The sequence below is a fragment of the Staurois parvus genome, unplaced genomic scaffold (genome assembly GCF_062004578.1).
Source record: "Staurois parvus isolate SC_StPar_1 unplaced genomic scaffold, SC_StPar_1.0 ptg000004l, whole genome shotgun sequence".
NCBI lineage: Eukaryota > Metazoa > Chordata > Amphibia > Anura > Ranidae > Staurois > Staurois parvus.
The window spans coordinates 7,133,266-7,205,354 of record NW_028317800.1 but is presented as its reverse complement, the minus strand read 5'-3'; positions in this window follow the sequence as shown (position 1 = coordinate 7,205,354).

Below are 72,089 nucleotides of genomic sequence, written 5' to 3'. Positions count from 1 at the left end.
CCTTAATCTTGGCACTAGTTATTCTTTGAAACAGCTGTCTCAAATAATGAAAACCTTCACCTTCTTTGTTTATCGCTTTCATGGGAGGCAAAAATATCTTTTTATTGGGTCAACAATTGGCTGTGTGACTCACTTGCACAGCTGTCCCATTCACATACAGTACTTGGTATACTGTATATGAGCTGCATAATAAGCAGCAGAACCACTTCTCTACAAAAATTCCAGTTGTACATAGTGTACTGGATATGCTACATCAACATATCCATGTTTTGTATGTTTGCTTCATGTGTGCAGCCTAGCCAACAGATATTGCAAATAGCAAAAACAGAAGATTTCTAAAAAAAAAAGATATGTGATACACCAAAAAGTGTTCAAGAAATATTTGTTGTCCAGTGATATATATATATATATATATATATATATATATATATATATATATATATATATTTCTTACTTCTGATACGCTTGTACTTAACAACCTAATATCACTTTCCACAGTGTCTCACTCACACAGTGATAAACATTATGTTTCACCCATTATTGCTATTCTTCCCTGCATGTTCTGATTGAATAACTGACTTGTCTAGAGATTTGTAAAAATATTGCCCTTGGTACACAATCAGTTATAAACTGAATTCAGAAATTGTTTTTCTGGACAGTGTGGCTCTTGCTATTCTAGTGGATTTTATAAACCACATTTGATTCATTCCTCAAAGAGTTGTATCAGATAACATTGCAAGTAATAATTTAAGGGCTTGAGGGATTGTTTCACTTTCTTTCAGTTTTGCTTAAGGTGTAAGGTGGGTAAATCCAGTCCATTCATTCAGTATTGTAGACACTCTTTAGAATTCTTTTGCAACTTTGCACCACAAATGTCAGAGCTTGTGATAGATTGATGTTCTTCTAAGGGACAGGTCCATAAATTTACTGTAAAAGACTTCCCAGCGATGTGTGGTTATAAAAATGATCACATATATGTATACACAAGTGAAAAAATTCTAATCAGTATGAAAAAAAAAATTACAGTTAAAAGTTCAAATTACAAATCAGAGTTCAAAGTGTCCACTTTACAGTAGTGATGTAATGTAATGGTACTAAAAGTGCATAAGTCCTATGTTTCATGTACAGGAATGAAGACAACACAAGCTGATGGTGTGAGGAATCATGTTGAACAACGGAACTGCATCCAGGTCAGGCATAGAACAGGAAACAGGAAGTATAAGGCAATGCAATATTACCATATGCAAGTAGAGTCACAGTATTTGCATAATAACTCTATAACATCCTCCTAATAAAGTCCACAGTGCTTCTAAACTTCCCAAAAAAACTCTTTACCACCAAAACACCATTTGTGCTCATGCAGTCCCTTATGGAAAGACACTCCCGAAAACGTTATGCCTCCCATTCCCATGGTTGGTATAGCACACTTTTTTCACAATATTCCTCCATCCGACTCATAACATGTCATCAATATATGAAAGACAAAAAGAGATGCCTCCAATGGTACATTAACCAATAAAATTTCTTTATTAAAATAAATAAATTAAAGGTTAACATGAAAGAGCATCAGGTATGACACAAGTAGTGATCCAACAATTGTCTCACCACCTCCGCAGTGCTTGGACAGCATTACCACGTCAGTTCTGGTTCCAGTCCTGACATCACTTTCAATCGCCGTGTAACCACTCCCCAGGTTGGATAAGGACCCCACGAAAAGACCATGCAGATGGATTGCATAGAGAAAAGATGCGGTGACCCTCCACACACAACAGCCTGCAGTGCCCACAAACTGCTAGCTGGATCTATGACACACTCAGAGATCTCAGGATGGAAAAACTGTCTCCACATTCCAACGTTAAGCCTCACCCCAATGCATTTCATCCAGTGAGGGACATTCTCAAGAGAGAATGAGTTAGAATATGAGCCCCTTATACCATCAGTATGATGCTGGCACTTAGTGTCATCTCCCAGCACACATATGTGCATCCCTGCATGGGGCACAGCATCTTTTTTTTATTTTACTAACATTTCAGTTTCCACCCATGGGAAAGTGAGAAATTCTATTGGAAGAATATATATAGCACGAGGAGAGGTACAAGGCTGTTTACCTGACTGTGAGTGTTCTGATTCTACCTCTGTGCCACCATCCGGTACAGGAGCTCCATAGAGAATCTGATTACTAAGAATTTTTCAGGGCCAGTTAAACTCTTTACATTTTTTTCATTACTATTAAGGTATTACTACAATGTACAAAGGTATTACTACAATGTATTACTACATTTAGAGTATCTTTGATTTATTTTTATAAAAGTTCTCATTAATCATAGGATGGTAGCATTAGAGCTACAAATATAATCTTAAGTCTCTGTTCACACTGGCACTAGAAACAAGCATTTGGGGTGCATCTTTCTGCTCTCCGAACACCTAGCAAAGCAGCCTACAATGGATAATATGGACAGTGGAAAGAGCTGTTCACATTTGAAAAACCTGTAGCATTTGTGTCTCTTCACGTCACTGCAGCAAAAATAAAGCTACATGTTTAGTATGGGAAGAGTTGAAGCTTGTCAGCTCCTTCTATTCCAGTCTATGGCAACATACCGTAGCATTTACAGCTCGGTTACAGCATGCTTGACAATTGTTTATCAAATATAATTGAGGTGGTAAAAAACACTTTCCCCTTAATAAAATAAATTATTTGGAGGGCACCTGGAGTGCACTTTTTAACACACCCTAAACACACCCTTGAGGGTTTGCAGTAGTGTCAGCATTGGAGTTTTTTGTGCGACTTAGTTCAATTTTTAAACTTAGCCTAAGGGTACAGTATCCCACATTCTTTTTTTCTTATGACATTTATCTGATTTATTACAAATTGAAAACAAGAAAAGTTTTGGCTGCAACACCTGTTTGTTTTTTATCCAGCAATAACAGGCCTGAATTGAATGGTGGAAGTAGATGTCACAGAGGATCTAAAAGCTATAGGAAAGTTTATGTTTGCAAATATCAAGGATAAAGCCATAAAACTTGTGTCAGTGGAACAACAGATTAATAACATTGTTTGTGAGTTTTTTTTCTCAGTACCACACTGCATTGTCTTGACATTTTAATAAAATGTCAAAACAGAGTGAACAATAGCACTTTAAAACCACAACACCACATTTTCTGAACCCTCTCCCATTACCGTATCCCCAGTTATTCATAAAATATTCCAAATACAGACTTCAGGTATGTGTTTGGAAGAAACTGGATAGTATCAGAACAGTACGTGAGCACTAGAATAGGCATCAAATAGAAAGAGATAAGGCAGTGTAGGCCTTATTTAACATACACAATATTGCCAAAAGTATTGGGATGCCTGCCTTTACACGCACATGATCTTTAATGGTACCCCAGTCTTAGTTTGTAGGGTTCAATATTGAGTTGGCCAGCCTTTGCAGCTATAACAGCTTCAACTCTTCTGGGAAGGCTGTCCACAAGGTTTAGGAGTGTGTCTATGGGAATGTTTGACCATTATTCCAGAAGCGCATTTGTGAAGTAAGGCACTGATGTCAGACGAGAAGGCCTGGCTCGCAGTCTCCTCTCTAATTCATTCCAAAGGTGTTCTATCGGGTTGAGTGCAGGACTCTGTGCAAGTCAGTCAAATTCCTCCACCCAAAACTTGCTCATCCAAGTCTTTATGGACCTTTCTTTGTCCACTGGTGTGCAATCATATTGGAACAGCAAGGGACCATCTCCAAACTGTTCCCACAAAGTTGGGAGCATGAAATTGTCCAAAATGTCTCTGCATGCTGACGCTTTAAGAGTTCCCTTCACTGGAACTAAGGGGCCAAGCCCAACCCATGAACAACAACCCCATACCATAATCCCCCCTCCACCAAACTTTACACTTGGCACAAAGCAGTCAGGCAAGTACTGTTCTCCTGGCAACCGCCAAACCCAGACACATCCTTCAGATTGCCAGACAGAGAAGAGTGATTTGTCACTCCAGAGAACACGTCTCCACTGCTATAGAGTCCAGTGCTGCATGTTTTACACCACTTCATCTGACGCTTTCATTGCACTTGGTGATGTAAGGCTTGGATGCAGCTGCTCAGACATGGAAACCCATTCCATAAAGCTCTCTATGCACTGTTGTTGTGCTAATCTGAAGTCCACACCAAGTTTGGAGGTCTTTAGCTATTGACTCTGCAGACAGTTGGCGACTTCTGCATACTGTGCGCTTCAGCATGTGCTGACCCCATTCTGTCATTTTACGTGGCCTACCACTTCGTGGTTGAGTTGCTGTTGTTCATAGTTTCTTCCACTTTGTTATAATACCACTAAAAGTTGACTATGGAATATTTAGTAGCAAAGAAATTTTACGGATGGATTTATTGCACAGGTGGCAACCTATCACGGTACCACACTTGAATTCAGAGTTCCTGAGAGTGACCCATTCTTTCGCAAATGTTTGTGGAAGCAGTATATATACCTAGGTGCTTGATTTTATACACCTGTGGCCATGGAAGTGATTGGAACACCTGAATTCAGCAATATAGTGTATCTGCTGCCAACATCCCTTTTTGATCTGAAACCTCTGCCTGCACCCTTTTCCTCCTCCTCCTCCTCATCAAGGGTGCATAACAGCAATTTTTTTTAATTTGGCCAAGTTCCTGATCTTGCAACCCCTCACATACAGCCTGCTTCTAAGGCACCCTTTTGCTCAATATCAAGAGTACAGGCCAGCAATTTTTTTACTGTGCTGCTCAGGGACATTTTTCTTACTCCTCCTCAAGGATGCAAAGCAGCTACTTGCCTTTTTAGTGTTGCACATATATCCTTTTCCTCTTCCTCCACCTCAAACTGGCTATGTGGAGTTAGTGGAATTGGTTTACTGCTGTCCCCAGGGCTGATCCACAGACCTCTGCAGTGCTACTGTAGAATCAGAGGGAAAAAAAATCACAAGTCATCCCCATTCCCAAGGTCTTCATGTCAGCTTTGTTAAATGCCCAGTTTATGCCTGTTTTGTGGCCCATAATATATCACATTGTCAGGTACTCAGCTGCTATTTTTCTCCATCAATAACCAATACAAGCGGAAAATTTTGGTATCTAATGCCCAATTTCAGAAGGAGACCAAATTGCTGAGGTATATGAAGCTGCCCTTGGTTTGTAGCACCAAACTTGTATGGCACAGTTTGTGTGCACCAAAAACCCACATATTTATCTGCTATACAATATATCCGCAATATTGCCATAACTGTCATTTAACTTCATAAATCCCCTTTATAAAAAATAAGGTCAAGCATGCCTAAAATGAGAGGCAGAGGTTCTGCATACCAAGGTGGTAGGTTTTTATGTTTTGGGTTTTTTTTTCTTTGTCTTGGTTTTTTGGTAAAACAGTATTTTGTATTTACAGATATTATTTATTTATTTGTTTGTTTATTTGTTCAGTCATTGTAAGATTGTCTCTGCCCTGTTGAAGAAAACACAAGCAGGGATAGGCAGTGCAGCCTGAGTACTATCTTTAAAAATAAAAAGTCCTGGGTGAAACACCACCTTGCCTCTATTCAAAAAATGAAATGATTTTCCTTGCAAGATAAGGCCACCAGCTCAGACATAAGTAATCAATTGGTAATCTATCATGAGTTATTTTTTTTCATTAGCATTATCAGTATTACTTGTCCTCATTACAGTCTTTTTGATTGCTGTAATGTTAACATTACAATTAAAATACATTACAATTAACATTATTAATATAGTTTTATATTTTACATTTATTATCTGTACATGCTTAAATAGTGGTTTATAATTTTTTATTAGCTGTACTGATATATTACTCTTTATGAGTATTGCACTACTATGCATTATTCTATAAGCATTTTATGCTAATTGTACTTGTCGTTCTATTGTTCAAGTGAGGGCAATGGAGTCTTTAAGATTTCCTAGTTGCCAGCTCATGCCCCTCAGGCCCTCCCACACTTCTGTCAATCAGTATAAAAATTATTTTTTGCCACTTGTCATGTGACCTGATAAAGTGCTTGCACATAAAACGTGTTGTCACAATAACTCTACAGCTTGCATTCCACCCCTATCCATATGCAGTCTTCTTCTGGTGTCCTTTGGGGTTCCCTGATGACGTGACTTCTGGTGCGTTGTATTGGCACAAACGGCCCTGATCCTGATTTCCAGCTTACCAACAGGGCCTGTACATAGCTATTGTCTGTTTGTAAGCTGACTGTGAGAGAGAGAGAGCAATACATCTTCCATCACAGCCGCCATGATTGGTAAAGGAGCATTTTCTTGCACACTTCACAATTTTAATGATCTACTTACATGTATTTGACTCATCATGGATTTCAAATTAAACAATATTCTGAGAACTAGCTGGGAGTTTGTGGTATTATCCTATAGTACATCCCATACTTTGCAGAGGAATATTGGACAGCCAATTTAATACAGAGAGGTCCCGAGTGCTGGTGTTATTGGGAAAAATGGAGAACTAGGAATGCAGGAAATATTCGACTATGATTAGAAAATGAACCTAATGCTTAGGCAACAGGTGTTGGTCTGAGCACAATAGTGAGCTTGATTGACAGGATAAGTGGGGACTATAACACAGTACCACACTGCTATATTAACCAGCAAGCGAGTTTCAGAAATGTATAATATGCTAATAGAACCACAAGTAGCAGATCTGCTTTACTGCTGATTCATGACAGAGTCTTAAAAGGAGTAAGAGGCCCACAGTATTCTAAACAAGATAGGAATAGCAGAGATCTGAGCTGTTTTCACACTACTATTTATAATGTTTTAATTTTTTTACACTATATACAGATTAGCATTTTTTTAAGTGTTTCATTTATTATTTAATAATAAATGGCCATCTCTGTCATGTTTGAGCAAACATGGCTGGAAGGGACAGCAAGACTGTAAGGTAAAGGTTTACAAATGTTTACAAGTGCTTACAAGTAATCATATCTCCTGATGTAAATGTCAAAACAGCCTTTTTCTGCTGACACAGATGTGTATACTGATGGATTTATCTTGCTATGGCTCTGTAATGGTAACCAAGATATTCAACTCTAACTAGATGGACCTTCAGATCTAAGGAGGATTGATGTGGATGCCAAAGCATCCAGCTTACTTTGTTGTGGCATTCACATGATGACCTCAAAGCTCATGAATATTTTCTGATTGTCAAAGCAGACATTACTCCCTTGCCTGACAAAGAAAAAGAGTTTGACGGGAAGGTACCAGCTGACTTTCCTCAAGAAATCCAATGCTTGAGGCAGAATCACATTTTGCTATGAAAAAAAAATCAGAACAAAACAAAAATACTTTATTTGTTTATGCAGCTCATTTTATAAAGCCTTAGTGTATTTAGTCAACTACTGAATAACTTACTGTTTTGTGAAAGAAACCAGCGGTGTAAAACTGGCCAGCAGCAGGACAGATTTTAATCAGGGATAATGGTTTTAACCAGTGCATGCCTAACTTTTATTTGAACCATGAAAATGGGGTGTGGTATATGTACAGTAAGTGTTGTAATGTGAGGTGCTTTGGGTGCACACTGTAAAAAAAAAAATATATATATATATATTGTGGGGGTTAGCTCAGGTGGGGGATCTCCTTCCCTGGGACAAAGGTAGACCGCACAGCAGGCTTTCATCAAAATCTGACTGGATGTCAGTTTTATTAAAAAGGTTTGCAAGGAATATCAAAATAAACAAAACATCAAAAATAAACCCTTGCCATCCAGGCACTAACTAAACAGCAGATGATTCCTCTCTCAGAGGTGAAGGGCTTCTCCCTGTCACCAAAACAAAATAACAGCAAACCTTTTCTTGCAGGTATAGTCCATACACACAGCTCTCTCAGAATACCTCTCTGAGTCCCAGGCCACGAGCGACTCCTTGCTCCAGCCCTGCCCTTTTTATAGCACCTGTTGGTGGACATCAGTGGAGCCCAAACTCTGGTCCGGAACCACCTCTGCCATTGTGGCCCCAAAAACCCGGAGTGGACTCCACCTTACACCTCACAATATGACCTCATGCGAGGTGACACATATCGTCCATCCATCACTTTGCCGTTCATACTGTCACATATCCCCCCCCTCTGCTCAAGCCCCTGCGGCTGAGCAACTGTCCCAACCAGGCAATGGACCCGGGAAAGGGCATCTACATTATTTTGCAGTTTCCCCGCTCTGTGTTCCACTGTGAATTTGAACACTTGTAGCGCGAGAAACCACCTTGTCACTCGACTGTTTTTTTCCTTATTATCACACATCCATTTGAGCGGGGCATGATCAGTAACCAACTTGAACGGTCTTCCTAACAGGTAATATTTCAGGGCCTCCAAGGCCCATTTGATGGCCAAACATTCCTTCTCCACAATGGCATAGTTTCTCTCATGTTTGTTGAGCTTTCTACTTAGGAAGACCACAGGGTGCTCCTCCCCATCTCTGATTTGGGACAGGACAGCACCTAGTCCCACGTCAGAGGCATCAGTCTGTACCACAAACTCTGTTGTGAAATCTGGGGTCACAAGCACAGGTTGAGCACAGAGAGCTTGTTTCAGCCTTTGAAATGCGGTCTCCGCCTCGGGATTCCACTTGATCAGGACCGACCCCCTACCTTTTGTCAGATCTGTCAGTGGGGCTGCAATGGTGGCAAAATTGGGAATAAACCGCCTGTAGTACCCCGTGATTCCAAGAAATGCCCGGACTTGCTTTTTATTTACAGGTTGGGGCCACTTTTGAATCGCCTCAATTTTATTGATCTGAGGCCTAATGAGACCTCGACCAATGATGTAGCCAAGATATTTGGCCTCCTCCAAGCCTATGGCACACTTCTTGGGGTTGGCGGTAAGACCTGCTTCCCGCAGCGAATCTACGACCGCTTGCAAGCGGGACAAATGAGATTCCCAGTCTGGACTGTGGATGACGACATCGTCCAAATAGGCAGCTGCATATTGGCGATGTGGTCTCAACGTCTTGTCCATCATCCTTTGGAATGATGCAGGAGCCCCATGCAAACCAAACGGCATCCGCTTATACTGAAAGGACCCCTCGGGGGTGGAGAATGCCGTCTTTTCTTTTGCAGCCTACGTTAAAGGAATCTGCCAGTAGCCTTTGGTCAGATCTAAGGTGGTTATGTACCGAGCCGTTCCCAACCGGTCAATGAGCTCATCCACCCGAGGCATCGGGTATGCATCAAACTTAGACACACTGTTCAGTTTCCTGAAATCATTACAGAAACGAATGGTTCCATCTGGTTTTGGGACCAACACTATGGGACTTGACCACTCACTGTGAGATTCCTCAATCACTCCCAACTCTAACATGTCCTTTATTTCCTTTGCCACCGCTTCCCGCCTGGCCTCGGGTATTCTATAGGGCTTGACATTTACACGGACCCCGGGCTGGGTAACTATGTCATGCTGTATGACCGTCGTCAGTCCAGGTAGGGGGGAGAAGAAATCTCCATTTTTCCTCACAAACGCCTTAACATCATTTTGTTGGGCTACTGACAAGGTTTCCGTTATAGGTACCTGAGGGGCCACGGGAACCACGTCCTTTTGGGGGCTTGGTACTGCCAACAAACTTTCCCTGTCTTTCCAAGGTTTTAAGAGATTAACATGATAGATTTGTTCGGGTTTCCTTTTTCCTGGCTGGTAAACTTTATAATTTACTTCCCCCACTTTCTCCCTAATTTCAAAGGGACCTTGCCACTTTGCGAGGAATTTACTTTCCACGGTGGGGACTAGCACCAGCACTCTATCCCCAGGGTTGAAGGTACGGATCCTGGCACCCCGGTTATAAACCCTTCTCTGGACCTCCTGGGCTTGCTCCATGTGTTCCCGAACAAGTGGCATGACAGCTGCGATTCTATCCTGCATTTGTGAGATATGCTCGATGACACTTCTATAGGGCGTGGACTCTGTCTCCCAGGTTTCTTTTGCAACATCTAGCAATCCCCTGGGATGTCTACCATACAGTAATTCAAAAGGTGAATATCCTGTAGATGCCTGAGGTACTTCTCGTATAGCAAACATGAGATATGGTAGCAAAAAATCCCAATTTCTCCCATCTTTGTCCACCACCTTTTTTAACATATTCTTAAGGGTCTTGTTAAACCTTTCCACAAGCCCATCGGTTTGGGGGTGGTAGACCGAGGTACGGAGATGGGAGATTTTGAACAATTTGCATAACTCTTTCATAACTCTAGACATAAATGGCGTGCCCTGATCCGTTAATATCTCCTTTGGAATACCTACACGACTGAACACCCGGACAAGCTCTTTAGCGATATTTTTAGCGGAGGTATTACGCAAGGGGATGGCTTCCGGATACCGGGTGGCATAGTCAAGTATCACCAGTATGTGCTGATGGCCCCGGGCAGACTTTACTACTGGACCCACTAGGTCCATGCCCACTCTTTCAAATGGTACTTCAATTATGGGTAGAGGTACTAGCGGACTGCGAAAATGGGGTGAGGGAGCAGAATATTGACATTCTGGGCATGACTCACAATGCGTTTTGACGTCTCCATGTAAGCCTGGCCAGAAGAATCTCTGGGTTATTCTCTCCTTTGTTTTCTCTACACCCAGGTGTCCACCCATTATATGCCCATGGGCTAAATCCAGTACCATCCGGCGAAAGGGTTTGGGGACCACTAACTGTTCTACCACCGCCTCCCCTTGCTTTACCACTTGATACAGCAAGTTATTGTTAAGAGCCATGTAGGGAAAAGACACCTCTACATCATTTTCAACTGGTTCCCCATCAATCATTTTAATGTTTTCACGGGCTCTATTAAGTGTGGAATCTTTCAGTTGTTCCGTACAAAAATCCTCTTTTCTGACCTCTAGGTCAGGCACCACATTCTGTCCACTCTCACTAGAGCCAGCGATCATCTCTTGTTCCGTATCCTCAGTGTCTGGGGTTGGATCCAACTCCTCCTGCTCCCCAGCCATTACAGAGAAAGGGAAAAGATCTACGCCTTCCTCGGACACACCCACAGTTTCCACTTCCAGTCGGCAGTCAAAGGGGTCAGGAGTGAGTTTAGGAGTTTCCGGCGTTTCCCCAGCAGGGGGAGCTTGGTCCTCCTGACTCCCCTCCTTATCCCATAACTTCCAGAAATGGGGAAAATCTCTCCCCACTATGGCTTCATGAAGGAGAGAGGGCACCACCCCCACAGAATGGGTCACAGGGCCCCAGGGAGTACCAATCTCCACCAGAGCAGTCTGGTAATTACGTGTATCACCATGAATACAAATAACTCCAATCATGCTAGGGTGTAAGCTTGCAGGGTTTACCAAATCACTTTTAACTAAGGTCACCACACTACCCGAGTCTAGCAGAGCAGTTACTGGCTTTCCATCAATTGCAATCACACACATTTGCTTTTCCATGCGTTTCTGACATGCTGCAGTACATACCACCTGTGCAAAAAGAGACATGCGTTTTCCTAAATAAGCATTTTCACATTGCATAGGTTCATCATTTAAAGGACAGTTTGCAGCAATATGACCTAACGCATGACAACGATAACAGATTATATGTTCAGTGCTTAGACCTCTAAATGGCTTTGGGGACCTTCCTGACCTATTTGGCCAGTCTCTAGGTCCTAAGCCTACAGTCTCATTATCTGACACAATAGTCTTATCATTTTTTCCTGAGCCTTTGGCCCATGGAACAGTCTTACCGGATCTTCCGGATAGTTTTCCACCCCTAGTGACATTGGGGTACGGCCCAGGTGAATTGAAAAAGTCCTCAGCGGCTGCATATCTCTCCACCAGGTCCACCAGCTCGTTTGCAGATTTAGGGTCTCCACGGCCGACCCACTTCCTCAAAGTGGCAGGGAGTGCACGCAAATATTGGTCCATGACCACCCGCTCCACAATCTGAGGGCCTGACAATACCTCTGGCTGGAGCCACTTTTTGGAGAGATGTATCAGATCGAACATCTGAGATCTGGGTGGTTTGTCAGCCCTGTAATGCCACTGATGCACCCGCTGAGCCCGGACTGCAATGGTGACGCCCAGGCGTGCAAGGACCTCAGCCTTTAGTTTCTCATAGTCCTGGGCATCCCCTGGTTCCAGGTCATAATAGGCTTTTTGGGATTCACCTGTCAAAAATGGTGCAAGCAGTCCTGCCCATTGCTCCTTTTTCCATCCTTCCCGAACAGCAACCCTTTCAAAAGTTGTGAGATAGGCCTCCACATCATCCGCAGGTGTCATTTTCTGCAACACATAGCTGGCCCGCACTATTTTCTGCTCCCCTGGCAGCGGATCTGCAGATTCCTTCTTTAATTCTAGTAGGTGTTGGGCCACCTGCTTAAGGAGCTCTCGGTCTGCTTCTTGGGCCTCCGCAAACTGGCGATTTGTCTCCCGTTGTGCTGCATTGGCCTGCAGCAAGGCTCTTATTATTTCCTCCATCTTCCCACTTGCTTAGGAAGTTGCCCGCCAAATCCACCATATGTGGGGGTTAGCTCAGGTGGGGGATCTCCTTCCCTGGGACAAAGGTAGACCGCACAGCAGGCTTTCATCAAAATCTGACTGGATGTCAGTTTTATTAAAAAGGTTTGCAAGGAATATCAAAATAAACAAAACATCAAAAATAAACCCTTGCCATCCAAGCACTAACTAAACAGCAGATGATTCCTCTCTCAGAGGTGAAGGGCAGGGCTGGAGCAAGGAGTCGCTCGTGGCCTGGGACTCAGAGAGGTATTCTGAGAGAGCTGTGTGTATGGACTATACCTGCAAGAAAAGGTTTGCTGTTATTTTGTTTTGGTGACAGGGAGAAGCCCAAAAACCCGGAGTGGACTCCACCTTACACCTCACAATATGACCTCATGCGAGGTGACACATATCGTCCATCCATCACTTTTCATACTGTCACAATATATATATATTTTTTTTTTCAAACAATGCAAAAAATACACTTTTGGATGGATTAGCAGTAACACTATCTATAACAATATAAAATATTCCATTTAGTGAAAAAGAAAGTGCTCAGGAGTTCACAATTCATCAGTCACTCACACATACAGTAGTTTATTACTATAGATGTAAACCCAATCACTAAAATGCCACTTAAGCTTTAACAGCTGGAGATATTGAAACAAAGGTCCTTGTTAAGATGTATTTAGTTGGGGGGTGACAACACTCTGCTCTTGTCTCCCACAATCTCCTGCCTGCAAATCACCGTATCATATGCCTTTCCAAGAAACACATACTGTATTATTTTGTGTTGAAGTACATTGCTCAGGAATATGACATTATTTAAGAAAAATTCAGTCAGCAAAAGTTTGGAAATAAACCTTGTAAAAATTGACACAGGAAGTCAGTTACCAGTGAAGCACATTTAGATTTAGGGGCATGCTGTGGAATTAATCCAGCCAGCAGGATTTATCAGCATTAGGATGTAAAAACATTTTCTGTCCTCACACCCCAAGGATACAAAGCATTTTGCGATCTAAAGGACATTTAGTGAATAACGTACATCTACTTTAACAATCCAGTGCCTGCAAGTCCTACACTCATCTGTCCCTATGCACTTTATCAGCAGCACTCTTTATGCTTCTCCTCACAGCTAAGCACATTGCAAATATGGCTGCTGGGAATCCTACTTTTATAGTGAATCCCCCATTACTGACATTTCTAAGCCATCTGACCTAAGTTCAAAAGTCAGGGACCCATTCTTACTCTATGTTTACTTTAGCTTTCATGGTTATATATTTCGAAAATCCAATGTATATTGAGGTGCCCCAAAGAAGCCACAACACACAATATAGTTAAAAATATTGGAGAATACACACACCTCTTACAATTTTATTTTTACAAAAAATATTAAAACATGTGCAGCTGTCAGAAAACATAAAATAAGAATATCAACGTATTTTCTTTTGCGCAGATTGTTCCTTTCTATTATTAATGTAACCATATGATTTTTATACTGTTAAACAAAAATGGAGCAAACAAATTCGGCTTGGTTTATGTTATCTTCCACAATCACAGGAGTTTCCTTGATGCGTTTCGAGGGTCAGATAGCCAGCTTCCTCAGGAGGACATAAAAAGAGGTCAACTACTATGTAGTGTTACCTAATAGATCATTTAAAAAAAAGAAGAAAAACACCAAACCAAACAGCTGTATTATACTTGCCACATACAGTATGTCACAATATGTATCTGTTTCAGAACGCTTATACATACAGTAAGTAAAACAAAGTCACATCCTAAAGAGGCAAAAATGGACCACATGGGTCAACCATCCAAGATACTGGAATATGCATTAACAAGTACCCCTCACGTGCGGACATAGAGATGAATACACAGCAGCACCCTAAAGTGGAGAAAAAAATGGGGAAGAATACTGAATAATGGACACTTGAGATAAAAAAATTGAATCCACCACATAGACATTTATGTCTCCTTCCCCTGATTGGGCTTTAGGAAGACATAGCACATATTGCATGAAAGGGACCAAAGAAGAAAGGAACAACTATTAAACAGGTAATATGGATACATCCAACAGGTAGATAACTGGGGTCATTGGGGTCAGGAATGGCACACCAACCTTTATGTTCCTTAACACATAGTAAGGAAAACAACCCTAAGGAGCTAGATCTAATGAAGTATGAATTAAATTTGTATAAATGAGCAAAAGAAAATCTTAGACATGGTCCTGATTTAAATATTACCTAATACAACCGATGTAGCCGCCACATGGATGTCCCTGGCAAAAGTGGCCTCTCTTAAACGGGGCCTACAAAATATATGATTCCTTTGGAGCATGCCAGGCTGGCACTTGCACTGGTGTGTGATGCCATCTTTTACTGGGTGCCACTTCAATGCTCACACATTTCAAGAATCCTATGGGAAACCAATACAATTTTTGTTTTGAATTATGGGTGATTATTGGTCATATTTGGATAAATCTCCCAGGTTTCAATATCAGTTAATCAAAGTTTTATGGTTACTAAGAGAGGCAGAAAGAGGAGGGAGGGAGACCTTATTCCCTGCTTTGCAGGGACACAAGATCAATCACTTCCCTCCTGTCAGAATGGAGCTCTGCCTTGTTTACAGAGTGTTCTGTGTTTCTGCCTGACAATCGTCATGTCTGTCAGCACCCGCAGAATGGTTTCTGCTGTGAATAAACACAGCCAATGCGACCCACCATCAGGGCACATGCATGTCCCCTATGCGGAAGTGCAAAATCACATATATTGATGTGATTTTGCACAGGAGGGCCACCCTCTAGCAGAATATCTGCCTATTGTGATCTTTAAGTGGTTACACATGAAAAAAGCTTACCTTTCTAGTTGATTCTTTGGAGCAGGATTACACATAACTTATTTTAAGTGAATGTATAAATAAAGTGCAGCACTATCTATGCATATAAAATACAAACATATAATAAAAAGAGATACATATAAAACCAAATAAAGTAAATAAAATCAAAATAACTCAAAAATGTTCTCTCCAGTATCCATATACAGTTGTGCTCACAATTTTGCATACCCTTGGAGAATTGGTAACAAACAGTAAGTATCATTTTTATCCAGCTGAAAGATGGCTATAGTACGGTCGTCCAGTTATTGGAGGGTGTCCATAGATGAGCATGTTAAACGTCAATAAATCACTGTCTGCAACTGAGATCAAATTTTATTGATAGTCAATCTGTAAGGTTAACATAGTCAATGCTAATCTTACACTGACAATAACACCAATGTTAAAGCCCAACTGCAGCAATTATAAAACAAAACCTACACTTGCAGGAAGACCCTACTTCAAGGGTGTTTCCTTTGCATTTCCTGGAGTTGGGCATTAACTATAGGGGTGACATTGGTTCATGAACAGTTTCATGAATTTTGCACCAAGAGTGAGAGTTTCGCTGTGAACCCCATTAAAGTCTATGGGAGGTGAGTTTTGTCATTCAATTGTATCTCTTTGTAGGGATAATAAGTAGGCTATTGTCAAACTTAGATTGTAAGATCCTTGTGAGCAGGGTGAGCAGAGACTGATTTGAATATAGAATAAATATGCAAAGTCCTGCTTAAATTGAAGTACCTATAAATTAACATATAAAAGTAAAAATTAAGTATTATTATTATTATACAGGATTTATATAGCAACAACAGTTTGCTCAGCATTTTACAATATAAAGGGAGACAATACAGCAACAATACAGTTCAATACAAGAAGGTTAGAAGGGCCCTGTTCCTTGGAGCTTACAATCTGAGCGTATATATCCCTACACAGAATTGTTATCCATTTAAATAAATGATTGGCTATTATGACTGGGGGAAAAGCTTTATATAGCATTTCAAAACCCAAACCTTCTCCCTAGTCAATAATAACCAATATGTCTGTTGCACTTAATTGTTGGACACTAGTGTATACTAATATCTGTGTTACTCAGGAAGTGTTGTTATCTTGCTTTTACTCTTGTTCCTATAAATATACAATTTATAAAATGTCTAGTGTAGCTTGTAATGTCAAGTTTGGATATGGTAACTTTGGATGTGTCTTCTTTGGGTTGGCTGGTCTGTTTTTATGGCAGATTTAGCAAATTTGTTCTATTTGTTCAACATACCATTAAGGTGCAAACATAGCTGTAGGGTTCTCACTTGGTACTGAAGATGCCAGTGGTAGTGGGATGACAGCACAATGAGGGGCAACATCAAGACTGATTGGAAGCAGGCCTGTACTGCAGCAGGGAATCACTCTTTACTTCAGAGGCATTGAGAAGGATCATGTTTCTTCGGATAGACTCAATGAAAAAGGACTTTGTATTATTTTGGATTGGTGGAATGGGGGTGAGTGATTTGGAAGTGGGAAACAAACTTTATTTATTTATTTGATCAAACACAACTAAAAAGAGTCTGTTTACTCTGAATATCCTTTTTTGCCATTGTAATTCTGGTCCTGTTGGAAAATAATATTTTCCTTACTCTTATGGCATACTACTTTATCTGTATGCTTTAACTATTCACCTAAAACATAGGTTAAAATGCACACCATCTGTGAAACATTATTCATCATTCACAGTAACACATACATCATTCATCACTTAAAAACTGAAGCTAATAACTTAGAAACAAAAAAGACAAAATAAACAAATCAAACTTTTGAACAGCATTTATCCCAAGAATAGAATAAATCAAATTTTAAAATGAATTAATCAAATAAAATATGTTTTGATGTTTACTTTATTTATTTAGCTTTTTAAAAATATATAATATATTTACAGCATTAAATGTATGACACTAAAGATGAGCACTGCAGCCTACAAGTGAAAAGCTTTCATTTCTCTTAATGAAGCCTTCAGCCTGCCTGTGATGGTTATGTCATAGCTGCCATAGTGACTACATGATAAGGAACCAAGTTGGTTGGATCCCCATCAGTAGAAACCCACGCTTTTAGTGACAGCTGGATAAGGAGCCACAAGCTGTACTAAGGGTTGACTGGTGGCCCTGGAATTGCGAAACAACAATAAATGCATTCCCAACACAGGGCAATGTGCTTGTGAAAGTTTGTATACAAATGATGGGCCAGAAGGTTTTAGAGTAACCATGTATGTTTCAATTTATTATATTGCATGCGTGGAAAGGCCATACACTGCAAATAAGCTGTACATTCTATTAAACACATTCTATTTACAATAGCTTACAACGAAATGCAGCCATTGATCAATAATTTCAACGTATGCTCCAATTTTTATTTTTTCCTTTTCACTGGTAATGCATATGAACATTGTAAATACATTTTTTGAGTTCAATAGTTTTTATTAGAGTTTTACAGTACAGAATCCTGCAACTGCAGGTTTGCAAGAAAAAAAAATAAAAAGTAATGATAATAACAAGGAATAGAGGTTGCATTGCAGAGCTGGTAATACTGTATGCATTATTACTAGAGATGAGCGAATCGAACCTGGCGAAGTGGAATTCGTTTCAAATATCAGGAAAAATTCGATTCGCATCGAATCCGAATTTTAGCAAACTTCGGGTGCACGAATCGAATTTTTCCCGATCAGCCGGCAAAAGTGTCACAGCAGAGAGCTCCGCTATTTCTGACAGTTCTGACAGTTCATTTACAGCGGTTGAAACATTGTATCTATTTGTTTCCATTTAGGATACAGATGTTTTTATTCGGAAATAAATAGATACAATGTTTCAACCGCTGTAAATGTGAAGGAACTGTCAGAGAACTGTCAGAAATAGCGGAGCTCTCTGCAGATACACTTTTTGCTGTACTGGAATACTTCTTCTTTTCATTCTTCTTCTTCTTTTCATTCTTCTTCTTCTTCTTTTCATTCTTCTTCTTTTCATTCTTCTTCTTCTTTTCATTCTTCTTCTTCTTTTCATTCTTCTTTTCATTCTTCTTCTTCTTCTTTTCATTCTTCTTCTTCTTCTTTTCATTCTTCTTTTCATTCTTCTTCTTCTTCTTTTCATTCTTCTTCTTCTTTTCATTCTTCTTCTTCTTCTTTTCATTCTTCTTTTCATTCTTCTTCTTCTTCTTTTCATTCTTCTTCTTCTTCTTTTCATTCTTCTTTTCATTCTTCTTCTTCTTTTCATTCTTCTTCTTCTTTTCATTCTTCTTTTCATTCTTCTTCTTTTCATTCTTCTTCTTCTTCTTTTCATTCTTCTTTTCATTCTTCTTCTTTTCATTCTTCTTTTCATTCTTCTTCTTCTTCTTTTCATTCTTCTTCTTCTTCTTTTCATTCTTCTTTTCATTCTTCTTCTTCTTCTTTTCATTCTTCTTTTCATTCTTCTCATTCTTCTTTTCATTCTTCTTTTCATTCTTCTTCTCATTCTTCTTTTCATTCTTCTTCTTCTTCTTTTCATTCTTCTTTTCTTTCTTCTCATTATTCTTTTCATTCTTCTTTTCATTCTTCTTCTCATTCTTCTTTTCATTCTTCTTTTTCTTCTTTTCATTCTTCTTCTTCTTCTTTTCCTTTCTTCTTCTTCTTTTCATTCTTCTTCTTCTTCTTTTCATTCTTCTTTTCATTCTTCTTCTTCTTCTTTTCATTCTTCTTCTTTTCATTCTTCTTTTCATTCTTCTTCCTCTTCTTTTCATTCTTCTTCTTCTTCTTTTCATTCTTCTTTTCATTCTTCTTCTTCTTCTTTTCATTCTTCTTCTTCTTCTTCTTCTCATTCTTCTTTTCATTCTTTTCATTCTTCTTTTCATTCTTCTTCTCATTCTTCTTTTCATTCTTCTTCTTCTTCTTTTCATTCTTCTTCTTCTTTTCATTCTTCTTCATCTTCTTTTCATTCTTCTTTTCATTCTTCTTCTTCTTCTTTTCATTCTTCTTCCTCTTCTTTTCATTCTTCTTTTCATTCTTCTTCTTTTCATTCTTCTTCTTCTTCTCATTCTTCTTTTCATTCTTCTCATTCTTCTTTTCATTCTTCTTTTCATTCTTCTTCTCATTCTTCTTTTCATTCTTCTTCTTCTTCTTTTCATTCTTCTTCTTCTTCTTTTCATTCTTCTTTTCATTCTTCTTCTTCTTTTCATTCTTCTTCTTCTTCTTTTCATTCTTCTTCTTCTTCTTTTCATTCTTCTTCTTCTTCTTTTCATTCTTCTTTTCATTCTTCTTCTTCTTCTTTTCATTTTTCTTCTTCTTCTTTTCATTCTTCTTCTTCTTCTTTTCATTCTTCTTTTCATTCTTCTTCTTCTTCTTTTCATTCTTCTTCTTCTTTTCATTCTTCTTTTCATTCTTCTTCTTCTTCTTTTCATTCTTCTTCTTCTTCTTTTCATTCTTCTTTTCATTCTTCTTCTTCTTCGTCGTGCCCCGTGACTGCCCAAATGAGGGAAGTGTGCGGTGATTCCAAGATCGACGGCACTCATCTGCATGTCATACTGACTGACAGTATTATTTCTCTTCCCCAGCAGACTCCAAGGGCATTTAAATTAAAGGTACAGTGTTCTGCACTAATATAAAGGCTCTCTGAAGCCTAGAAACCCTTTTAATAAGTTAAATTCGCGGCGAATAAATTCGCATCGAACCGAATTTCTCCCGCAAATTCGGCGAATCAGCCGAATCGAATTTTTGAATAATTCGCTCATCTCTAATTATTACATCACAAAGTACAACAAAGATTACTCTCTAAAGAGTAATAGTTGTTGTAGTTATGTATATGCATTTTAACGATTAGTATTGTCATTTGAATTTTTGGGAAACCATTGGTAGCCTAGCCTGTTTACAACTTTTTAGTGAGTCATTCTTGATAGCTCACAATTTTTCAAAAATATGGTGCGATTTTACAGTCTTCAGAACTGAGAGATTGGGCACCATCTCCTTTTTCCAATGTCATATTATTACCAATCTAGCAGTAAGTAATATACTAGAGATTGATTTTCGGTATTGATGAGGGAAGGTTTCTATCTCAATGTTTAAAGTACAACCCCTGGCAAAAAGTATGGAATCACCACTCTTGAAAAATGTTTATTCAAATGTTTAATTGTGTAGAAAAAAAAACAATCACAGGCATGCCTCAAAACTATTTTCATTTAACTTTCCAACCTTCTGGCTTTAAGAAAGACTTAAAAATATAAAAAGAAAGAAAACTGTAGTCAATTGCAACTGTTTTTGCAGATCAAGCAGAGGAAATAAATTTGGAATCACTCAATTCTGAGGAAAATATTATGGAAGCATGAAAAAAAACCACTACAGTACACCACCAGTACTTTGTTGCACCACCTCTTGCTTTTGTAACAGCTTGAATTCTCTGAGGCATGGATTTAACTATCGACAAACAGTATTCTTCATCAATTTGGCTCCAATTTTCTGTTATTGCAGCTGCCAGATTAGCTTTGCAGGTTGGAGCCTTGTCATGGACCATTTTATCCAGCAATGTGAATGACAGCCTTGGTTGTCCCGGTTCTTTGCCTTCTCATTGGCTGGACAGCAAGTAGGAGCCATTGGCAGGTAGGTTGGCAATACAAATTACGTATACGTGATTTTGCACAGCCCTGCCATCCTATAGCAGTTCTTCTATTATAGGGTGGAGGGTAAGCGGATAATCTGTAAATGCATTATATATACTAAATAATACTGTGGAAATTCCCTTGTGTTGGAGACTCTGTAAATGTTACAGATGATGATCTGGTTTTACGAACACTATAATTAAATCATTCATGCTGTTGAGCTTTTGATCCAACGGCCCTGGTGAACATTTACATAAAGACTTTTTGTTGAGTCTCTACTATTTCCCTAGCAGTTTTGCTTTAGCTATACTTGGCCATACCTCATTCCCTTTGTAGACCCTGGCCCCTCCTTGGACCCAGAGATTCCCCCCTACCTTCCCCATCTCGAAACCCCCTTTCTTTCTATCTACTCAGACTTGGTTTCTTTGATCTTTTCATCTTAAAAACTTGGACCTGCAACACCCAATGAGGAACACCATCTGGCATACCATTTGGCATGCACTATTAGCCTATGATCCTGTCACTGCTCTTTATTCTCTTGCCCTCTCTGCACTGTTGTCCTGATGTTTAACCATGGTTCCACATGACAGATAACCTGTTTCTTTTTGCCATCTAATTGATGCCAATGACACTGCCTACTACATGTTGGTCTTGTACTCCGATTGATATAGTTTTTATAGTACCACCTTTCTGTATTCTGAGATCCATGTCTTATACTGAACAGTTAAAAATATTGAACAAGAATACTTTTTGTTAGCATGATATTGTGCTTGGTTGTATGTATTAGTAGGCATAAAGGGAAGTGACATTTTGTTTATGCATTTATATTTTTGCAACTGGCCATTTACAGTGATCTGTAACTGTTCTGATTGGTTTTCAGGATAATCTTCAGAACTCAGTTTGTCAAAAACAGCTCACAATGACCAATGTTAAGGATTAGATTTATTGCCTAAAGACTTGAGTAAAAACAAAAGACATCACCTCTATCACAAACCCAAAAAACAAGAGGTGTACTTCAGTTCTTGGTCTTTTACTATCTATGCATGGGGCATTTTTATATTTAGATACATACAAAGTAAGTTTCTAAAACATGTAAAACATAGATGCAAGAGCAACTCTTTAGCCAAAGATGTTGGTAAAATCTGGATGAATATTTTATAATTGTTTTTTTCTTAGTAATATTGTATAGTGCTCTCCTTCAATGAAAAAAAAGATGGAACATGTCACAAGGAGCTGATGTCATGATGACTCCCAAAAACCAACTGTTATATTATACATACTGTGCCTGTGTGCACTGAGTTAATGATTATGGTCTTAGGTCTCTTTGTCCAGACTTCAATTTCATATTAACAAACTGTGTGCTCCTTTCTTATTGTATTTAAAGAAACCATCCATGACAGGAGATAATTATTTATATTAAAGTATTTTTAATACAGTGAACTGAAGAAATACCTTCACATGTTAAAGCAACAGTTTACATGTTTACATTTTAATTAAAGCTAGCTAGCTTGTTATCAATGTGTTTTAGTATGAAGCCAATAAAGATTTAGATTTTATGGACCACACTGAGTTGCTGGCTTGATGTTACTGTGGATGTGATTGTTTGAGTGCAGGAGCAGCATAGCCAGAGCATCAGTTCTCAGCCATTAGAAGCTGAACCTGCAGTTGAGATAGGGTATTGTTTATTTGCTGTTTCCTGTAATGGATGAAGTTCAGAGTGAGGATCTACTGACAACTGTGGGGGACTTTTATGATGAATACTCCTAGGAGTGCAATTTTGCCTGCAGACTTTAGGGGATAATTTCTCAGGATGGGAGCAGAATTTAGTAGCATGGGTGTACTTTTTTGGGACATTTTATATAGGGACAGGATTGTTTTACAAAATGTAATTTATCATTTATTGGTAGTTTTCCTCAAGTACCTTTTGGACAGCTGATAGCACAAGTGTAGTTATTTCTCAAGACTGCTCTGTGAGCATTATGAGGCAAGGGTTCAAAAGAAGAGGTTAGTTTAGTGTTTGGGTTTAGTTAAAAAAATATAGCATATACAATTGTGACACAAGTCATATTGTAATTGAATGTTATTCAGAATTACCTTTCCTTTTTTAATCTGCAGTACTGTATTTTTCTGTAAAATGTAATGCAGTATATGGCTACCTGGAGGCATTCTGTACACAGATGGTGTACAGAACACTCTCCAGAGTGTAATTTTCTGCCTGTGTGATTGTCTTACTGATTTTCTCAGAAGTCTGTACTAAGATACAAATCAGATTTTGAGTATCCCCTGCAACAAAAATGTAGATATTCTGAAAGGGGAGATTATGTCTAAAGGGGTGCCCTGAATTTTCCTCATTGGAGCCCTGCAGGTGCAGCAGTTGGTTGACAGTTATAAAACCACTCCAATACAGATTCACTCAGTACATGGACACATACAAACAAACAGCTATTTTTTTTTCCAAATAACAAAAGGTAGAAATCTGCAACAAAGTTTGTTTAAACCACTGCAAGGTACACAGATCACCCAGAGGGGAATGTTTTTCCTCAACAAAAGTGAAGTTACTCTTTAAGCTTAGCATTTGGGTTAGGTTTTGGGGAAGAAATAAAAGTGTAAACCCTAACAATCAATTTTCTTGTTTTTTTTTTTGGGGGGGGGTCTGCTTAATATACCATTGAAAGAATTGTGTTATATTTATTTGTTTATTCAATTTATTTATTTCAGGTACTTATATAGCGCCGTCAATTTACTCAGCGCTTTACATATATCTTGTACATTCACATCAGTCTCTAACCCTGAAGGAGTGTACAATATAAGTTCCCTAACTCACATTCATACATACACATACAAGGGTGAATTTAGACAGGATACAATTAACCTACCAACATGTCTTTGGAGTGTATGATGAAATTGGAGTACCTGGAGGAAACCCACACATATGTGTTGTATAACTGAAAAAAATTGTTGATCCTCCCAAAATATTGTGCATTGATGACTTCCTGTGCTCTCTGCATCTGCTGAACTCCTATTAGTTATGTTTTCCCAGCAAGCTATGTGGACTACAAAACACCCCTGTTATGTTATGAAATGAGTGAGGGTAAGGAATTCTGTAGACTTGTTCTAGGGTCACAGCACTTCTCCTGCATAAATACAGTATGGTAAGCATTGTCACCCTAGGACAGGAAGTATGTTACTGGCACAATCACCAGATTAAAAGAAAAGAAAAAATGCTTGAAAAAAGTAGCATGACATTACACATTGCAGCTCACAAAGCTACTATTGGAACGTACTGTAGGTTGTAAGGTGGACCCATTAGGTGGGTTAATGTTGGATGATTATGGATTTTTTTTTGTGGAGGGGGGGGGGTTAAAGTGTTTCAGGTTTATCCATGACATCTAGCCATTGCATGAAATGCAATCTTAGGACAATGTAATTTCTATTTCAATCAGTTTTTAATCATTTTTCAAAAAAAATGGGAATACAACGATAATACATCATGATATATTAAAACACAAGAGAGACAAGGAAAGAGGTGATCCAATGGTGCAAAGTATACAAGTAAGGTTAAGACCATAACCACAGATTTATAGCATGCTGGAGGGAGTTAGACTTGTATATAGCTTTATGTAGTGCACCGTCACATCCTGGGATAAATGGATAGTTACACGTTTCACTTAAAATGGTCTGTATGCATGGTAAAAACACAAAAATATATTTAGAATATACAGATAGAAGGAGAAAAGTAGAGATAAGGTCGGGGGTTGAATGGCGAAAGGCAGATGGGTGGGGGAAAGGAAGGGTAGAAATGCTTGTCCAGAAGTCTACTATTTACTGTCCATGTGCCCACCTCTACCCATGTTAGTTTGTGCTTTAACCACTTGCCCTCCAGAGGATTTACCCCCCTTCCTGACCTGGCCACTTTTTGTAATGTGGCGCTGCGTTAATTTAAATGACATTTGCGTGGTCATGCAACGCTGCACCCAAATGAAATTTAAGTTCTTTTTTCCCACAAATAGAGCTTTCTTTCTGTGGTATTTGATCGCCTCTGCATTTTTTTTTTTTTTGCGCTATAAACAAAAAAAGACTGACAATTTTGAAACCAATATGGCTGCTGCGTCCGGACATGCGTCACTTCGTGACCGGAAATGACGTACCTCGTGACTGGAAATGGCGTACCGATGCGTTGCGTCACGTGCGTCGTGACTTCATCAGGTGACGCATGTCCGGACGCAGCGGCCATATTGGTTTCCCCAGGCTTCATGCATTACACCCATGGGATGGGGTGACAGGCTGATGTACTAGGGAGATACATGTGAGTGCAATTCTTGTTTTGTATTTGTTTTCACATTAAACATTGTTGCACTATGGAAGGATTTTCTTTGTTTCTTATCTATATACTATTGAGTGGAGGTGGAGTGGAATAGAAACGCTGGGGGAGGAGTCTCCATTTACCCTGTGGTCTCTGGATGAGCAGCATACTTATGAGGATCTGGTATAAAGGAGATTAATAGCCTTTTGGCCCTGTGTGGGTCAGTGTGTGGAGGTGAGCAGGCACTGCTGCCATTTGAGGATTTATGCACTAGAAGTGAAGATCACCTTTTCACACAGTTTTCACTTGCATGGACTTGCTCTTATATATTGATTACTCATGGATGTTTTTAGATTTGTGATTCACAGCTGTATGTTAATTTATTGAATAATTATTTAGATTGAATATTATTTATACACATGGTATAGTTGTTATCACTATTCACTTTAAGTTTGTGTATTCATTTCACTATAAGGATACACTTATGTTTATGAGTCATTTATCACAGAGCACTATTATGCAGTTATTAATGGCACTATAGTACGAATGTATTTAGTTATTTTTAGCGCTTCACTAATTTATGTATGCTTAGAATTAATTAGCTTTCTCCATTGGGATGAGTCAATACAGGGCAGTTTAAGATGTGATTCATCCTACCTTGTCTTTTAGTGTATTGTTCACTTGACATTACATATGCAATGATTACCAGTAGGTTAATACCAGGAAGGGTAATGTTTAATTAAACAATTTAGGACAGCAATGGGCAAACTACGGCCCGCGGGCCGTATATGGCCCGGCGGACCTTTTAATCCGGCCCGCGGAGCGTGATACTGTCAAGATGGCTGTCAGGATGTGGGTAGGCGGGGCAGCGTGACGAACGTGAGGGGAGCTAGGCTCCTCTCACAGTCCACCCTGAAGACCGGAACGGCGCGGGAACACGGCGAGAGGAACGCGCGGAGCAAAGTAAGTAAATTGACACAGGGGGGACTTGGGGACTTAATATGGGGGATGAATTATTATGGGGAATGAATTACTATAGGGGGGATGAATTACTATATGGGGGATGAATTACTATGGGGGATGAATTACTATATGTGGGATTAATTACTATGGGGGATAAATTACTATGGGGGATGAATTACTATGGGGGATGAATTATTATATGGGGGATTAATTACTATGGGGGATGAATTACTATGGGGGATGAATTACTATATGGGGGATTAATTACTATGGGGGATGAATTACTATGGGGGATGAATTACTATGGGGGATGAATTACTATATGGGGGATGAATTACTATGGGGGATGAATTACTATGGGGGATGAATTACTATATGGGGGATTAATTACTATGGGGGATGAATTACTATGGGGGATGAATTACTATATGGGGGATGAATTACTATGGGGGATGAATTACTATATGGGGGATTAATTACTATGCTTACTATGGGGGAATATTACTATACTTACTATGGATGACACATACACATCATTCATCTACTCTTGGTCCGGCCCCCAGGTCCAATATATGAACCCATTGCGGCCCTCAAGTCAAAAAGTTTGCCCACCCCTGATTTAGGAGAATAGGGGTGGAAATTTTCCATTTCTGCTCAATCCTATTAGCACATACAGTACTATGTCCTATGTAAGACATTATTATTATTATTATTATTATACAGTATTTATAAAGCGCCAATAGTTCGCTCAGCGCTGTACATTATAAAGGGGGACAGAACATGTGACAGAACAATACCAATACAATGCAAAACATGAGGGGATCGAGGGCCCTGCTCTTTCAAGCTTACAATCTAGGAGGGAGGGGATGGTGGCACAGGAGGAGATAGCTGTGGGGGATGGAGTGGTAGGAAGAGTGGAGGAGGTCGGCAAGTTAGCAGGGGGCGGGGTAGGCTTCCCTGAAGAGATGGGTTTTCAGGGTGCGCCTAAAGGAGAGGAGAGTAGGTGATAATCTGATGGGTTGGGGCAGGGAGTTCCAGAGGATGGGTGACACCCTGGAGAAGTCCTGGAGGCGGGCATGGGAGGAGGAGACCAGGGAACTAGAGAGAAGGAGGTCTTGTGAGGAGCGGAGTGTGCGTGTTGGGCGGTACTTGGATATTAGGTCAGAGATGTAGTTCGGGGCAGTATGGTGGACAGCAAAAATATGGCCGCTGGTCAGCTTCCTGATGACATCAGAGTGACAAAAACATGTTTGAGGCAGTACTTCCAGTCATTGACTTCCAGCCACTTAATTTCTGGTTGCTGGGACTCACGCCAACTCTAGGGCTGTGCAGAGCGGCGGTGCCAGCATATACACTGTAACACTGTAACATCTGTGTTGATGGGGAGGCACATCAAAATGTGAGCATATTTTACTTTTGTATTTTATACTTGTTTGAATGCTACAGTATATCATCAATTTTATCCTTTGGTTCCCATGTGGATGATGGAGCAAGTGAGAAGATATGCTTGAATTGCCATCACATCAAAAAATTTCCATACCTTGAATGGGCAAAACAAGCGCATGAAACCTTCTTTTTAATTAAAGAGGTTAAAATTGGTCTGGTGAGTTATTTAGTATTGCCTATTCCACTGGCTGAAAATATGGACACTGTATGGAGAAGGAATATCAGCACCAAGTATTAATTTTTCCCTCAAGATTGTATTTCATTTGTTATTCATTGGGACTTTATATGGACTTTGCACTTTGTCACTATTATATTGAATTTATTTTTTATGTTGGCTTATTAGCACAGTATTTTATGTGTATATCAGTTGGGTACATTCTTATTGTGATTGTCTTATTGCCCCCTCACAGAGATTATACTTAGAATGTACCTCTCAGATCTGTTAAGCTTAAACGATAGGTTACTAGATGGAAAATTAATGTTAAAAGTTAATTCCCTGCACTGAAGAATCCTCTTCCCTGTCCAGAGCACTGGTCCCTAATAGTTTAATGGCTATGTATAAAGCTTTCCTGCTACCTGTCCCTGATTTAGACATGCTTTATGGTAAGATCAATGATAGTAAGGAGGTCACCAGGGAGGGCCATCAAAATTTTGCCATGGGGCTCCATGATTTGTAGGAAAGCCCCTATTGCAATATACTGTATAACAATTTTCTGTTCTTGGTTTTAGATATTTTCTGCGTAGGGGAGGAGAATAAGCGCTAAATATTCAGGTGAGAGGAAATACGTATGGGTATTTAGGAAAGCTGAAGAATTTATGATTGTTCTAGGCAAAATGAGCTTTGCAGCAAAAAAAGTGTTGAACTATTGGCATTAAAATCAAGAGATGAGTCTGTGTCCTTTAAGGTAGAATATTAAAGAGAACATTTCCATTAGAGGAACATTGAGCAATTTTCACAGACCTTTGTTTTTAACCTTAGCAATATGTGTTTTGTTTACGGTATATATTGCAAATATAGTGCTGAAGAACTTTCCTAGACTTCATACAGAATATCTTTTGAACCCCCATTTACACTTGAGTGTTTTTCAGCTTGTTTCCCTGTTTATGACTATCCTAAACATGCAGAATCCCATTCACATTTGTACGCTCATTTGCCCTATGCCTAGTAAGCTTTTTTTTAGCTTGTTCAGGCATTTTGGCTTCATAAACTTCAATGAGAGTGCCTGTAAACATGCTATTCATGTGTTTCCACTCCTTTTTGCACAGTTTGTTATGCTTGTAGAATTCCTCTCCTCCTTTAGAACTACTCCTCTCCCATAACTCAGCCTAGGTAAAAAAAAAATGCCTGAAGCCTGACCCACATGCAAAAACACTTGTAAAATGTCTGTAAGATGCCTGTAAAACACCTGTTAATAAAAACACCAGAAATATGCTCTGCTCAGTTGTAAATGTAGGCTTATAGTTGGGTTTTTACTGATATGATAATAGGTGATATTTTTTTTTTGTTTTAATCTAAGCTCCACAATTCATAAGAAAAAAATATTGGATCATTTGGAGCTAGTGTAGCTGCTTTGTTGTTTAGTGATTTGTATTTCACTTTTTGTTGATTTTCCTTTTGCACTACTACACACAATGGAGTTGAATTACCGAAGGCAAATCAGCTGTTCCCTTTGCAAGGCAATTTTCACTTAGCAAGGAAATTGTTCCTTAGCTTAGTGCGTGAGGTGAAGAACTGCTGACTTCCATTTTCTAATTATGCGCAACCCAGAATACTGTAATTTTTAATTTCCTTTGCACATGGCATGCCTTTGCAGCGTGTTTGCAGCGCTGTTGCGGTGCAGTTGCGGCATATTATTAACATTACAGGGTATTATAGGCATTTGTGGTATGGTTTTAATGCACACCCAAAGCACCAAAAACAGTCATAGGGCGTTTGCAGGAGTGTTAAACATGAGCCAAACGCAACTATTAACTGCATTAACATTATATATGCGTTTGTTAAGAGTCAGTATTTTGAGTCAAGTATGAACAAGCCCTTTAGAAAATCAACCCCACAGCAAAGAAACATTCAAACACAAGAGCTTAAAACATTAATCTGCAACTTTTTTTTACTAATTGGTTTTATCTAAAGTTTAAAAAGATAACGATATTTTATTATTTATTTTTTTTATAAGCTAGAACAAATAAACTAGTAAAATAGAACAAAGATGCCCTTAAGTGCTGAGTCAACATTTGTAATCACAAATTAAAGTGGCTGGAAGGTTAAATACTGTACTTCTGCATCATAATTATAAAGCAGGAAAAAACACAATATAAATAAGCACACTTCTCAAATACTTACCTCTCTCCTGTAGTAGGATCCTCTGTGGCTGTGCCTGGCTTACTTCCACTTCCATGTTATCATGACAGCGATGGCTGCCTTACTTCCATTTCCTTTATGTGAGACAGAGGCTCTGGTTGGCTTTCAAGTTAGAGTGTTTAAGGTTAATTTACTAAAGGTAAAGAGGATGTTCAATTTTGTTGTAGAATTCAGTCAAGATGACTTGTTTTGCAGTGGGATAACATTAATATTAACTTGCACACATGTATGGACATTCTCCAGCAGGAGAATGCCTCCTTGATGTTCTATAACAGAAGTATTTATACAGTTTAGAAAATACATACATGATTGGTCAACAGTATTTACAAACCTTAGAATGCTTTGACAGCATTACTAATTTGAGCAGATTTCCAAATAAAGGATGTCATTAGAGATGAGCGAATCGAAGTATCCGAAGTGGAATTCGAGTCGAATATCGGAAAAATTTCGATTCGTGCCGAATCCGAAAAACAGCCTAATTCGGACGCGCGAATCGAAATCTTTCCGAAAATGGCGGCTGACATGTGCGGCGACGGAGCGGGGATGTCGGGGAAGGCGCGCAGACAAGGCGCGCTGCCCCATAATGCATGCCTCAACGACATGTGATCGCATCAGCCAATCAGCAGCCAGCCAGCCAGCACTGTGTAATGGTCGAGGTATATATAGCGGCCATTTTGGAAATCTTCATTTGCCTGCAGTCATTGAACAGAGGCAGACCGCTCTGTACTAGGGACAGGGACAGAGTTAGGGCCACAGAAACGAGAATTGGGGACAGAGAGAAGTTACTTAGGGACAGAGAACCATTACTCAGGGACACAGACTTGTTAATGAGGGCCACAGAATCGTTATTTAGGGACAAAGAAACGCTAGTTAGGGCCACAGAATTCATACTCAGGGACAGACAGAATTTTCACTCAGTGCCAGAGAATTGTTACTTAGGGCCACAGAAACGTTATTAGGGCCACAGAATTTTTACTCAGGGACAGACAGAATTGTTACTGAGTGCCAGAGAATTGTTACTCAGGGACAGACAGAATTGTTACTGAGTGCCAGAGAATTCTTACTCAGGGCCACAGAATTCATTCTCAGGGACAGACAGAATTGTTACTCAGGGACAGACAGAATTGTTACTGAGTGCCAGAGAATTGTTACTCAGGGACAGACAGAATTGTTACTGAGTGCCAGAGAATTGTTACTCAGGGACAGACAGAATTGTTACTGAGTGCCAGAGAATTGTTACTCAGGGACAGACAGAATTGTTACTGAGTGCCAGAGAATTGTTACTCAGGGACAGACAGAATTGTTACTGAGTGCCAGAGAATTGTTACTCGCACAGACACAAAATTGTTACTTGCACAGACACAGAATTGTTACTCGCACAGACACAGAATTGTTACTCAGGGCCACAGAATTCATACTCAGGGACAGACAGAATTGTTACTGAGTGCCAGAGAATTGTTACTCAGGGACAGACAGAATTGTTACTGAGTGCCAGAGAATTGTTACTCAGGGACAGACAGAATTGTTACTGAGTGCCAGAGAATTGTTACTCGCACAGACACAAAATTGTTACTTGCACAGACACAGAATTGTTACTCGCACAGACACAGAATTGTTACTCAGGGCCACAGAATTCATACTCAGGGACAGACAGAATTGTTACTGAGTGCCAGAGAATTGTTACTCAGGGACAGACAGAATTGTTACTGAGTGCCAGAGAATTGTTACTCAGGGACAGACAGAATTGTTACTGAGTGCCAGAGAATTGTTACTCGCACAGACACAAAATTGTTACTTGCACAGACACAGAATTGTTACTCGCACAGACACAGAATTGTTACTCAGGGCCACAGAATTCATACTCAGGGACAGACAGAATTGTTACTGAGTGCCAGAGAATTGTTACTCAGGGACAGACAGAATTGTTACTGAGTGCCAGAGAATTGTTACTCAGGGACAGACAGAATTGTTACTGAGTGCCAGAGAATTGTTACTCGCACAGACACAAAATTGTTACTTGCACAGACACAGAATTGTTACTCGCACAGACACAGAATTGTTACTCAGGGCCACAGAATTCATACTCAGGGACAGACAGAATTGTTACTGAGTGCCAGAGAATTGTTACTCAGGGACAGACAGAATTGTTACTGAGTGCCAGAGAATTGTTACTCAGGGACAGACAGAATTGTTACTGAGTGCCAGAGAATTGTTACTCGCACAGACACAAAATTGTTACTTGCACAGACACAGAATTGTTACTCGCACAGACACAGAATTGTTACTCAGGGCCACAGAATTCATACTCAGGGACAGACAGAATTGTTACTGAGTGCCAGAGAATTGTTACTCAGGGACAGACAGAATTGTTACTGAGTGCCAGAGAATTGTTACTCAGGGACAGACAGAATTGTTACTGAGTGCCAGAGAATTGTTACTCGCACAGACACAAAATTGTTACTTGCACAGACACAGAATTGTTACTCGCACAGACACAGAATTGTTACTGAGTGCCAGAGAATTGTTACTCAGGGACAGACAGAATTGTTACTGAGTGCCAGAGAATTGTTACTCAGGGACAGACAGAATTGTTACTGAGTGCCAGAGAATTGTTACTCAGGGACAGACAGAATTGTTACTGAGTGCCAGAGAATTGTTACTCGCACAGACACAAAATTGTTACTTGCACAGACACAGAATTGTTACTCGCACAGACACAGAATTGTTACTCAGGGCCACAGAATTCATACTCAGGGACAGACAGAATTGTTACTGAGTGCCAGAGAATTGTTACTCAGGGACAGACAGAATTGTTACTGAGTGCCAGAGAATTGTTACTCAGGGACAGACAGAATTGTTACTGAGTGCCAGAGAATTGTTACTCGCACAGACACAAAATTGTTACTTGCACAGACACAGAATTGTTACTCGCACAGACACAGAATTGTTACTCAGGGCCACAGAATTCATACTCAGGGACAGACAGAATTGTTACTGAGTGCCAGAGAATTGTTACTCAGGGACACCTAATCGTTGAATTAAATAGTATGTCAGACAACATGCAGAGGAGTGGCAGAGGAGGCAATGTTTTAGGAGCGAGCAGACGTGGCAGCAGAGGAAGGGGTCGAGGCAGCAGTATTCGCAGCCAGAGGCCAGTGCTCCCGGTGTCATCCAGCGGTCGTGTCTCCACCGACAACCCTGCCGTCATTGATTGGTTGGCTCGGTCGTCTTCCTCTTCCCAGGTCACCTCTGACACCTACAGCCAACGGTCGGTGGGTACGTCAGACACAACCGTTAGTTGGCATGGCCCGGGACCAAGCCCACTGAAATCACGTGTCCTCTACCTGCCCCTGTCCTTTGCTGTTCCCTCACCAAGCGAAGTATCGCATGCTGTGGGCTCAGCCCCACTGTACAGTGAGGAAGAGCTAACAGAGGGCGGTCAGGAACGGGGGGAGACATCGGCCTTTTCAGCAGCCAAGCGAACAAGTACTGGCGAGGAGAGTGGCTCGGTAGCCGGTCTAGAGACAGGTCTGTCTCCTGACCCAGACGCAGCCGAGGGGGCTAGTAGTGAGGCGGAGACCCTACTTGATGATGAGGAGGTTGATCGCACTTGGCAGCCTCGTCGTCATCAGGCAATTTCTTCCGCATCATCAGGAGAAGAGGGTGGCAGCTTGGCAGCGAGCAAAACAGTCGGTGGGTTGCCCAGGAGACAGCAGCAGGGTCGCATCAGTGTCAGTGGAGCCAAACGTCCACGGAGTAGAGCACCAGCTCCACTGCAGCCTACCACCACGGCCAGTAGTGGTGCCGGTGCGCACGGAGGAAGTAGCAGTCAGCCAGTGAAGAGTAGCGGGGGCAAAGTTTCCTACTCGGTGGTGTGGCAATTTTTCCTCAAGCCGCCCGAGGAAGTAAACGTAGCCGTATGTCGACTATGTGGCCAGAAATGCAAGCGTGGCCAGGGGGCCCATGTTGGGACTACAGCGTTGCGTCAGCATATGCAGCGTCACCATTCGGTGGCCTGGGAAAACCGTGATAAACATACGGCGGTTCTGCCTGCCCCAGCCCCCGCTCCATCACCCGCTCCGTTACTTGCTCCGTCACCCGACGTCGTCAATCGCCCTCTATCAGCCAGTCAAGGCTCCAACACCTCTGCTGAGGGGAGTTGTCGCTCGTTGGCATCTTCCGCTCGTTCAGATGCTCCTTCTCCTGCTACTCCTCTTCTCGGATTCCGTCAACAGTCTTTCTTGGAATCCGTATCCAAGAGACAACAGTTTGCGAGCACGCACCCGACGGTGCAAAAGCTGAACGTCCTCCTGTCCAAGTTGCTGGTGCTGCAGTCCCTCCCTTTCCAACTGGTGGACTCAGCACCTTTCCGAGAAATGATGGCTTGTGCCGCGCCGCGGTGGAGAGTGCCAAGCCGTCATTTCTTTGCCCAAAAGGCAGTGCCAGCCCTGCATTCACATGTAGAAGAGATGGTGGGCCAGTCTTTGAGCATGTCGGTCTCTGCCAAAGTGCACGGCAGCGCCGACGTGTGGAGCTGTAACTACGGTCAGGGACAGTACATGTCATTTACGGCCCACTGGGTGAACGTGGTGCCGGCACAGCCGCACCAGCAACTTGGACAGGTCACGACGCTTTTGCCTCCACGTTTGCACGTCCTTGGTCCAGCAAGCATGTCCGCCTCTACCACCTCTTTTTCCGCCGTGTCCTCAGCCGCCACCCCCGTGCCAAGTCCCATTACCCGACCGGCATATCACATGTGCAGGGCGCAACGGTGTCACGCTGTGCTGCACCTGGTATGCCTTGGCGAACGTAGTCACACAGGGGAGGAACTGCTGAGTGTAATGAACAGAGAAATCGACAGATGGCTGTCTCCGCGCAAACTAAAAATCGGAACCATGTTGACTGACAACGGAAAGAACATGGTGTCTGCTCTGCGTCAAGGAAGGTTGTGCCATGCGCCATGCATGGCTCACGTGTTCAATCTGGTTGTCAAGCGGTTCCTAAAATCCACCATCCCACTGCAAGACATCCTTAAAATGTCACGTAAACTGTGCATGCATTTCAGCCATTCCTACACCGCAAAGAACACCCTCATTGAGCTGCAGCGGCAGAACGGAATTCCACAGCATCGCCTGATCTGCGACGTTGCAACAAGGTGGAATTCAACCCTACACATGTTAGACCGCCTTTACGAGCAGCGAAAGGCCATCACCGATTTCCTGATGTTACAAGCGGATAAAGGTACTCCCCTGTGTAACTTAGATGTCAGCCATTGGCAGCTCATGCGTGACACCTGCCGCTTGCTCAGGCCCTTTGAGGAGGCCACGCTATTCGTGAGTCGGCAGGACTATGGGATGAACGACGTCATTCCTCTGTTGCACGTCCTGGAACAAATGCTGTTAACAATGGCTGGTCAGGGTGCGGTAGACGTGGCGCACAGATCTCAACGCCACATGACCCCTGTGGGGGCAGGACAGGAAGAAGAGGAGGAGGTAGAGGAGGACATTTGTGCTCAGGAATTATTGAGTGAAATGGGTGGTTTTTCCACTCAGCGGACAGGAGTGGAGGAGCAGGAGCATCTGGTAGAGGAGGAGGAGGAGGAGACAGAGGACCCAGACGCACCGTGGCAGTATGCTGTGGAGATGGAGGCAGGGAGTCCCTCGCATTCCTTGGCACAAATGGCCCATAGCATGCTCGGTTGCTTGCGTAGCGACAGCCGAATAATAACCATCAGACAGAGGGATGACTTTTGGCTGTCCACCTTGTTGGACCCTCGCTACCGGTCCAAAATGGTGGCCTTTTTCACACCTGCTGAGAGGGAGGCCAAAATTACGTACTATAAAAACCACCTATGTAGTCAGTTGGTCTCTGCCTTTGTGCGCCAACGTCCATCCTCAGACACTGTGGGCCCTGTGCGCTCGCGTTCCGCTGGCATGGCAGCAGGGGAGGGGTGGGGTGGGAGCAGTGGCAGCTCCACCAGCAGTGGCTGCCTCAGTCTGCAGTCGATGATGAGTAGCTTTCTTCACCAGCGCAGTGAGGAAACTACTAACCAGCCGCAGCAGCAGCAGCAGCATCAGGTGGACCTGGAGCAGGAGCTCAAACAACAGGCTTGGGCCTACTTGGACAGCACCCTGCCAACCGAGGTAGACAATCCCCTTGACTACTGGGCAACGAAACTTGACCTTTGGCCCCAACTAGCTGAATTTGCCCTTGAAAGGCTGTCATGCCCGGCCAGTAGCGTGGCATCGGAGCGCGTGTTTAGTGCGGCAGGAGGTATTGTAACTCCGCGGAGGACACGACTGTCCACCCAAAGTGTGGAGAGACTCACGTTTGTGAAAATGAATCAGGCGTGGATTAGTCTGGATTTCAAACCACCAGTTCCTGACACAACTGACTAAATCCGCCATGAATCATGCCTCAAACATGTGCCACTTTCAGGTCTCCTCACACTGCTGGTGTGTTTAATTTTTTGACATAGGGTGCTGGCAGATTACGGGCCTCCTATAGCTGCTGCCAGGCCCCTAATCTGCCATAGGCCCCTATATACCGCCTCCTCATGCTGCTGCCAAGTCTAGAGTCTGTCATGGGTCCCTGTACGGCCTCCCATTGCTGCTGTCTCCATCGCCACACTCTGCCATGTGCCACTTTCAGGTCTCTTCACACTGCTGGTGTGTTTAATTTTTTGACATAGGGTGCAGGCAGATTACGGGCCTCACATAGCTGCTGCCAGGCCCCTAATCTGCCATGGGCCCCTATATACCGCCTCCTCATGCTGCTGCCAAGTCCAGAGTCTCTCATGGGTCCCTGTACGGCCTCCCATTGCTGCTGTCTCCATCGCCACACTCTGCTGCCATGTGCCACTTTCAGGTCTCTTCACACTGCTGGTGTGTTAAATTTTTTGACATAGGGTGCAGGCAGATTACGGGCCTCACATAGCTGCTGCCAGGCCCCTAATCTGCCATGGGCCCCTATATACCGCCTCCTCATGCTGCTGCCAAGTCTAGAGTCTGTCATGGGTCCCTGTACGGCCTCCCATTGCTGCTGTCTCCATCGCCACACTCTGCCATGTGCCACTTTCAGGTCTCTTCACACTGCTGGTGTGTTTAATTTTTTGACATAGGGTGCAGGCAGATTACGGGCCTCACATAGCTGCTGCCAGGCCCCTAATCTGCCATGGGCCCCTATATACCGCCTCCTCATGCTGCTGCCAAGTCCAGAGTCTCTCATGGGTCCCTGTACGGCCTCCCATTGCTGCTGTCTCCATCGCCACACTCTGCTGCCATGTGCCACTTTCAGGTCTCTTCACACTGCTGGTGTGTTAAATTTTTTGACATAGGGTGCAGGCAGATTACGGGCCTCACATAGCTGCTGCCAGGCCCCTAATCTGCCATGGGCCCCTATATACCGCCTCCTCATGCTGCTGCCAAGTCCAGAGTCTCTCATGGGTCCCTGTACGGCCTCCCATTGCTGCTGTCTCCATCGCCACACTCTGCTGCCATGTGCCACTTTCAGGTCTCTTCACACTGCTGGTGTGTTAAATTTTTTGACATAGGGTGCAGGCAGATTACGGGCCTCACATAGCTGGTGCCAGGCCCCTAATCTGCCATGGGCCCCTATATACCGCCTCCTCATGCTGCTGCCAAGTCTAGAGTCTGTCATGGGTCCCTGTACGGCCTCCCATTGCTGCTGTCTCCATCGCCACACTCTGCTGCCATGTGCCACTTTCAGGTCTCTTCACACTGCTGGTGTGTTAAATTTTTTGACATAGGGTGCAGGCAGATTACGGGCCTCACATAGCTGCTGCCAGGCCCCTAATCTGCCATGGGCCCCTATATACCGCCTCCTCATGCTGCTGCCAAGTCTAGAGTCTGTCATGGGTCCCTGTACGGCCTCCCATTGCTGCTGTCTCCATCGCCACACTCTGCCATGTGCCACTTTCAGGTCTCTTCACACTGCTGGTGTGTTTAATTTTTTGACATAGGGTGCAGGCAGATTACGGGCCTCACATAGCTGCTGCCAGGCCCCTAATCTGCCATGGGCCCCTATATACCGCCTCCTCATGCTGCTGCCAAGTCCAGAGTCTCTCATGGGTCCCTGTACGGCCTCCCATTGCTGCTGTCTCCATCGCCACACTCTGCTGCCATGTGCCACTTTCAGGTCTCTTCACACTGCTGGTGTGTTAAATTTTTTGACATAGGGTGCAGGCAGATTACGGGCCTCACATAGCTGCTGCCAGGCCCCTAATCTGCCATGGGCCCCTATATACCGCCTCCTCATGCTGCTGCCAAGTCCAGAGTCTCTCATGGGTCCCTGTACGGCCTCCCATTGCTGCTGTCTCCATCGCCACACTCTGCTGCCATGTGCCACTTTCAGGTCTCTTCACACTGCTGGTGTGTTAAATTTTTTGACATAGGGTGCAGGCAGATTACGGGCCTCACATAGCTGCTGCCAGGCCCCTAATCTGCCATGGGCCCCTATATACCGCCTCCTCATGCTGCTGCCAAGTCTAGAGTCTGTCATGGGTCCCTGTACGGCCTCCCATTGCTGCTGTCTCCATCGCCACACTCTGCCATGTGCCACTTTCAGGTCTCTTCACACTGCTGGTGTGTTTAATTTTTTGACATAGGGTGCAGGCAGATTACGGGCCTCACATAGCTGCTGCCAGGCCCCTAATCTGCCATGGGCCCCTATATACCGCCTCCTCATGCTGCTGCCAAGTCCAGAGTCTCTCATGGGTCCCTGTACGGCCTCCCATTGCTGCTGTCTCCATCGCCACACTCTGCTGCCATGTGCCACTTTCAGGTCTCTTCACACTGCTGGTGTGTTAAATTTTTTGACATAGGGTGCAGGCAGATTACGGGCCTCACATAGCTGCTGCCAGGCCCCTAATCTGCCATGGGCCCCTATATACCGCCTCCTCATGCTGCTGCCAAGTCCAGAGTCTCTCATGGGTCCCTGTACGGCCTCCCATTGCTGCTGTCTCCATCGCCACACTCTGCTGCCATGTGCCACTTTCAGGTCTCTTCACACTGCTGGTGTGTTAAATTTTTTGACATAGGGTGCAGGCAGATTACGGGCCTCACATAGCTGCTGCCAGGCCCCTAATCTGCCATGGGCCCCTATATACCGCCTCCTCATGCTGCTGCCAAGTCTAGAGTCTGTCATGGGTCCCTGTACGGCCTCCCATTGCTGCTGTCTCCATCGCCACACTCTGCCATGTGCCACTTTCAGGTCTCTTCACACTGCTGGTGTGTTTAATTTTTTGACATAGGGTGCAGGCAGATTACGGGCCTCACATAGCTGCTGCCAGGCCCCTAATCTGCCATGGGCCCCTATATACCGCCTCCTCATGCTGCTGCCAAGTCCAGAGTCTCTCATGGGTCCCTGTACGGCCTCCCATTGCTGCTGTCTCCATCGCCACACTCTGCTGCCATGTGCCACTTTCAGGTCTCTTCACACTGCTGGTGTGTTTAATTTTTTGACATAGGGTGCAGGCAGATTACGGGCCTCACATAGCTGCTGCCAGGCCCCTAATCTGCCATGGGCCCCTATATACCGCCTCCTCATGCTGCTGCCAAGTCCAGAGTCTCTCATGGGTCCCTGTACGGCCTCCCATTGCTGCTGTCTCCATCGCCACACTCTGCTGCCATGTGCCACTTTCAGGTCTCTTCACACTGCTGGTGTGTTAAATTTTTTGACATAGGGTGCAGGCAGATTACGGGCCTCACATAGCTGGTGCCAGGCCCCTAATCTGCCATGGGCCCCTATATACCGCCTCCTCATGCTGCTGCCAAGTCTAGAGTCTGTCATGGGTCCCTGCACGGCCTCCCATTGCTGCTGTCTCCATCGCCACACTCTGCTGCCATGTGCCACTTTCAGGTCTCTTCACACTGCTGGTGTGTTAAATTTTTTGACATAGGGTGCAGGCAGATTACGGGCCTCACATAGCTGCTGCCAGGCCCCTAATCTGCCATGGGCCCCTATATACCGCCTCCTCATGCTGCTGCCAAGTCTAGAGTCTGTCATGGGTCCCTGTACGGCCTCCCATTGCTGCTGTCTCCATCGCCACACTCTGCTGCCATGTGCCACTTTCAGGTCTCTTCACACTGCTGGTGTGTTAAATTTTTTGACATAGGGTGCAGGCAGATTACGGGCCTCACATAGCTGCTGCCAGGCCCCTAATCTGCCATGGGCCCCTATATACCGCCTCCTCATGCTGCTGCCAAGTCCAGAGTCTCTCATGGGTCCCTGTACGGCCTCCCATTGCTGCTGTCTCCATCGCCACACTCTGCTGCCATGTGCCACTTTCAGGTCTCTTCACACTGCTGGTGTGTTAAATTTTTTGACATAGGGTGCAGGCAGATTACGGGCCTCACATAGCTGCTGCCAGGCCCCTAATCTGCCATGGGCCCCTATATACCGCCTCCTCATGCTGCTGCCAAGTCCAGAGTCTCTCATGGGTCCCTGTACGGCCTCCCATTGCTGCTGTCTCCATCGCCACACTCTGCTGCCATGTGCCACTTTCAGGTCTCTTCACACTGCTGGTGTGTTAAATTTTTTGACATAGGGTGCAGGCAGATTACGGGCCTCACATAGCTGCTGCCAGGCCCCTAATCTGCCATGGGCCCCTATATACCGCCTCCTCATGCTGCTGCCAAGTCTAGAGTCTGTCATGGGTCCCTGTACGGCCTCCCATTGCTGCTGTCTCCATCGCCACACTCTGCCATGTGCCACTTTCAGGTCTCTTCACACTGCTGGTGTGTTTAATTTTTTGACATAGGGTGCAGGCAGATTACGGGCCTCACATAGCTGCTGCCAGGCCCCTAATCTGCCATGGGCCCCTATATACCGCCTCCTCATGCTGCTGCCAAGTCCAGAGTCTCTCATGGGTCCCTGTACGGCCTCCCATTGCTGCTGTCTCCATCGCCACACTCTGCTGCCATGTGCCACTTTCAGGTCTCTTCACACTGCTGGTGTGTTAAATTTTTTGACATAGGGTGCAGGCAGATTACGGGCCTCACATAGCTGCTGCCAGGCCCCTAATCTGCCATGGGCCCCTATATACCGCCTCCTCATGCTGCTGCCAAGTCTAGAGTCTGTCATGGGTCCCTGTACGGCCTCCCATTGCTGCTGTCTCCATCGCCACACTCTGCTGCCATGTGCCACTTTCAGGTCTCTTCACACTGCTGGTGTGTTAAATTTTTTGACATAGGGTGCAGGCAGATTACGGGCCTCACATAGCTGCTGCCAGGCCCCTAATCTGCCATGGGCCCCTATATACCGCCTCCTCATGCTGCTGCCAAGTCTAGAGTCTGTCATGGGTCCCTGTACGGCCTCCCATTGCTGCTGTCTCCATCGCCACACTCTGCTGCCATGTGCCACTTTCAGGTCTCTTCACACTGCTGGTGTGTTAAATTTTTTGACATAGGGTGCAGGCAGATTACGGGCCTCACATAGCTGCTGCCAGGCCCCTAATCTGCCATGGGCCCCTATATACCGCCTCCTCATGCTGCTGCCAAGTCCAGAGTCTCTCATGGGTCCCTGTACGGCCTCCCATTGCTGCTGTCTCCATCGCCACACTCTGCTGCCATGTGCCACTTTCAGGTCTCTTCACACTGCTGGTGTGTTAAATTTTTTGACATAGGGTGCAGGCAGATTACGGGCCTCACATAGCTGCTGCCAGGCCCCTAATCTGCCATGGGCCCCTATATACCGCCTCCTCATGCTGCTGCCAAGTCCAGAGTCTCTCATGGGTCCCTGTACGGCCTCCCATTGCTGCTGTCTCCATCGCCACACTCTGCTGCCATGTGCCACTTTCAGGTCTCTTCACACTGCTGGTGTGTTAAATTTTTTGACATAGGGTGCAGGCAGATTACGGGCCTCACATAGCTGCTGCCAGGCCCCTAATCTGCCATGGGCCCCTATATACCGCCTCCTCATGCTGCTGCCAAGTCTAGAGTCTGTCATGGGTCCCTGTACGGCCTCCCATTGCTGCTGTCTCCATCGCCACACTCTGCCATGTGCCACTTTCAGGTCTCTTCACACTGCTGGTGTGTTTAATTTTTTGACATAGGGTGCAGGCAGATTACGGGCCTCACATAGCTGCTGCCAGGCCCCTAATCTGCCATGGGCCCCTATATACCGCCTCCTCATGCTGCTGCCAAGTCTAGAGTCTGTCATGGGTCCCTGTACGGCCTCCCATTGCTGCTGTCTCCATCGCCACACTCTGCTGCCATGTGCCACTTTCAGGTCTCTTCACACTGCTGGTGTGTTAAATTTTTTGACATAGGGTGCAGGCAGATTACGGGCCTCACATAGCTGCTGCCAGGCCCCTAATCTGCCATGGGCCCCTATATACCGCCTCCTCATGCTGCTGCCAAGTCCAGAGTCTCTCATGGGTCCCTGTACGGCCTCCCATTGCTGCTGTCTCCATCGCCACACTCTGCTGCCATGTGCCACTTTCAGGTCTCTTCACACTGCTGGTGTGTTAAATTTTTTGACATAGGGTGCTGGCAGATTACGGGCCTCCCATTGCTGCTGCCAGACATGTAATCTGCCATGGGCCCCCGTACCGACTCCTCATGCTGTGACGTTGCAACAAGGTGTAATTCAACCCTACATATGTTAGACCGCCTTTACGAACAGCTAAAGGCCATCACAGATTTCCTGATGTTAAAAGCGGATAAAGGTACTCCCTGTGTAACTTAGATGTCAGCCATTGTCAGCTCATGTGTGACACCTGCGCTTGCTCAGGCCCTTTGAGGAGGCCACGCTATTCGTGAGTCGGCAGGACTATGGGATGAATGAGGTCAAATCGGCCATGGGCCCCCGTACCGCCTGTTCACGCTGATGCTGGTCCCACAGTGTGACCTGGGTCCCTGTACGGCCTCCCATTGCTTCCACTCTGCCATGTGCCACTTTGAAATCTCCTCACACTCCTGCGGTTGTCCATTTTGTCATAGGTTGCTGGCAGATTACAGGCCTTCCATAGGTGCCACCAAGCCCCATATCGGCCATGGGCCCCCGTACCGCCTGGTCACGCTGCTGCTGGGCCCACAGTGTGACCTGGGTCCCTGTACCGCCTCCCATTGCTCCCACTCTGCCATGTGCCACTTTCAGGTCTCCTCACGCTCCTGCTGGTTTCCATTTTGTCATAGGTTGCTGTATGGCCTCCCATTGCTGCTGCCTCCACCGCCACACTGTGGCTCCAAACACTGGTTTTGGCCCCGTGACTGGCCAAAGGAGTGAAGTGTGCAGTGATTCTAAGATCGACGGCACTCATCTGCATGTCATACTGACAGACAGTATTATTTCTCTTCCCCAGCAGACTCCAAGGGCATTTAAATTAAAGGTACAGTGTTCTGCACTAATATTAAGTCTCTCTGAAGCCTAGAAACACCCTTTTTTAAGTTAAATTCACAGCGAATTTATTCGACTCGAATCGAATATTGTCCACGAATTCGCCGAATCAGTCGAATCGAATTTTTCATTTCTTCGCTCATCTCTAGATGTCATACTATAGATAAACAGCAAGTAAGGTACAGAATAACCATTAACATGTGCTACTAGATGATCATGGTAATAAAACATTCACATATTCCTCTTGTACAGTAGCTGTCACAAAATATTTTATAGAGCTTATTACATAGGTTTGATATTAAGGTTCAGTTCTTTATCATTCCCCTTTGCGTTAAGAAACACCTAATACTCATTCAAACAGCAGTCATACCTTTCCTGCATTTGTCAACTGTATTCCCTGGCCCCACAATTGATGAAGGGTCTGGTTCTGGAAATCGTCTTCCATGAGAGGACAAACCTTCTTATCTGAAAATAGAATATGCTTTGTGGGATTTTAAAGGTGCCTTACACAAACAAACAAGCCTAAAAATAAAAAAAAATAATATTAATGTAAATATTACCTATCAAAACGTACATACTGGGTCCAGTATGCTTACATTCCCTCTTAAAAGCAGTTTTAGTGAGCCATAGGAGAGACAAATGGGTCCTGGGTGACTTCCAAAACAGATTTGCTAAATATAAAATATTATAGAAATATTTGAACTTGGAAATCGACAAGAAAACCTACTTGAAACTGCTCAGTAGAACCATTAAAAGCCATATAGACCTACCCTATATGCAAGTAGGTAGATATATTCCACCTGAGGCCAAACAATTCCAAGTCAATCATCATTATTTGGGGAATAACCCACCAACATCTATAAAGAGATGCAGACAAGTAAATAAATAACTCATTTTAGACCATCAAGCCAATAATTCAAATAGAGGATAGTTGTTGGAAGCTAATCTTGGCTGCTGTGGGTTACCTTATATTCTCCTTCCGACCCACCGGCATCTGATGTCACCATCAGGGCGCAGACGCGTAATGACGTCACTGTGCCGTTGGTGTAGAATAACGGCACAAACATGCAAACCGTGATGCCTCCGTATTGAAAATCAGCCTCTTGGGCAGTCAGGCCTGCCAAACGGGAAACCTGACTGTACTCTCCAAAAAAGGTGAAAAAAGTGGTGCAACACCGAATATGTCCACCAGATAGCTAATAAACACACAAAAAACAATTTAATGGCAGATGAACACACTAGACAAGCAACAGTTTGTGCAGGTAATGCAAAGGGTGGCAACAAAGACATGCTGGAAGGTTAATTGGCTCCTGTCTAAATTGGCCCTAGTATGTGTATGTATGAATGTAAGTTAGGGACCTTAGATTGTACACCCCTTAAGGGTTAGGGACTGATGTGACTATACAATATATATATATATATATATATATATATATATATATATATGTGTGTGTGTGTAAAGTGCTGCGTAAATGGACGGCGCTATATAAGTACCTGAAATAAATAAATAATAAGGGACAAGTTGGTCAAAATAGCCAGGTGCTTCCATGATGCCCTAGTGTCTGTATGACCGTCCATCTGCCAGGGGGGATGAAAAAAATGTTTTTGCTTAAACTGGACCAAAATTCCCAAAATAGGAAAATGTGTACTTATAAGTGTAACACAACATAGAATACGAAAACAAAGCCACTCCAATATGGCCTTATAACATATATTCTACAAACACATATATTAATGAATTATAATGGCCAAAAAAACCCTCAATGACTCAATGAGGAAATTAACCAATTTTAAAGAAAGGATTTGAAGCTCACAGCTTCATTCAAGCCTGAAAACTTAGTAGCGGCTTGGTCATAAATCCACCTCGTCTCCCATTGTAATAAAATTTTGTCAACGTGATCACGCCTATCATGGGGGGGGGGGGGGGGGGGCACATGTTCCAAGGTGAAGAAGTGGATTTTAGAGAGGTTGAAAGCATGATATAAACCAACAGGTTGACTAACTGGTGTCTCTCAATTGTTTTTGGGATATGACCCTTACATGATCTCAAATGTGTTGAAAATACGCAAAAGGCTCTACAATCACATGTCAAAGATATACAATACCTGTAGTTTGGCAATTAACAAAGAATTTTGGACTATATGTACAACCATCAGGTAGAATCATCTCCTGGGAGTGTACAACATATCTACAATACTGTAGCTGCACCTCCCACAGGGGCCGTACCATGAGAGCCCCTCCAATTGTTCTCTTTAACTGAATAGAGACTATGGACCAACTGGCCCTGAAGTGACCTGGACTGTCTGAATGTGATTTCAGGATGTATATTTACGTATTTGAATACTACATCATCTGCTAATAATAGATATCAATATTTATTCATAATTCATCGTACTTGTTTCTGTTGACCTGAATAACATGTTTTGTGAATTTGTTTTGCCTTTCTTGCTATGGATCAGAATATCTCTATCATGACTTTTGGCCCAGTTGTAAGCCTTTTTAGGATATGTTTTAGTGTTGCCACATTCTAATAGGCAACATTGTAGCGTTTTCGCCTCCATCTCAAAATCTTCTTGTTTGGTACAATTCCTTTTAATATGTAAATACTGGTTATATGGAATACTTGATAGTAGAGAGGTGGGGTGCGAACTGGGTGCATGTAAGATATTGTTGCCCGATGTTTTACTGTAGAGGGAAGAACTAAGACTTCCATCCAAACAAAAATCTGTATGTCCAGGAAATTAATGACTTGCTGATGACAAGTCATAGTGAATTTTAAACTGAACTCATTCTGTTCAAGTATTTTCATGAAGGCATTTAATTAATTTAGAGTATCCATTCAGATGAGCAGGATAACATTGATAAATCTATGCCACGTGATTACTTTGTTTAAGCTATTCTGTATCCCCGCTCTTGAAAACAGATCACCCCCCCAGGTACAGGTTGGCATATGATGGGGCACATCTTGTCTCCATTACAATGCCCTGCACCACGAGGTAGTGTGAGCAGTTGAAAATGTATATATTAAAATGAAGAAAAGAAGATCTCAGATAAATTTGCTGTCGGGACCTCTTTACCCCGTTCTGAAATTAAGCTCTCCATAACTAGAATCCCATGTTGATGTGGGATTGAGTTGTACAGAGCCTCAACCTTAATAACTACCAACCATGCATCTTTAGGAATGTATATACCATTTGGAATGTTTAGTAAATCAATCGTATCTTTAATATATGAATGCAAAGCCGTCACATGGGGGCGCAAACAATCATCAACCAGTTGACTGGCTGTCTCAGTAAGACATCACTTTCCTAAAATTATGAGCCTGCTCAGTGGATAGAGGGCATTTTATATATGTTTGATAAGGCATATTTGAGGTTTTCTTAGTTTCTATTATAAAACTTAATTTTTCTCCTTCACTGATGTGCATTGATGAGACTGCTCTGATGGGCACTAATAGGCAGCACTGAGTGGCACTTATAGGCTTCACTGATGGCCACTGATGAGGCAGCACTGATAAGGCAGCACAAATGAGGCGGCACTGGTGGGCATGGATGAAGAGGCACTGATTAGGCCGCACTGATATGTGGCACTGATGGGCACTGATAGGCGGCATTGATGGGCACTGATAAATAGCACTGATGGACACTAATAGGCAGCACAGAAGGGCACTGACAGGTGGCACTGACTGACAGCACTGATGGGCACTGATTGGCAGCACTGATGAGAACTGACTGGCAGCACTCATGGGCACAGATTGGCAGCACTGATTGGCACTGATGGGCACTTTTGGGGCTGCAGTGATAATCAAGGCACGGATAATCAGTGCCTTAATTATCAGTGTAGATGGCTGCTTTCACACTTGCAGTTTATCATCAGTCCTTTCCCCAGGCTGAAACAGTGTGAGGAGAGTACTGCCGATAACCGACAACTGTATTTACATTGTGATCAGCTGTGATTGGACACAGCTGTTCACATGGTAAACATCTACTGTGATTGGTCCTTTACCTTGACATGTGGTCAGCTGTGTCCGAAAGATGGATCCTTTCCCATCAGACAACTTGTAAACAGTTAGACTATCTTGATGTATATGTCATTGCATGTGTTGCTTGCAACATACAATACATAGGATGCATTATGAGATGTTTATGCGATCACATGCAAAATAATTTGTCTACTATAAATACTAAAAAAACCACAAAGATGGCTTAACATTTCCAAGGTACAGATTATAGAAAGCTTTTACCATCCTTAGAGTGGGGGAGACCCTTTGGCTACTCTCAGCAAGAGAAAAGTTTATTGCATTTTTATATTAGATATCCATATCCCTAGAGGTTTGAATCTGTATATGACATCACATACCACTACGAATAAGGGACAAATATTCTTTTCAGGGCCATTTTTTGTTTTTTTTCCATTCTCCTCCCTCCTTCTTCCCCCTTGCCCCTCACCTTTTCCCCCTTTTCCTGTCTCCTCTTTTCCCTCCCTTTGCATGTTCACGTGATGCACATGTGTCAGTGGGGCCTAAGATTTAAGCAGAGACATGCAGTTCAGTAACAGTGAAGAAATAACTGTCTTAAATGTTTCAAAAGGAAAACAGTTTGGCTTTCCTTCTAAAAAACAGATGGTTAGGAACATCAACAACTCACCAAAACGTATTTTTGCAGAGCATTTATCTTTTTAAGTGCACATTTTCTAAATTCAAAGGATGTTTAAGGAGCTCATATTAATTTGGTACCACATTTTTAGCTTACATATGTCCATGAAATGATGTATTCGTTTATCATGCTGAATAAAGCTATTTAAAATAACTGTGGTAACTTAATTACACCACACTGTTTATCACCACATTAGTTAAACATCTCTCCTCTTACAAAAGAAAAAAAAGTTACAGAAATGTCAAGAATGCACAGATTAGGATATTAAGGTATGAACTCCAACACCAAGGTAAACCCCAGATAACAATATTGAACACAAAAATTAATAATATGTGTAAAACTATAAACTCACCCATATGGCACACAATCCCCAGACACTAAAATATTACTTCCTCACCAGGAAGCCAAGAAATAAACCGTTGCTCAGAGTCCAAATTTGATCAAAAGTCCTTTAACGCATTATCAATATATCCGGTAAGTTCTGATTTCCTTGATTTTCACCATGATTCTCTAAATGCTCAGTTCCTATATTTTCAAGGCGATGTCATCCTCTTCCTCTTTACCCCTCAAAAAATATCAAATAAACTGCACATAATGCATTATCTCTTTCACACAGGGGCGGACTGACCATTTGGAAACTCGGGCACTGCCCGAGGGCCCGGGGTCAATAGGGGGCCCCATGAGATGCCCCTGGTACCTTTTTCATAGGCTTTTTTGAGTTTGGGCAAGGACACAGGGGCCCCATGATCCTCTATTGCTCGGGGGCCCCATGAGTTGTCAGTCCGCCCCTGTTTTCACATATAGTAAATCAAACTAAATTACACTCACATGGAAGTGCTCAAAAGTTCCAAAACTTTACCACGTGCCACTGTATTATATCCGTAATTTTTACTCTCAGCCTCTTGTCAGAAATTGTTTGCTTTGTAAAGGGAGATCAATCCTGTGGATTCCTTCTTAGATGTTCCTGCTCATATGTGATAAATGACCCTCTGCAGAAACTAAATTCATATAATGTAGTATTTTTAATAAATAAACATCATAGAGTGCCACTCTGTGTACCCTAAACCCAAATCAGTGACCACCAGTCCGTGTGTAACAATAAGGTGACCCACCAACTCATGGCTCATGCACCTTACCAAACTGCTTATAAATAAAGCTTAGGATATATATACTCTCTGCAACAATTCAGACCACCATCACTCAAATTATGGAATGTAAATCACAGCACAAAAGACAACCATTGCGTAGCAAACCAAACAACTGAATGTAAGAAATGTAAAAGCGCTTACAAATAAAAGATGTACATCAGCGTTAGTATACAGTTCCTAGCACATACCTGATCCAAGATGGCCCCGGCTGAACTTTCGTTTAGCGTCTGACGTCACTCACTGACACGTTTCGTCATTACAACTTTGTCAAAGCATGACAAGGGTATTGTGCGTATGTGCATTATGAGTCATGACACATTAACAAGAAACAAGCAGAGATACATTTTACAGTCACACATCTCTAATCTTCCACTTACTTGTAATTCTTCCAATGTTATTTAATACAGCTACACACCTTGCTGAGGTCTGGTCTGTAAAAAAGTGACTGCACATTTAGTTCAGATTAATGCGGGCAGCACAGTGGCTAAATGGTTAGCACTTCCACCTGGCAGTACTAGCATTGTTGGTTCAAATCCCAGCCATGGCACCTCCTGCCTGGAGTTTGCATGTTCTCCCTGTGCCTGCATGGGTTTACTCTGGGTACTCCAGTTTCCTCCCACACTCCAAAGACATGCTGGTAGGTTAATTAGATCCTGTATAAATTGGCACTTGTATATGAATGTGAGTTAGGAACCTTAGATTGTACACCCCTTGAGGGTTAGGGAGTGATGTGAATGTACAATATATATGTAAATTGACGGCGCTATATAAGTACCATAAATAAATTTAATGCTTTAAATCCATAATTCCTGCTAATGGAATTTCCCATAAACATCACAATTATTCATCATGCCACACAAGCAAAATTCTTGAGACCCATGGTTTCTGTGATATTATGTCCACAGCGTTAACTAGAGATGAGCGAATCGAACATGGCGAAGTGGAATTCGTTTTGAATATTGGGAAATATTCGATTCGCGCCGAATCCGAAAATTAGCCAACTTCGGATGCACGAATCGAATTTTCCCAAAAATGGCGGCGACATGTGTGGCGACGGAGCGGGGATATCTGGGAAGGCGCGCAGACAAGGCGCGCTGACCCATAATGCATTCATTCATGACATGTGATCGCATTAGCCAATCAGCAGCCAGCCAGCCAACACTGTGTAATGGTGGAGCTATAAATTGGGGCCATCTTACAATTCTCCATTAGCCTCAGGTCATTCAAGAGAGACAGACCTCTCTGTATTAGGGACAGAGTTAGGGCCAGAGAGACTTTAGGGCCACAGAATCGTTACTTAGGGACACAGAATCGTTACTTAGAGACACAGAATCGTTACTCAGGGACACAGAATTGTTACTCAGGGACACAGAATTGTTACTCAGGGACAGACACATAATTTTTACTCAGGGACACAGAATTGTTACTGAGGGACACAGAATTGTTACTCAGGGACACAGAATTGTTACTCAGGGACACAGAATTGTTACTCAGGGACAGACACAGAATTGTTACTCAGGGACACAGAATTGTTACTCAGGGACATAGAATTGTTACTGAGGAACACAGAATTGTTACTCAGGGACACAGAATTGTTACTCAGGGACAGACACATAATTTTTACTCAGGGACACAGAATTGTTACTGAGGGACACAGAATTGTTACTCAGGGACACAGAATTGTTACTCAGGGACAGACACAGAATTGTTACTCAGGGACACAGAATTGTTACTCAGGGACACAGAATTGTTACTGAGGAACACAGAATTGTTACTTAGGGACACAGAATTGTTACTCAGGGACAGACACAGAATTGTTACTCAGGGACACAGAATTGTTACTCAGGGACACAGAATTGTTACTGAGGGACACAGAATCGTTACTCAGGGACACAGAATTGTAACTCAGGGACACAGAATTGTTAATCAGGGACACAGAATTGTTACTCAGGGACACAGAATTGTTACTCAGGGACACAGAATTGTTACTGAGGGACACAGAATCGTTACTCAGGGACACAGAATTGTTACTCAGGGACACAGAATTGTTACTGAGGGACACAGAATCGTTACTCAGGGACACAGAATCGTTACTCAGGGACACAGAATTGTTACTCAGGGACACAGAATTGTTACTGAGGGACACAGAATCGTTACTCAGGGACACAGAATCGTTACTCAGGGACACAGAATTGTTACTCAGGGACACAGAATCGTTACTCAGGGACACAGAATTGTTACTCAGGGACAGACACAGAATTGTTACTCAGGGACACAGAATTGTTACTGAGGGACACAGAATCGTTACTGAGGGACACAGAATCGTTACTCAGGGACACAGAATTGTTACTCAGGGACACAGAATTGTTACTGAGGGACAGACACAGAATTGTTACTCAGGGACACAGAATTGTTACTCAGGGACACAGAATCGTTACTGAGGGAAACAGAATCGTTACTGAGGGACACAGAATTGTTACTCAGGGACACAGAATTGTTACTCATGGACACAGAATTGTTACTCAGGGACACAGAATTGTTACTCAGGGACAAACACAGAATTGTTACTCAGGGACACAGAATTGTTACTCAGGGACACAGAATTGTTACTGAGGGACACAGAATCGTTACTGAGGGACACAGAATTGTTACTCAGGGACACAGAATTGTTACTCAGGGACAGACACAGAATTGTTACTCAGGGACACAGAATTGTTACTCAGGGACACAGAATTGTTACTGAGGGACACAGAATCGTTACTCAGGGACACAGAATTGTTACTCAGGGACACAGAATTGTTACTCAGGGACAGACACAGAATTGTTACTCAGGGACACAGAATTGTTACTCATGGACACAGAATTGTTACTCAGGGACACAGAATTGTTACTCAGGGACACAGAATTGTTACTGAGGAACACAGAATTGTTACTAAGGGACACAGAATTGTTACTCAGGGACAGACACAGAATTGTTACTCAGGGACACAGAATTGTTACTCAGGGACACAGAATTGTTACTGAGGGACACAGAATCGTTACTCAGGGACACAGAATTGTAACTCAGGGACACAGAATTGTTAATCAGGGACACAGAATTGTTACTCAGGGACACAGAATTGTTACTGAGGGACACAGAATCGTTACTCAGGGACACAGAATTGTTACTCAGGGACACAGAATTGTTACTCAGGGACACAGAATTGTTACTGAGGGACACAGAATCGTTACTCAGGGACACAGAATCGTTACTCAGGGACACAGAATTGTTACTCAGGGACACAGAATTGTTACTGAGGGACACAGAATCGTTACTCAGGGACACAGAATCGTTACTCAGGGACACAGAATTGTTACTCAGGGACACAGAATTGTTACTCAGGGACAGACACAGAATTGTTACTCAGGGACACAGAATTGTTACTCAGGGACACAGAATTGTTACTGAGGGACACAGAATCGTTACTGAGGGACACAGAATCGTTACTCAGGGACACAGAATTGTTACTCAGGGACACAGAATTGTTACTCAGGGACAGACACAGAATTGTTACTCAGGGACACAGAATTGTTACTCATGGACACAGAATTGTTACTCAGGGACACAGAATTGTTACTCAGGGACAGACACAGAATTGTTACTCAGGGACACAGAATTGTTACTCAGGGACACAGAATCGTTACTGAGGGACACAGAATCGTTACTCAGGGCCACAGAATTGTTACTCAGGGACACAGAATTGTTACTCAGGGACAGACACAGAATTTTTACTCAGGGACACAGAATTGTTACTCAGGGACACAGAATTGTTACTGAGGGACACAGAATCGTTACTCAGGGACACAGAATTGTTACTTAGGGACACAGAATTGTTACTCAGGGACAGACACAGAATTGTTACTCAGGGACACAGAATTGTTACTGAGGGACACAGAATAGTTACTGAGGGACACAGAATCGTTACTCAGGGACACAGAATTGTTACTCAGGGAAACAGAATTGTTACTCAGGGACAGACACAGAATTGTTACTCAGGGACACAGAATTGTTACTCAGGGACACAGAATCGTTACTGAGGGACACAGAATCATTACTGAGGGACACAGAATTGTTACTCATGGACACAGAATTGTTACTCAGGGACACAGAATTGTTACTCAGGGACAAACACAGAATTGTTACTCAGGGACACAGAATTGTTACTCAGGGACACAGAATTGTTACTGAGGGACACAGAATCGTTACTGAGGGACACAGAATTGTTACTGAGGGACACAGAATTGTTACTCAGGGACACAGAATTGTTACTCAGGGACAGACACAGAATTGTTACTCAGGGACACAGAATTGTTACTCAGGGACACAGAATTGTTACTGAGGGACACAGAATCGTTACTCAGGGACACAGAATTGTTACTCAGGGACACAGAATTGTTACTCAGGGACAGACACAAAATTGTTACTCAGGGACACATAATTGTTACTCAGGGACACAGAATTGTTACTCAGGGACACAGAATTGTTACTCAAGGACACAGAATCGTTACTGAGGGACACAGAATCGTTACTGAGGGACACAGAATCGTTACTCAGGGACACAGAATTGTTACTCAGGGACACAGAATTGTTACTGAGGGACACAGAATCGTTACTGAGGGACACAGAATCGTTACTCAGGGACACAGAATTGTTACTCAGGGACACAGAATTGTTACTCAGGGACAGACACAGAATTGTTACTCAGGGACACAGAATTGTTACTCAGGGACACAGAATTGTTACTGAGGGACACAGAATCGTTACTGAGGGACACAGAATTGTTACTCAGGGACACAGAATTGTTACTCAGGGAAACAGAATTGTTACTCAGGGACAGACACAGAATTGTTACTTAGGGACCCAGAATTGTTACTCAGGGACACAGAATTGTTACTGAGGGACACATAATCGTTACTCAGGGACACAGAATTGTTACTCAGGGACACAGAATCGTTACTCAGGGACAGACACAGAATTGTTACTCAGGGACACAGAATTGTTACTCAGGGACACAGAATCGTTACTGAGGGACACAGAATCGTTACTGAGGGACACAGAATTGTTACTCAGAGACACAGAATTGTTACTCAGGGACACAGAATTGTTACTCAGGGACAGACACAGAATTGTTACTCAGGGACACAGAATTGTTACTCAGGGACACAGAATAGTTACTGAGGGACACAGAATTGTTACTGAGGGACTCAGAATTGTTACTCAGGGACACAGAATTGTTACTCAGGGACACAGAATTGTTACTGAGGGACACAGAATCGTTACTGAGGGACACAGAATTGTTACTCAGGGACACAGAATTGTTACTCAGGGACACAGAATTGTTACTCAGGGACAGACACAGAATTGTTACTGAGGGACACAGAATTGTTACTGAGGGACACAGAATCGTTACTCAGGGACACAGAATTGTTACTCAGGGACACAGAATTGTTACTCAGGGACAGACACAGAATTGTTACTCAGGGACACAGAATTGTTACTCAGGGACACAGAATTGTTACTCAAGGACACAGAATCGTTACTGAGGGACACAGAATCGTTAATGAGGGACACAGAATTGTTACTCAGGGACACAGATTCGTTACTCAGGGACACAGAAGTGTTACTCATGGACACATAATCGTTGCTGAGGGACACAGAATTGTTACTCGGGGACAGACACAGAATTGTTACTCAGGGACACAGAATTGTTACTCAGGGACACAGAATTGTTACTGAGGGACACAGAATCGTTACTGAGGGACACAGAATCGTTACTCAGGGACACAGAATTGTTACTCAGGGACACAGAATTGTTACTCAGGGACAAACACAGAATTGTTACTCAGGGACACAGAATTGTTACTCAGGGACACAGAATTGTTACTGAGGGACACAGAGTCGTTACTGAGGGACACAGAATTGTTACTCAGGGACACAGAATTGTTACTCAGGGACACAGAATTGTTACTGAGGGACAGACACAGAATTGTTACTCAGGGACACAGAATTGTTACTCAGGGACACAGAATTGTTACTGAGGGACACAGAATCGTTACTCAGGGACACAGAATTGTTACTCAGGGACACAGAATTGTTACTTAGGGACAGACACAGAATTGTTACTCAGGGACACAGAATTGTTACTCAGGGACACAGAATTGTTACTGAGGGACACAGAATCGTTACTCAGGGACACAGAATTGTTACTCAGGGACACAGAATTGTTACTCAGGGACAGACACAGAACTGTTACACAGGGACACAGAATAGTTACTCAGGGACACAGAATCGTTACTGAGGGACACAGAATCGTTACTCAGGGACACAGAATTGTTACTCAGGGGCACAGTATTGTTACTCAGGGACACAGAATTGTTACTGAGGGACACAGAATCGTTACTCAGTGACACAGAATCGTTACTCAGGGACACAGAATTGTTACTCAGGGACACAGAATTGTTACTGAGGGACACAGAATCGTTACTGAGGGACACAGAATCGTTACTCAGGGACACAGAATCGTTACTCAGGGACACAGAATTGTTACTCAGGGACACAGAATCGTTACTCAGGGACACAGAATCGTTGAATTAAAGAGTATGTCAGACAACACGCAGAGGAGTGGCAGAGGAGGCAATGTTTCAGGAGCCAGCAGACGTTGCAGCAGAGGAAGGGGTCGAGGCAGCACTAGTCGCAGCCAGAGGCCAGTGCTCCCGGTGTCATCCAGCGGTCGTGTCTCCACCGACAACCCTGCCGTCATCGATTGGTTGGCTCGGTCGTCTTCCTCTTCCCAGGTCACCTCTGACACCTACAGCCAACGGTCGGTGGGTACGTCAGACACAACCGTTAGTTGGCATGGCCCGGGAGCAAGCCCACTGAAATCACGTGTCCTCTACCTGCCCCTGTCCTTTGGTGTTCCCTCATCAAGCGAAGTATCGCATGCTGTTGGCTCAGCCCCACTGTACAGTGAGGAAGAGCTAACAGAGGGCGGTCAGGAACGGGGGGAGACATCCGCCTCTTCAGCAGCCAGGCGAAGAAGTACTGGCGAGGAGAGTGGCTCGGTAGCCGGTCTAGAGACAGGTCTGTCTCCTGACCCACACGCAGCCGAGGGGGCTAGTAGTGAGGCGGAGACCCTAATTGATGATGATGAGGCTGATCGCACTTGGCAGCCTCGTCGTCATCTGCCAGGCCCGTAATCTGCCATGGGCCCCCGTACCGACTCCTCATGCTGCTGCCAGGCCCGTAATCTGTCATGGTCCCCTGTACCGCCTCCTCATGCTGCTGCCAGGTCCAGAGTGTGTCATGGGTCCCTGTACGGCCTCCCATTGCTGCTGTCTCCATCGCCACACTCTGCCATGTGCCACTTTCAGGTCTCCTCACACTGCTGGTGGGTTCCATTTTGTCATAGGGTGCTGGCAGATTACGGGCCTCCCATTGCTGCTGCCAGGCCCGTAATCTGTCATGGGCCCCTGTACCGACTCCTCATGCTGCTGCCAGGCCCGTAATCTGCCATGGGCCCCCGTACCGACTCCTCATGCTGCTGCCAGGCCCGTAATCTGTCATGGGCCCCTGTACCGCCTCCTCTTGCTGCTGCCAGGTCTAGAGTGTGTCATGGGTCCCTGTACGGCCTCCCATTGCTGCTGTCTCCATCGCCACACTCTGCCATGTGCCACTTTCAGGTCTCCTCACACTGCTGATGGGTTCCATTTTGTCATAGGGTGCTGGCAGATTACGGGCCTCCCATTGCTGCTGCCAGGCCTGTAATCTGCCATGGGCCCCCGTACCGACTCCTCATGCTGCTGCCAGGCCCGTAATCTGTCATGGGCCCCTGTACCGCCTCCTCATGCTGCTGCCAGGTCCAGAGTGTGTCATGGGTCCCTGTACGGCCTCCCATTGCTGCTGTCTCCATCGCCACACTCTGCCATGTGCCACTTTCAGGTCTCCTCACACTGCTGGTGGGTTCAATTTTGTCATACGGTGCTGGCAGATTACGGGCCTCCCATTGCTGCTGCCAGGCCCGTTATCTGCCATGGGCCCCCGTACCGACTCCTCATGCTGCTGCCAGGCCCGTAATCTGCCATGGGCCCCCGTACCGACTCCTCATGCTGCTGCCAGGCCCGTAATCTGTCATGGGCCCCTGTACCGCCTCCTCATGCTGCTGCCAGGTCCAGAGTGTGTCATGGGTCCCTGTACGGCCTCCCATTGCTGCTGTCTCCATCGCCACACTCTGCCATGTGCCACTTTCAGGTCTCCTCACACTGCTGGTGGGTTCCATTTTGTCATAGGGTGCTGGCAGATTACGGGCCTCCCATTGCTGCTGCCAGGCCCGTAATCTGCCATGGGCCCCCGTACCGACTCCTCATGCTGCTGCCAGGCCCGTAATCTGTCATGGGCCCCTAAACCGCCTCCTCATGCTGCTGCCAGGTCCAGAGTGTGTCATGGGTCCCTGTACGGCCTCCCATTGCTGCTGTCTCCATCGCCACACTCTGCCATGTGCCACTTTCAGGTCTCCTCACACTGCTGGTGGGTTCCATTTTGTCATAGGGTGCTGGCAGATTACGGGCCTCCCATTGCTGCTGCCAGGCCCGTAATCTGCCATGGGCCCCCGTACTGACTCCTCATGCTGTGACGTTGCAACAAGGTGGAATTCAACCCTACATATGTTAGACCGCCTTTACGAACAGCGAAAGGCCATCACCGATTTCCTGATGTTACAAGCGGATAAAGGTACTCCCCTGTGTAACTTAGATGTCAGCCATTGGCAGCTCATGCGTGACACCTGCCGCTTGCTCAGGCCCTTTGAGGAGGCCACGCTATTCGTGAGTCGGCAGGACTATGGGATGAACGACGTCATTCCTCTGTTGCACGTCCTGGAACAAATGCTGTTAACAATGGCTGGTCAGGGTGCGGTAGACGTGGCGCACAGATCTCAACGCCACATGACCCCTGTGGGGGCAGGACAGGAAGAAGAGGAGGAGGTAGAGGAGGACATTGGTGCTCAGGAATTATTGAGTGAAATGGGTGGTTTTTCCACTCAGCGGACAGGAGTGGAGGAGCAGGAGCATTTGGTAGAGGAGGAGGAGGAGACAGAGGACCCAGACGCACCGTGGCAGTATGCTGTGGAGATGGAGGCAGGGAGTCCCTCGCATTCCTTGGCACAAATGGCCCATAGCATGCTCGGTTGCTTGCGTAGCGACAGCCGAATAATAACCATCAGACAGAGGGATGACTTTTGGCTGTCCACCTTGTTGGACCCTCGCTACCGTTCAAAAATGGTGGCCTTTTTCACACCTGCTGAGAGGGAGGCCAAAATAACGTACTATAAAAACCACCTATGTAGTCAGTTGGTCTCTGCCTTTCTGCGCCAACGTCCATCCTCAGACACTGTGGGCCCTGTGCGCTCGCGTTCCGCTGCCATGGCAGCAGGGGAGGGGTGGGGTGGTAGGAGCAGTGGCAGCTCCACCAGCAGCGGCTGCCTCAGTCTGCAGTCGATGATGAGTAGCTTTCTTCACCAGCGCAGTGAGGAAACTACTAACCAGCCGCAGCAGCAGCAGCATCAGGTGGACCTGGAGCAGGACCTCAAACAACAGGCTTGGGCCTACTTGGACAGCACCCTGCCAACCGAGGTAGACAATCCCCTTGACTACTGGGCAACGAAACTTGACCTTTGGCCTCAACTTGCCCTTGAAAGGCTGTCATGCCCGGCCAGTAGCGTGGCATCGGAGAGCGTGTTTAGTGCGGCAGGAGGTATTGTAACTCCGCGGAGGACACGACTGTCCACCCAAAGTGTGGAGAGACTCACGTTTGTGAAAATGAATCAGGCGTGGATTAGTCTGGATTTCAAACCACCAGTTCCTGACACAACTGACTAAATCCGCCATGAATCATGCCCCAAACATGTTATTATTTTTAACATAGGCCTCTGTATGGCCTTCAATTTAAGCTGCTTACGCTTCGCCACTCTGCCATGGGCCCCTGTACCGCCTCCTCTTGCTGCTGCCAGGTCCAGAGTGTGTCATGGGTCCCTGTACGGCCTCCCATTGCTGCTGTCTCCATCGCCACACTCTGCCATGTGCCACTTTCAGGTCTCCTCACACTGCTGGTGGGTTCCATTTTGTCATAGGGTGCTGGCAGATTACGGGCCTCCCATTGCTGCTGCCAGGCCCGTAATCTGTCATGGGCTCCTGTACCGCCTCCTCATGCTGCTGCCAGGTCCAGAGTGTGTCATGGGTCCCTGTACGACCTCCCATTGCTGCTGTCTCCATCGCCACACTCTGCCATGTGCCACTTTCAGGTCTCCTCACACTGCTGGTGGGTTCCATTTTGTCATAGGGTGCTGTATGGCCTCCCATTGCTGCTGCCAGGCCCGTAATCTGCCATGGGCCCCCGTACCGATTCCTCATGCTGCTGCCAGGCCCGTAATCTGTCATGGGCCCCTTTACCGCCTCCTCATGCTGCTGCCAGGTCCAGAGTGTGTCATGGGTCCCTGTATGGCCTCCCATTGCTGCTGTCTCCATCGCCACACTCTGCCATGTGCCACTTTCAGGTCTCCTCACACTGCTGGTGGGTTCCATTTTGTCATAGGGTGCTGGCAGATTACGGGCCTCCCATTGCTGCTGCCAGGCCCGTAATCTGTCATGGGCCCCTGTACCGCCTCCTCATGCTGCTGCCAGGTCCAGAGTGTGTCATGGGTCCCTGTACGGCCTCCCATTGCTGCTGTCTCCATCGCCACACTCTGCCATGTGCCACTTTCAGGTCTCCTCACACTGCTGGTGGGTTCCATTTTGTCATAGGGTGCTGGCAGATTACGGGCCTCCCATTGCTGCTGCCAGGCCCGTAATCTGCCATGGGCCCCCGTACCGACTCCTCATGCTGCTGCCAGGCCCGTAATCTGTCATGGGCCCCTGTACCGCCTCCTCATGCTGCTGCCAGGTCCAGAGTGTGTCATGGGTCCCTGTACGGCCTCCCATTGCTGCTGCCAGGCCCATAATCTGTCATGGGCCCCTGTACCGCCTCCTCATGCTGCTGCCAGGTCCAGAGTGTGTCATGGGTCCCTGTACGGCCTCCCATTGCTGCTGTCTCCATCGCCACACTCTGCCATGTGCCACTTTCAGGTCTCCTCACACTGCTGGTGGGTTCCATTTTGTCATAGGGTGCTGGCAGATTACGGGCCTCCCATTGCTGCTGCCAGGCCCGTAATCTGTCATGGGCCCCCGTACCGCCTCCTCATGCTGCTGCCAGGTCCAGAGTGTGTCATGGGTCCCTGTACGGCCTCCCATTGCTGCTGTCTCCATCGCCACACTCTGCCATGTGCCACTTTCAGGTCTCCTCACACTGCTGGTGGGTTCCATTTTGTCATAGGGTGCTGGCAGATTACGGGCCTCCCATTGCTGCTGCCAGGCCCGTAATCTGCCATGGGCCCCCGTACCGACTCCTCATGCTGCTGCCAGGCCCGTAATCTGTCATGGGCCCCTTTACCGCCTCCTCATGCTGCTGCCAGGTCCAGAGTGTGTCATGGGTCCCTGTACGGCCTCCCATTGCTGCTGCCAGGCCCATAATCTGTCATGGGCCCCTGTACCACCTCCTCATGCTGCTGCCAGGTCCAGAGTCTGTCATGGGTCCCTGTACGGCCTCCCATTGCTGCTGTCTCCATCGCCACACTCTGCCATGTGCCACTTTCAGGTCTCCTCACACTGCTGGTGGGTTCCATTTTGTCATAGGGTGCTGGCAGATTACGGGCCTCCCATTGCTGCTGCCAGGCCCGTAATCTGTCATGGGCCCCTGTACCGCGTCCTCATGCTGCTGCCAGGTCCAGAGTGTGTCATGGGTCCCTGTACGGCCTCCCATTGCTGCTGTCTCCATCGCCACACTCTGCCATGTGCCACTTTCAGGTCTCCTCACACTGCTGGTGGGTTCCATTTTGTCATAGGGTGCTGGCAGATTACGGGCCTCCCATTGCTGCTGCCAGGCCCGTAATCTGCCATGGGCCCCCGTACCGACTCCTCATGCTGCTGCCAGGCCCGTAATCTGTCATGGGCCCCTGTACCGCCTCCTCATGCTGCTGCCAGATCTAGAGTGTGTCATGGGTCCCTGTACGGCCTCCCATTGCTGCTGTCTCCATCGCCACACTCTGCCATGTGCCACTTTCAGGTCTCCTCACACTGCTGGTGGGTTCCATTTTGTCATAGGGTGCTGTATGGCCTCCCATTGCTGCTGCCAGGCCCGTAATCTGCCATGGGCCCCCGTACCGACTCCTCATGCTGCTGCCAGGCCCGTAATCTGTCATGGGCCCCTGTACCGCCTCCTCATGCTGCTGCCAGGTCCAGAGTGTGTCATGGGTCCCTGTACGGCCTCCCATTGCTGCTGCCAGGCCCGTAATCTGCCATGTGCCCCCGTACCGACTCCTCATGCTGCTGTCAGGCCCGTAATCTGTCATGGGCCCCTGTACCGCCTCCTCATGCTGCTGCCAGGTCCAGAGTGTGTCATGGGTCCCTGTACGGCCTCCCATTGCTGCTGTCTCCATCGCCACACTCTGCCATGTGCCACTTTCAGGTCTCCTCACACTGCTGGTGGGTTCCATTTTGTCATAGGGTGCTGTATGGCCTCCCATTGCTGCTGCCTCCACCGCCACACTGTGGCTCCACTCTCTGGTTTTGGCCCCGTGACTGCCCAAATGAGTCAAGTGTGCGGTGATTCTAAGATCGACGGCACTCATCTGCATGTCATACTGACTGACAGTATTATTTCTCTTCCCCAGCAGACTCCAAGGGCATTTAAATTAAAGGTACAGTGTTCTGCACTAATATAAAGGCTCTCTGAAGCCTAGAAACACCCTTTTTATAAGTTAAATTCGCAGCAAATATATTCGACTCGAATCGAATTTATTCTGCGAATTCGCCGAATCAGCCGAATCGAATTTTTGAATACTTCGCTCATCTCTAGCGTTAACCTTAAATTCTTTGGGGGCGCTGAAATCTTCCCAAAAAACCTCTCAATACCTGAAGAAGCATCTTCCTTCCTCATACTTGTCTAGTTTAACATAAAGCACTGCAAGCCTTCTGTCAGCCTATTTAATCTTAAAGGATTTCCACAAACTTCATGTGGCCCTCTGTGAATTCTCTCCTCTTTAAAGATCTAAAATACTACTTGAACACCTAAAATTTTACCAGTGCCAACTTAATAATCCGAACACAAATGGAGGTCTCCCAAATATTTGTTAATATAAACCTCTTTCTTCTATTCTTATGCAACCAGAAAGTTAGATGTGTTAGCAAAACACACAGCAGAAGGATCTGTAACATTTCCTCACATAATCATATTTAGCCTTTCATAAATTCAGAACATGGCCATTTTGTACCCACTTGGGGAATACAATTACAATATGTATGCTTCGTATTTGTCAGGGATTCAAATAGCCTTATGAATCGGTAACCAGTTTTAGGGGCATACTGATAGCTTATCTCACCCAATACCCCATCTATTTACTGATTTAGTGAGTTTCTCTTTATCAACCTTATCACATGAGATAATCATTGGGAACATTTTAGCACACCAGCAGATACAACCCCAAGCCACCTCCCCTAAAACTTTTCCTGAATAAACTGATGTTTGTCTTTCAAATGAACTGCAATGAAACAACTCTTTTAAGAAAACACAGACACAAAATCTTTTTGGAGTATGAAAGGCATTTATTAATACCCTACCAAGTCTGACCAAGCAATATATCACACAAAGCTTCTCTTGGTAATCTGTAATTATTTCCAATGACCCCTCAGTCTACCTGAAGACCTCTTTGTTTTTCTCTTGTTGGCACTCAGGATATTGGTTGAATGCTGCTGGACTTTTTGTTCTGTTTTATATAAATGTGTCCCACTAACATTTTCATGTAATATCTTTTTCTTACAGTATGCCAACCAGGAAAACTAATCTAAAATTAAGAGGTGAGTCAAAAATGTTTAATGTCAAATTATTGTGACTGGAAGGTTAAAAACTTTTGCATCATAATTTTAAAGCAGACCTAAAAAGAGGAAATAAAAGAAGCACACAAATAAATACCTCTCAAATAATTGTCTTTCTCCTGTAGCATGGTCCCCAGAGTCCCTGTGGCTACCATACTTTCATTTCATTTGTATGAGGCAGATGCTCTGGTTGGCTTTGAAGTGAGAGTCTTTAGGGTTGATTTACTAAAGGCAAATAGGCTGTTTAATTTTCCCATAAATTAAGCCAGCGGGCTGAACTAAAAAAATATAACTGATTGCTGTCTATGGCATACAGCAGGGATGGATGAATCCCCTGTTGGGCTACTGTATTCATACAGCCAATGCCACAAGCTGTAAAGATACCCAAACAGCAGCTGCATCTGATTAGATGCAACCATGGTTTGGCTGACAGTTTTCAGCCTGACTCCTTTAACTTTTCAATCAAAGGATGTCAGGCGGGATGGGACCAACAGGGTCACCCACTATGTGAATTTCTGCCAGTCCACCAGAAACCAGCCAAAATGCAAATGGTGTATAACCACCTTTAGTTAATGAGATGCAGTTTTGTTGGCTTCCATCATCCAATCACTTTCAAGCAAAAATACTGTTTTTTTCCTTGTGCATGACTGGGTATTTCTTGGTGAAAAAAAATTTCAACAAATTGAGCTATGGAAACATTCTCTTGCAAAGTGAGCAGCCTATTAGCCTTTAGTAAATCAACCCCTTAGCTTCCAAGGAAGGAGTCTTTAAGACTGATTTACAAAAGGAGTTAACAATCTTCAGTTAAACATTGTATGACTATTCATTTATGTGAAAAGCAAATTCCTGTTCAGTTTGAATACACAATTTTGTGCTGATGCTTTTCACCTGACTGATTACTTGAATTGAAGATTCACAGTATATTTAAGGAAAGATTCCATGTTCATTCAGTAAAGTATTTGTATTTGGTTATTCTTTATTGCTACCAGATGAAAGTGGAAACAAAGCCTTGACCTGGGACTTCACTCCAGGAGAGAGTTAGGTTCCATTCACACGGGCATTTTGCTACGTTGAAAATCCCAGTGAATCCTACTGCAATGATAGGCTGTTCGTGGGCACAGATTTTCTTGCCTGTTTGCACAGCCAGTGGTTACCTGTAGTGACTGGATGTACTTTGTGTGTGTGTGTGTGTGTGTGTGTGGGGGGGGGGGGGGGTCTTCTTGCAATTCTCTGCTGCACACTATGGCCTTTCCCATACTTGACTGCTACGTCACTACTGTGCCTTACCATCTATGAAACTATTTTATATGAATAACCCAGCTAAATCTATTTTTATACAATACATCTAAATTGTCAAGAAACAAAGTTACCTTTTCATCAATGTACATGTACAGTATGTCTTCCACAATATACATATTCATTATTTTCTGTGGAAGGAGACTAGAAAAAAAAACTTTCTCCATGGTGGTAAAATATTAAATTAAAGTGACACTAAATATCTTTAATTTTCAAAAATAATCCATACACATCCACTACTTATTGACCATGTAATCTATTTTTCATGAAATAGTGTTCAGTGTTTTCCTGCCGCCTTGTAAAATCCTCTGCGAGCTCCCTGTTCTTTTTGCTTGAAATGAGCAGTGCACATTAATGGCAATCATGCACACTGCTCTATGCATACTACACATCCTATAGAAAATTTCATGAGTGAATAACAGAGGGTGGCTATGCATCTACTTAGAGGGACCATGGAAAATTAATAGTACAGTAGCCACCTTCTAACAGAAAGTTGAATTATAACAGCAAATAAAAAGGGAATTTGGAGATCTGAATGAGGCTGAGGAAATAGAAGGTACTTTTTGAGTTAAGAATACATACTTGAATAGAAAATATTTTTTAAACCAGAGTTCAGTGTCACCTTAATATACTGTACACTAAATTGCCAAAAGTATTGGGATGCTTACACACATATGAACTTTAATGATATCCCAGTCTTAGTCCGAAGGGTTCAATATTGAGTTGGCTCACCCTTCGCAGCTATAACAGCTTCAACTCTTCTGGGAAGGCTTAGGAGTATGTCTATGGGAATGTTTGACCATTCTTCCAGAAGCACATTTGTGAAGTCAGGTACTGATATAGCATGAGAAGGCCTGGCTCGCAGTCTCCACTTTAATTCATCCCAAAGGTGTTCTGTCGGGTTGAGGCCAGGACTCTGTGCAGGCAAGTCAAGTTCCTCCACCCCAAACTCGCTCATCCATATCTTTATGGACCTTGCTTTGTGCACTGGTGTGCAGTCATGTTGGAAAAAGAAGAAACCATCCCCAAACTCTTCACACAAAGTTGGGAGCATGAAATTGTCCAAAATGTCTTGGTATGCTGAAGCCTTAAGAGTTCCCTTCACCAGAACTAAGGGGCCAAGCCCAACCCCTGAAAAGCAACCCCACACCATAACCCCCCTCCACCAAACCTTACACTTGGCACAATGCAGTCAGGCAAGTAAGTACCGTTCTCCTGGCAACCACTAAACCCAGACACGTCCATCGGTTTGCCAGACAGAGAAGCATGATTCGTCACTCCATAGAACACATCTCCACTGCTCTAAAGTCCAGTAGCGGCATGCTTTACACCACTGCATCTGCCATTTTGCATTGCACTTGGTGATGTAAGGCTTGGATGCAGCTGCTCAGTTATGGAAACCCATTCCATGAAGCTCTCTACACACTGTTGTTGTGCAAATCTGAAGGCCATACGATGTTTGGAGGTATTTAGCTATTTACTCTGCAGACAGTTGGAGACTTCTGCGCACTGTACACTTCAGCTCTGTCATTTTACGCTCTGTCATTTTAAGTAGCCTACCAATTCATGGCTGAGTTGCTGTTGTTCCCAGTTTCTTTCACTGTGTTATAATATCACTAACAGTTGACTGTGGAATATTTAATAGCAAGGAAATTTCACAGATGGACTTATTGCACAGGTGGCGACCCATTCTTTCACAAATGTTTGTAGAAGCTGTCTGCCTGCCTAGGTGCTTGTGGCTATGCAGATGATTGGAACACCTAAATCCAGTGATTTGGAGGGGTGTCCCATTACTTTTGGTAATATAGTGCATATATACTGTATATACACTGCTTGAAAAAAAAATTAAAGGAACACTTTGAAAACACATCAGATCTCAATGGGGAAAAAGATCATACTGGATATCTAACTAACCGTCAAAGCCAAAGGCGACTACTCTGTCCTCCTCCTAGACCTCTCCGCGGCCTTTGACACAGTCGACCACCCCCTCCTCCTTAATAAACTACTCTCCCTTGGCATCAGAGACACCGCTCTCTCCTGGTTCTCGTCCTATCTATCCCAACGCTCCTTCAGCGTTTCCTACAACGGTGCCACCTCCTCCTCACTCCCCCTCTCTGTTGGGGTCCCCCAGGGCTCTGTCCTTGGACCCCTTCTCTTCTCCATCTACACCTCCTCCCTTGGCAAACTCATACACTCCCACGGCTTCAATTACCACCTCTATGCTGATGATACTCAAATCTACCTATCCACCCCTCACCTCACCCCCACATTCTCCGCCCGCATCACTCACCTCCTAAACGACATCTCTGACTGGATGTCGCTCCATTTCCTCAAACTCAACCTCTCCAAAACCGAGCTTCTCATCTTCCCCCCAGCCCGCGCCCCCCCCCCATCCTTTCCATCACTACCAACAACACCACCATCAATCCCGCCCAGCAAGCCAAGGTCCTTGTCGTCATTCTGGACTCAAACCTTTCCTTTCAACCTCATATCAAATCTCTCACAAACACATGCAGGCTCCACCTCCGGAACATCTCCAAGATACGCTCCTTCCTTACCCCAGACACCACTAAACTACTAGTACACTCCCTGATTATCTCACGCCTGGACTACTGCAACTCCCTCCTCATCGGCCTACCCCAGTGCAGGCTCTCCCCGCTTCAGACCATCCTGAACTCAGCGGCCAGACTCATCCACCTCACCAGCCGCTCCACCTCTGCCACCCCCCTCTGCCTCTCCCTCCACTGGCTCCCCATTGCCCAACGCATTAAATTCAAATTGCTCACCCTGACCTATAAGGCCATTCACAACACTGCCCCTAACTACCTCACCGACCTGATTCCCAGGTACCACCCTACCCGTACCCTTCGCTCTTCACAGGACCTCCTTCTATCTTGCTCCCTGGTCTCCTCCTCCCACGCACGACTGCAAGACTTCTCCAGGTCCTCCCCCATCCTCTGGAACTCACTACCCCAATCCATCAGACTGTCACCTTCGCTCCTCACCTTCAGGCGCTCCCTGAAAACCCACCTCTTCAGGGAAGCCTACCCCACCCTCACCTAACAGCCGCTGCCCTTCCCTCCTCCTACCACTCCATCCCCCACAGCCGTTTCCTCCTGTGCCTCTACCCCCTCCCTCCTAGATTGTAAACTCGAAAGAGTAGGGCCCTCTTACCCCTTGTGTACTGTTTGATGTTACTGTTCTGTTTCATGTATTGTCCCCCCTCTATTGTACAGCGCTGAGCAAACCCTTTGGCGCTATATAAACTCGATAAATAAATAAATAAATCTATACTGATATGGACTGGGTAATATGTTAGGAATGTAAGGATGCCCTATTATTTGATGGAAATGAAAATTATCAACCTACAGAGGACTGAATTCAAAGACATCCTAAAAATCAAAGTGAAAAAATGATGAAGCAGGCTAGTCCATTTTGCTGATATTTCATTGCAGCAAATTAAAATGGTACTCAGTAGTTTGTATTGCCCCCGCGTGCTTGTATGCATGCCTGACAATATCGGGGCATGCTCCTAATGAGACAACGGATGTGTTCTGGGGTATTTCCTCCCAGATCTGAACCAGAGCTTCACTGAGCTCCTGGAAAGTCTGAGGTGTAACTTGGAGTCGTTGGATGGACCGAAACATGATATCCCAGAGGTGTTGTATTGGATTTAGGTCAGGCGAGCTTGGGGACCATTCAGTGGTATAAATTCCTTCATCCTCCAGAAACTGCCTGCATACTCTCACCACATGAGGCCGGGAATTGTCGTGCACCAGGAGGAACCCAGGACCCACTGCACCAGCGTAGGGTCTGACAATGAGTCCAAGGATTTCATCCTGATACATAATGGCAGTCAGGGTGCCATTGTCTAGCCCAGGGGTGGGCAAACTGCGGCTCTCCAGCTGTTGCAGGACTACAAGTTCTATCATGCCTCTGCAAGTCATAGCTGTAACTGTCAGTTTTGTAATGTTGCAATGCCTCATGGGAAATGTAGTTCCCCAAAAGCTGGAGAGACACAGTTTGCCCACCCCTGGTCTAGCCTGTAGAGGTCTGTGCATCCCTCCTTGGATATGCCCCCCCCCCCCCCACTAGAGGATGTTAGGCCCTTAGGCCACCCTCATGAAGTCTGCTTCTGATTGTATGGTCAGTGACATTCACACCAGTGGCCTGCTGGAGGTCATTTTGTAGGGCTCTGGCAGTGCTCATCCTGTTCCTGTTTGCACAAAGGAGCAGATACTGGTCCTGCTGATGAGTTAAGGACCTTCTACGGCCCTTTCCAGCTCTCCTCGAGCAACTGCCTGTCTCCTGGAATCTCCTCCGTGCTCTTGAGACACAGCTAACTATCTGGCAATGGCACGTATTGATGTGCCATCCTGGAGGAGTTGGACTGCCTGTGCAACCTCTGTAGGGTCCAGGTATCACCTCTGCTACTTAACTGACCAGATCAATATCCCAGGAGTTTAATTGACTTGATGCTATACTTTAATTAAAAAGTGTTCCTTTAATTTTTTGGAGCAGTATATATATATATATATATATATATATATATATTTTTTTTTTTATTTTTCCCCATTCTTCCACTTCACTTTCAAATAAGAAGTTTCCATTTTAAAGTTTATGAAAACAAATGTTTACTGTCAATATATGGTGAAGTGGAGGTGTGACCCGTTTTTAAATATTTTCTTGATGCATGTTTGAGAGATTCAGTTCTGTGGAGAAGGATGGTGCCAACTCAACATCATCCAGTCCTAAATCTGTCAAATATAGACTCCAACACTATCCTTGAGCTTGTCATCATCTACCAAATCATACTGACAACCAATGTAGTAAAGAAAAATGGATATTTCACTCATCTGCCAAGAATTGCAGCAACTGTACAATTAAAGGGCTGATTTACTATATAAATCAATTAGGGTCACCCTACCTCTCATACACCTAAATGGTCATGTTAGTGAAGCTCAGCATACCAGACACCAAACACCAGATTCATTATGGCAGTTTGGAGTGTCCCTGTTGCTTAGAAAAGTTGACCAACTAGGTAGTGGCAGGCCACTTTTTAAATTACGTTTGTATGCAGACTGGAGACTGGATTGATAGCTATGTAATTAGAAAGGTTGTATCTATATAAGGTACATCTTCTAAGTACAAAGAACTATTCTTTGCAGTTTGAAACCGTGGTTAGCAAACCTGACCAACAAAGTGCTAACTGAAAGCAACATAAAACAAATGTACACACATGATAGTGAGGCAGCGATTTTACATTCTCATTTTGCTCATCCATGCTGCAGTAACTAGATATTTTGTTAAATGTGCATCTGTTCAGCACTGTGAAAGATGGATGCTCTGGCATAAGGTGAAAAGCTTGAGGTGCACAACTCAAACATTTGCCAGAACTGTCTTGAGGAGTTAATAGTTGCTACCATTATTCCATTCTTTTTCCTAACAGCTTTATTCCTGGTTTTTGCTCAGGTGCTTCATCAGAGATGCTGCATAAATAATTATCTGTAACAATTTATAAATATAGAATTAACCTAGTGAGACAAGAATGGCAGTACCCATTATTTTTTCATGACAGAATGCTTGGTCAGTCTGGGCTAGTATAACTGTAGACTTTTTCCAAGGGATTTTATTTTTCTTTCTAAAAATTCAAGACAAGTGAAATCTCAGGCATGTTTCAGTCCCTACATTGCCTTGCTGAATCTTCAAATGAGCTACGATCTACCACCTTGATATATCATCACACTAGCCTAAAAATAACCAAAGTTTACTAATGCTGCTGCATTTTTTAAGTATTTAAATACATTCAAGGACTGGAATTACTTTTTACAAGATTTGATTAAATTGGTTCTAAAACTGAAAGCAATATAAGGATTTTTACATTCATTCTATGCATGAACATAAAAATCCTTCAGTGTGTAGCTCCCCCCTCAGCCCCCCTAATATTTACCTGAGCCCGATTTCGATCCAGCGATGTGCACAAGAGCAGTGGCTCTCCCGGACCTCTGCCTCCTTATTGTCTCAGACACAGCAACAGGAGCCATTGGCTCTCACTGCTGTCACTGACAACCAGTGAGGAGGGAGCATGGCCAATCCATGCTCTGTTTGTCTTATAGACACACAGAAGCGATTCTGAAGTGAGCAAGGATGAGTGCCCCCAGAGCAAGAAGTTTGCTCTAGGGGCACTTGGCAGGGAAGGAAGCCAGTAGAGCTGGCAGGGGACCTGAGAAGAGAAGGATTGAGGTTGCTCTGTGCAAAACCATTGCATGGTCAGGTAAATATGACATGTTTGTTATTTATTTTTTTCTGAACTTTTAGTACCACTTTAAGTGAAACTGTCTGAAGACAAGGTTTTTTTTTTTCTTCAAATAAAGGTCCTAATTGTTACTACAAGACCCAACTTAGTGGAGGCACAGCCTGAAAAGGTATATTTGTGGATGTCTCAATCTTTCAATTCAGTGGTGACTTGGTCTTGAAGTTTACACAGGTGCAAAGAATAAAAGCTTTGAAGACATAAAATATCTAACTAAGTAAGTATAGGGCTACAAGTATATAACCGGACTAAATGGTATTCTTATCTCGACCTGGAATTCAATTTCAAGAAAACGTGTCACACAACACATATCTACTTATCAAGCAGGCATCTTTATTAAGCAGTGAATGTGACATTCACTGCAGCTGACTCTTCCTGATGCATGTGTTTAAATTTACAGGGAATGATTAACATGCCTCTGGGTTCTTGGTGAATTTCAAAGTCACAGATTTTAAAATATGCCCCCGAATGTTATACCTGGTATATTTAAAACACAGTGGGGGGGATTTACTAAAACTGGTGCACACAGAACCTGATGCAACTCTGCATATAAACCAATTAGCTTCTAGGTTTTATTGCCAAAGCTTAATTGAACAAGCTGAAGTTAGAAGGTAATTGGTTACTATGCACAGCTGCACCAGATTCTGTGTGCACCAGTTTTAGTAAATTTCCCCCGGTGCACTTAGTCATGCATATCCATGACAATTTACACGTAACTGGTTTAATCAATTTTTAGAATCATATACACAAAATATTCAGATATTATATACTTTTAACAGGGTGACACATGAACAATGGTACCAGAACTGGCAGTCAAAATCAAGTTGATGGCCCTAGAAGAGGTTAGCTCCAATCTTACCATGATCAACTACTGGTGATCACATGGATAGTGTTTCTCCAGAATGATGCCTTTTTCTAAGTCTAAGTCTTCAGATGAAAAACTTAAAATTTCTGTGACTGTACCCATCCATCTTAATGCCAGCCATCCTCTTCTTCTTTCTTCTCATACTATGTAAATAGCTTCAACCTAGTCATCTTGGCTTCTAATGAAAGGTTGGACATGATTTGTTGAATGATCTATTATTTTGCTTTACCTGCTGCCCATGGTGTCTCTACAATTCTTTATCAATACCAAAGTTCAAAGGCATAACAAATTTGCTTTTTTACATTAAAAAAATACACTCCTTTATATACAATCCTATACCCACAGCTGATCCAGAGGAAGGCAAAAAAAATCCCAATAAGGCTTGATCCAATTTGCTCCAGCAGGGCAAACATTCCTTCCTGATCCCCAGAGAGGCAATCAGATATTTCCTGAATCAGCTTTACCTATAAATATTAGT